Below are 72,089 nucleotides of genomic sequence, written 5' to 3' on the forward strand. Positions count from 1 at the left end.
CGGGAATGGTAAATGTATTCTCCTCCCCGAACCGCCCCATTGCCATCCTTAATTATGCCATTTGTGTAAACGATTACACACTTAAACAAAGAAATTTTCCTGATAAATGTCAAACTCTCATGATTGTGTCCATTTTGACCATATAACACACGTCTTATTTTGTAAGAGGGTCTAGATTTGAGCCATGCAATTCCTTTGAAACACCCCCTTCTCTCTCACATATTTGATCTCTTTGCACACAAAGAATCATTAAAAGCGATATACTTATCATTGTCAAAATGTATATTGTTTCGTTATAGGATTAATCGTCAATAATAATTTTCCAAGTCAGTACAATTATGTTGTTCCTTTTTGTCATTCTACTGTTGTTTACGACCTTCTATCTTTTTTTCGGAGAAACTTATTCTTCTCTTTCTTTATCGTAACTCTATGAATAAAAATGATAATTTAGTATCACAATCAAAAGATAAATATACGAGACAATCTATATATACATATACAAATAGACTATTCTTAGTTAGCATATTCTTATTAATTATCACGTTTAATTAATTTAAGAATGTATATATATTTATAATTAATTATTTTACAACTGAAACCATACGTCTTAATTATAAATAATTTTATTAACTAAAATTATTATTTTTTTCCATTTTCTTTTCCAAAATATATAATATTATCTTAGAATTATATATATAAAATAAAAGAGTCGATACTGCCCTTTTTAAGTTTAGCGTTATTCAACAAAATCATTGACAACTTTTTTTAAAGGATTTAGAACCGACTTTATCCTTCAAGAAACATTCATCATATCTTTTGTAACATCATAACTCGTATTCTTGAAATATCAAATACATCAAATTTCGATAAAGCAAGCTACTAAATAATTTAGCACAATTGGGCTGTTTTAAGATTGTTAGATATTTTGTCTTGAAATATTTACAAAAAAAAAATATATAATAGAACGATGTTACAAAGAAATTAAATAAAATACAATATAAATATATATAAAGAACAAAATCATCTAATTTGATGATTGATTCGAGGCATGTGTTAAACACATTTCCCTTAAAATAGTTCCATCATCTTCTTTTGTGCTGGAGTTTATCGCAGATAGCTGTCTCCCATGGTACAATGAATCTAGTAGTGATTCAGCACTATAATCACTACACAACAAACTTGAAAAGTATCTAAATACTTATCACCGAGTTCAAAAGAGAAATGTAGAGAGAATTATCTCTTAAAATTATAGAGAGAAAGAGAGTGAGATATATGATGTAAGATTATGTGTATTATATTAGAGAGTAGGGATATATGTTGTTGAAAAGATAAACTATAATAAAAAAAAAATCATCCATTAATTATTGATCCAACGGGTGGTGTTAATAGCCTAAAAGACACGTTGCATAATAAACTGATATCAATCAATTCATTAAGGTTACAATGACAATTAATAACATTAATTTCATTAAATTTGTTAATTAGTCTTCAAACCATTAACTTTTAATTAAACAAATTAACATTTACATTTGAATCAAATTTCACTCAATAATTCATGTTTCAATTTTGTGTATTTCATTTTATTACTCGTATTATAATTTCTATTCATTAGTAGAACTTATATAAAATTCCAACAAGTACCTAGGGAAGTGTTGCACCATCGTGGCATCTCCGAACAGGTAGGGAAAGATGTTCGGGATGTAATCATTCATGAAGGCTAAGGTGTCCTTCTTTCTACATTACTTAGGAATATTGGATCATTTTATTCCATGTGGTATAATGACTTTATTGGTCGCTTCTAGCATATATCTCCACATCTTAGTGGCTCAGGAGGTGCCCCTAGTCGTGGGATCATTCAATCTTGTTGGGATTTGAGTTTGTATTTCCTTTATTTGAGCCATCTTCTTGAAGGATCGTAGATGTGCCATACCAACTTGGGAATAGTTGGCCTCAAACTTGCATTTCCGTTAGTAGACCCAAAGACTTTAACTTTTGAATTCTCCCTTCTTCTCTTACTAGTTTTCTTTGCTGCTACTTTCACATTCACTTCTTTAAACTTGACGTCATGTTCGCCATCGTCTGATTCATTTTCTTATATTATTGATCTAGACTAGTTGCTTGTCTATCTCAGCTTGGACTTCCTTATCGGAATCGTACCAATCTTTTACTCTAACTTCCTCAACATTATTAATAGTCTTCTTGTGTAGGAATAAATGATTGGTGTAGGAAGTACCGAAGGTGTGTGTTTAGAAATGTGGTTAAAAAGATGATAACGGTGATGGTTGAGAACCTTAAGGGGGTCTCATAGATACAAACTTCTCAATAAAGTTAGTCAGCTTATTGTCGATGGCCTTTAATTAGATCATCCTTAGTAGCCATGAGCTTAACATTGTTAGTCGACAACTTTGTAATCTTTCTACTTGATTGTGGATTGTAAGTTTCCTCGCTAGACATGCTCTTAGTCAAACAAACAATGATGGGATTGTGTAGAGTGCTCGTGATGACGGTTAGTTCTACAACCAAAAGAAAAGTTAGTCAAGGCATAACTCATAAGCATGTATGAATAAATGTTAGTCTAAGGAAGGGTTTAACATTCCCAAAAGATCTTTTATGAAGTTCTGGTTGGGACTATAATAAATTTTTTCATTCGATAGAGTGCATCACCTTTTAGTTTTATCTCGAGTTAGCATTTTCTGCATGTTTGTATATTGACAATTTTGTGCTCTATCATTGTATGGTTGACTTTTCTAGTCGTCCCTCTCGTTCAATCGAATTTCAATATTCTCTATGAAGAGAGTGACAAGAAAACTTCAAATTCTAAGTGTAATGTGTCATGGATATGGGCATATGGTGACTTGCCATTGTATTCTTTTGATAAACAATAAAGGGAAGGAAAGGTGTTTGCAAATCGATGTATGTGCGTATGTCAACAAAGAATAGAAAAATGTCATGAAGAGTTGTGAATTATAAGTTAGGTGAGACTTATTCATTTGTCGAGAAAAGATAAGAAGAAAGAATCAAGAACTATGATTTTGAACAACTATTGTTCGATTGTCGACGAATGTTATGAGGAATTCTACGAAGACTCATGAATTATGAGTCGAGTTTTGCTAATGTGTTCATCAACGGAGGGCTATGAGAAATTCCACAAAGAGTCATGAATTATGAGTTAAGTGACACCCGTACGTCCTTCAACAAAAGATAGAAAGAATTCCACGAAGAATTGTTGATTCAGATCTGAATGACGTTTTTTTTTTATTAGAACGCTGGGTTCCGCTGCTCCTTTGGAGTGCGACTAATCCCCGCGGGTTAAGTACATAGCCCGCAAACATACTTAACCAATTAACCAGGCGCAGAACTTGCCGCCTGACGGGCTCGAACCCAGGACCTCATGGAGGCCTGGGGGATATGTTAGTAGAATGAAACCCATTTGCTCGTCAATAAAAATAATTTCACCAAGAGTCGTGAATTCTGGGAAAAGCGAAGCTCGTTTTCTAGTTGAAGAAGAATAACAAGAATGTCACGAAAAGTCGTGGATTCTAGGTTGCACGATGTTCATTGGATACCTCCTCAATTCTTCTGTACGCTTCTGTGGTGAATGGCTCCGCCGAGAGAGTGCGAGATGGTTCACAAAGTAAACTAAAAGGGTAATACATGTTACCCATATGCAACAGGTGAGACTCCTTATTCGTTGGTCTATGGTATGAAGCTCGTTCAACCGATTGAGATTGAACTTCATTCCTTAAGGGTACACTTGGAGAGCCTAGTCATCGAGTAAGACTAGGTAAAATCGATATATGGACAGCTAGCCCTCATGGTGGATAAGAACCTCAATGCTCTTTATAAGACTCATACTTATGAGAAAATAATGTTGAACGCCTTCAACATAATTTCAAACCGAGGAACCTATGAGAAGGGGACTTACTACTTATGATGACCCGAGAGCTAAGTGATCTAAGAGGAAATTTACGCCCACAATGGGAAGGCCCTATGTCATCTAGATGATCCTATTAAGCGGTGCAATATGGCTGACCACATTGGTCGGGGATGAGTTCTCTACTCCCTCCAATCTAATGCACCAAAGAGTATTTTATTTAAGGGATATGAACATAATGAATCTCAGAATCGGTGAACGGCGTATTAAGAAACGCTTATACAAAATTTGGGTATCATTCTAAAAATGTTTAAAATCTTTTAAAAATAAAAAAAAGAAACGTTTCACCAAAAAACAGAAAAAACTCATATGTCAATACTATGGATACTTTTATTAACATAATAATGGAATAAACTAATATGTTTCACCAAAAACCAACAAAACTCTCATGTCAATAATAGGAACATTTTTATTAATCTAAAAATGGAATAAAAAAATGTATTTCACCAAAAACCGACAAAACCCCTATGTCGATACTATGAGAATTTTTATAGACATAAAAATGGAATAAACATAAATGTTTCACTAAAAACGACAATACCCGTACGTTAATATTAAGGACACCTTTACAAATTGGTTGTCATGTCCGAACTGACATATGACCTAATTCTCTAAAAGTGGATATGTAGAAAGCTTAGTCCTTAGACTCGATCAAAATCATTATGTTTTCGTTTTAACAATGAGAAAATGACAACGATGCCTCGTTCTACAAAAAAAAAACGAAATGAAAATAATGATACATGAAGTGAGTAGGCATTAGGACAATATTGTTCGAATTAATGATCGTTTCAAAAGGAACTCGATAATTTCCCGAAACTCGATAAAAAGTGTCATCCGATTGTATACCTTGTCATATCTTAAAACCGATTGAAGCACATGGACTAGGAAAAGTATTTTGCTTAAAAAAATGACAAAAAGATAAGAATAAAATAAATAGGCAAAATGAATGTCATATTTATTATAAATATTTTGTAGGTTAAAAATGGAGCCAAAAGAGATTGAAAAAAATCAATTTCAAACAAGGGCCTGAATTTGGTTTAGAAAAAATTGGGAGAATTCAATACAGAGGACTCTATAGTCATCGGATGAGCATTCATGCTTCATTCAATGAACAACAAAAGACCGCGTAGCCCGCTGCAACGGAAGAGGGCACTTCCGCACAATAGTAAATCAACAAACGCGCGCCTCAACGTCATTGGCCCAAATGAGAACTGAATGCCCAAGCATCCGTGCTTTGGCAAGAAATGATGCCATTTAGGATTCCCTCAACGCTCAAACACGAAAGAAGCAAACGACGTCGTTTTCCCTCTAGTTTGTCTTCTTCCTCGTGACGAACAACCATCATCATCGGCCAGAACTTTTAAGTTTTCAAAAGTGGTAATTGACCGATACTCAATAAAAATGGCTAATTCAAAAGGTGAAATGATCACCCGAAACATGGTAATTATTTCACCTACGAGCATATGATTCATCATCGCCTCCATCAATCAACTAGATTAAGAACAGACAAAAGCCATTAATGTCGTTTTGTTTTACATTCGATTCACTTGGTCAATCAACTAACCTTGTGAGACTATAAATAGCCTCCTATATGAAAACCGAAGGTAATGATCACAATCCTAAGCCCTCAATCAAACAGGTACAAAATTCGCCAGTAAATTTTCAAGCTTTTCTTGAAAATTTTGAAAGTTTGTATAAGGTTGTAAAGCTCAGATCTAGGCATTCACAAAACTGCTAAAAGAGTTCAGGAGTATTCTCCAACTCATAGTAAACTTCCAATCATGTTGTAATTCAATTTATGAATTCAAATTGAAATTTTTACATTTTAGTTCGACCAATTTCATATATTGCTTCATTGTTCAATTTCTTGACTGAAAAATGATCCTAAGATCATTTATAAGATTTCTATCAAAACAAATCTGAATCAATCGATTTAAATTAAAAATACTGAAATTTGATTTTGAAAATTTTCAAAATAAGGTTTCTGTTGTTCATAGTTATAACTAAAGAACAGCAACCCAAAAACATTTTCAACATGTTCCCAAGGATGTTAAGAGTATATCGAGACCAATTCCAAGTAATTCCAATCATGTTTGATCAAAAACTAAAATTTCATAAAAAATGATTTTTTTTTGTTCTTGAATTGGTTAAAATAAACAGTGATTGTTCATGTTTTGGTTTCATTCAACCATATGAAGTATAAGGATGTTATTTCAAGCTCCTTACAATTCATTAACCCTTAAAAATAAAAACCACGTTTTTCCTTCAAAACTATTTGATTTGAATGGAACATCATTCCTATCATTCCTATCGAATGATATATATGGATGATGTTATAAATGATCCTTGGGACTAGATGAAACTCCCCATGTCTTTGGATTAGAGGATTATGTCCCTAGTCAAAATCATCAAACATGAAGTTTGATGTTCTTGACGACCGACCGAGGGTTCAACTTGGGTTCAATTTCCGAACGAGAAAATTGAACATTTCTCTACACCCGACCTAGAAATTCCTAGCCTAGGACCGAGAGCTCCCCACATTCGACCGTGAATTCTTAGTCTAGGACCGAGAGCTTCCTACACCTCGACCAAGAGTTCCCCATCCTACCTAGGATTCCTAGCCCAGATCCGAGAGCTTCCCGCACCTCGATTGAGAGATCTCCGCACCTGACCGATGGATCTTAACCTAGGACCGAGAGCTTCCCGCACCTCGACCGAGAGCTCTTTGCACTCGACCGATGAATCTTAGCCTAGGACCGAGCTCCCCACACCTCAACCGAGAGCTCTTCGCACCCAACTGAGGGATCTTAGCTGAAGACTAAGAGCATCCCACACCTTAATCGAGAGTTTTTTGCACCCGACCGAGGGATCTTAGCCCAAAACCGAGATCTCCTCACACCCGACCGAGGGATCTTCGCCTATGAACGAGGGGTTTCAGCTTGAGATCAAGGAATCGGTGCCCTCGACCGAGAGGACCGGTCCTAGGGTCCGTTTGTTTTGGATTTTTAATTTCAAATTTTATTTTATAAAATTTAAAGCCCCAAATCATTTTCTAAAAATATGCAAAAATAGAAAAAAAAACTCCAAAATATTGTTGTGAATATTTTCACAAAACATATTTTGATAAGGTCTGTTTGGGATTTATTTTAAATTCTAATGCCCAAAACTGATATTTATCAAGTACATTCCTCATTGACCATCAACATCAATCGCATGTACCATCGTTTAAATATTATTCTACAATTTTAAATGCAAGAAAAACTTGTGCATGTTTAGGACCTAAAGAATAATTGGTTAAATAAAATGTAATAAAATCAATTTTTCAAAAGCCAAGATTTTTTAAAGAATAGACCGTTTTTTAACGGTTACGGAGTATATAGTGTGAATACCTTTTTCGAGTATCACCATACACCGAACTCAAAAAAATCTCTGGTCAAATATACGTATACAATTTTTTTTATTAATTTTAGAAATATAAATTATTTGGCGACTCTTTTATCAAATAAATAATCTTTCAAATTAATTATTTTTAATTCATTTAGAACTTAAGATTTCTTTTAATGAAATTGTAATTTGATTATTTTAAATTCAAAAGATTATTTACGATTGATCTTACAAATTAATTATTATTATAACTAATTTAAAAGAATGTCAAAATACATTTTTGTAGAAATCTCTTAAATAATATTTTATTAAAAGATTTTGACATACAAACCGAAGTTGAAATTTCTTAAACCTCGAGCTTTTCCAGAAAAGAGATTTTCGGGGGTCACAACTTTCTAGAGACTCTTTGAGGGATTAAATTGTTTAACTCAAAAGCATAAAACTTGGCTATTGGAAAATGTTTTTTTACGTTTTCAAATTAATAGACACATTTAAGGGTCTATCACCTGGAAGATGCATATGTTTTTATCCTAATAATTGTTTGGACCTATAAAAGATATACAACCCTAACTACTTTGAGAATTACACAATAGGACTTGAGACATCTACAATTTTTTGTGCAAAGATTGTCGATGAGGAGCGATAACTTGTTACAAACTAAGTGATGTTGTGAGAGTTTAACCTATAATGCCTAGGATCGACCATTCTCTTTGACAATGAGTCGTCCAATAGGACGTAGGCATTGTGGAGATGAGGAAAAATTACCGATTGAGTTGATACTCCCCAGTTTATGGCGATGTTAACCCCCCTCTACTATCGGTGAGTGATACTCTAATCCAAGCGAGTTATTTGACGTACCCAAACAACTAAACCTCATCGTTAAACCATTACGTGACCATTATATATGTATTATGTGTATGCATCTATAGACATGTGGACATATATGAGTATGACTTCTTTTACAAAAATATTTGTGTATATTGTTTTATACGTCCAATCGCTGGTAATGTCTACGCTAAGTGATACCGCTTTAATCCCTTGGATCGACAACTTTCATGAAAATGGATGGAAACATAGGATTTATGGACTAACCCTATCATGAGGTTCATCAATTTCAAAATAAATAAGAAATTCATGATGCAAATACAAAGGAGATGGAGCCCTACCTTTAGAACCTTCTTCATGGGATAAATGCAGATGTTCCTTACCATATAAGAATTCAAGACTATCTTAATGGTCAACAAAAAATATATGCTACATCTCAAACCCTTCGTAAAATCGATGTCATTAAGAAAATTGCTGCAACAAGAGTACAAATATACTAAAATAACGTCCGAATGTATCTTGAGGAAGGCTACCATTGACTTTCAAAAATAGACCAAAATAGAGGTGAGAATGGAGAAATTCCTCTAACCTTGGACTCATCAATGATGACAGTAACTATACTATTGGCTCATTTCTTTCTGGCCTCGGCAGATAACAAATCATCCTTTAAAATCTTGGAGGTAGCCTACCGTCTACGTAGAGGAAACAAAGACCCCTCATGTCTCATCCTAGCAGAAACACTAAAGGGATTAAATGAATTATTTATATCCCCACCATGAACAAAAGTGGCTCACCTCTAATACTGTATATATGGCTTCTCGATAAACTCGAACGCTTCCCACTAACGGTCCTTGGTGACTCCATGAGTCCTACTATCCAATATCGAAGGATGAGAAAAGCCATACATGAGTCTCTCATACAAATGATGATTCTGTTAGAGAATTGCTCACATGGTACCCTATCAAGAAAATAGCCTAAATGATGGACGACGAACCAATGATTTCACTCATGTGTTTGGAATGGGTCACTTCTTATTACACTCACAATCTCTTCAAACAGTTTAGTCGTGATGTTATGCCCCCTTATACGGGAAATGCTATTTCCATTGATAGGCCAATAAACTACAAGTCTTACATTGGCTATCTCGAAAAATGGAACAATGCCTCAAAAATGGGAATCTCAAAAGAGTGATGAAATTACCTAATGGATATCATCGATGAATAAAAGCGAATCAAGAAGAATGAAGAAGATGAAAACTCAAGCGTAGGAACAGGCTATAGTAGGACCTAAAACCTACAGCCTTCGTTGTTGTTTTTCCTTTATAGATCTCTATGTAATATAACTAAGAGAGATGCGTGTATATAACAAACTATCGACTATTTTGTAAAATCGTGTATATTCTACAAGATGATCGGAAAAGATATATCTATTCTCTAGGATTCATTTACATGCATATGCATTGTATTATACTTACAATAAACATGCAAACCTTCATTTTTTCTTCAATCGCAGTCAACGACTATGAACGGTCATTATGGCCTTAAGAAATATAGATTCAGAAATTAGACGCTTTATACACCGTGAAATGGCTGAAGAAACTCAGATGCCTGAAATAGTCTCCACGACTGAATTTAAGGAAATGAAGGAAACTCTCTAGTATATGATGGAACAATTCACGTTGATCATTAGTTCTAACATGCCTTCTTTTCCCCTTATTAACCCCAATCCTACTAGTCATCGAACTCAAGAATAAGTTTCATATTAAGAAGAATATATATATATATATATATATATAATATATAAACGATTTCCTTATGAGCTACTCGAACAACAAATATAAAGCTCGAGTTCGATTTTATAACCGAACTAAAGCTCGAGTTCAATTATAAATACTCACAAATAGTCTAGCAGTAAAGAATTCCCAATACATCTTTAACCAAAATTCTCATATATTTTCAACTTTCAGTTCTAATGACATAGTTATCTTTCTGAATACCTAATCAAAGCTTCTCTTCAGAGTAGCTAAAATCAAATTATTTAAATTACTCCATTAAATCTCTAAAAATATATAAAGTTCTTAATTTAAATATAACCAAAATTCTCAACACTGATTTGAACATATGTTCCTTGTCTCCTCATCGTCAAACTATGTCTAGTTGAAAATTACACCACTTTAACTATAAATGTACATTAATTTTTACTATTATAATTTTCAAAAAAGATTTATCACAAATAAAGATATAATATCTTATAACGTTTTATCATACATCATTATTTTCACAGTTTCAACAAGATAATGGAAACAAAAGACATAAGTACATGATCATGGGCCAGAAACATAGCACTCTTGAGGAAGACCTTGGGGGAATCGTTGATAATCTGTGCAATAGTTATAGATCATGAAGTTGTTTTGTACCGATTCCATCTTTTCTCTACTCTGAATGTCCAATACTTCAGAGAACCAGTTCTTTGTAGCCATCCATGATCCACATGAGTTATAACCCCCAGACAAAACACATGCATCAGAGCTGAAATTCCTGTAGCTAGTGATGAATGGAGCTTTACTCCAGTCTGTCTTCACCTGACCCCCTCTTGTAGCCCAATCATCAGCATTCCAAATGCTCGAGTATAATCTCATTGGTTGACTCTTAGGAAATGGTATCCCTTTGAACTCCATGTTTTTGAATTCCCTCACAGCAATATCGTCCACAGAGAAACTGAAATAAAATACAAAAAGAGTATAGTACTTGTGGGTGTTCTATTCCTTGTGGGATAAATATGGATTTTATACTTTTATCACTTACATAATGGTCTTGGGATTCCAAAGGATTGAATATTTATGGAAATCAGTAGTGGGATCAAACCACAAGTGAAATTGTTGCTCTCTATCACCTTTTCCTTGACAGTATACATTTGTGTGCATAGTGTAAGGATCACCACTTACATTACCCAAGAACTCAAAATCCACCTCGTCCCATGAGGTACCTTCTGACTTCAACTAAACAAAATAAAGGAACAAGTTTATAATTTATTTATGAGAAACATAATTTATAATAGAAGAACTCACGTAGTAGGCTGTAACAGTTCCTGCAGAATCTCCAGGAACAAGTTTAATCTGCATATCGATTTTCCCATAAAGGAATTCTGACTTGGATTGGAATCCTGAACCTGTGACACTGTCAAGTGTGAGAGTCACTGTCTCACCATTATCAAGATATTTGGCGTGATCGTTTCCCCATATTATGTCAAATTCGTCATTGAATTTATTAGCAAAGGAAACAGCTGTGGTCATGAGAAAGCATAGAGCAAGAGTAGTGAAAGTTGATGGAGATGCCATTTGGAGATGTGAATATGGAATTGGAAACTGATAGATATATGTATATGTATATATACTAGGGAAAGATGTATTAGAGGATATGTGTTGAAGGGTTGGTGTGGCAAGTGGCTTTGAAATGGGTTGACAGGTATGGTGTTGAGCATTGGGTTAGAGAGGATTAATACTAGGGAATTTGGATGTTTGTCTTATTTTGCCGACTCGACTTGATTGATTAACAGTCATAAGTTTAGAAAGACACTTGGCTCATGAGCTTTTTGGCATATGTATGTAATGTAAGAGAGAACTGAAACCGACCAGGAGCTCTTTGCATGAAAAAAAGGAAAAATAAATTGGAAGAGATCGATAACTTAAAAGAGATAAGGAGATAGACACAAACTTGTCGGTTCTTGGAATATTTTTGAAGTCATTTATCATCATCTCACCGAATGAAGGAAAAAGGAGGGTGGTCCCATTTTTTTGTTTGTGACTATTTGTTTTTTTAATGAACACCCATATCATATTTATCTACTACTTTAGTTTACTACTTTAGTTGTTAAATTAACTCATGTACTAAAATAGGTCATAGTAGAATGCCATCTCTAATATAGGTGTGTTGTAATACATGAACTACATTCATATAAAACAAAATTAGAAGAAAAATATATATATTTCACCACTACTTCCCCTTTCTATCTCATTTCCTTTCATCAATTCAACTTCTGCTTCTAAGAGAAGAAACAAATCTTGGTTTTAACTTTTCCTTTAATTCTATTTGTGTCTACACCAGTTAACTTAAGACATTAGACTTTATATAAAACCAATGCATATTGTCTGTTAGTAAGCTACTGAAATGACAAATGTGAAAAATAACAAATTAAGTTATGTAGAGTGTAGACCCCCCAAGATGTTGATATCCCAGCTCTGAAGTCTTGGGTTCAAGCACGTCAGGTAGCAAGTTCTACTCGCCTGGTTAATGGGTTAAGTATGTTTACGCTACGTGTTCTTAATACACATAGATTAGTCGCACTCCAAAGGATAAACAGAACACAACGTTCTTATAAAAAACATCAGACCTCTCAAACCAACCCTCTTTTTCACACCCACCTCGTCCCAGGATGCTATCTCAGAGCGAAGATTTGGGCATTTTCAGATAAGACTATTTCTTTTTGACGATTATGATTGTTCATATTCATTTATCTACAAATTCAATTCAGACTAGATTAGGCATATTGGTCAATTCAATGATAGATCGGGGTACCCTTACAACTTTCTTGACGACTCTGCTGGGGTTAAACTTGTTATTTTAAAATGAATGAAATAAACAAAACTCTAGCTGTTTATAATTGTTATTTATAACATTCCACTCTCACAATATAAAGAAGCATCAAGGACATATGGTGGTGGTGTTTTTATATGTGGATGACATAATCTTGACGGGCAATAACTATGATGGGTTGTTCGGCTATAAGATGAGCTCTTACTTCGTTTTGAGATGAAGAAGCTTGGTGAACTTGGAACTTTCTTGGTCTACAAATTGAAAATTTCGATAAAGGTTTGTTTGTATCGCAGATCAACTATGCAAAGAAGTTGGTAGATAAATTTGGTATGACAGATGGAAAAATAGTTATACTCCTCTCGACGTAAATCACAGACTGAGTCGAGATGAAGGAACATGTCTACCAAATCTTTGTATGTATCATGATCTCGTGGGAGTCTGATTTATCTTACTATAATAAGGTCTAACATTGTTTATGCAGTTGAAGTGGTGAGTCGATACATGCATGGGCCAAGAAACCACACCTCGAGGAAGCGAAGAAAATTTTAAAGTATATTAACACCACACTAGATATAGATATACTCTATGAGAAAGATTCAAAATTTATCTTCAAGGATTTGCGGATGCTGACTTTACTAGAGATCGAGACAATCGAAGGTCCACGTGTGGGTTTTTTTCTTTGTGAAAATACTAGCATATCTTGGAGTAGTGGGAAACAAGGATCGGTATCCTTGTCTACGACAAAAGCGAAATACAAAGCATCAGCTCACGCATGACGCAACACAGGAGTGCATATGACTTCGTAGACTCTTGGAGGATCTTCATGTCAAGTTTGATCAATCAGTTCCTATCAATGAAGATAATTTGAGTGCTATTAAATTGACTTCAAATCTTGTGTTTCATGCGAGAACAAAACATATTGAGTTGGAGCATCACTTTATTCGTGAAAAAGTACTAGAAGGAATCATTGAGATGGTTGCATTAAGGAGTGAAAACAATTTTACTGATATCTTCACAAAAGCACTTCTTAAATATCCTTTCAAAAATCTACAATATAAGTTGGGACTAGTTCATCGGACATCACCACTTCAAAGGGGGTGTTAGAAATTAAAGTAATAATAATAATAAATGTGTATTTTTGTTATTCAAGATACTCTTGGATTATCCAAACATCTTGGAATTATCTCTAGTTAACAAAACTTTTCAAGTCTTTTATTTATTATCTAAGTTTTTTGTTACTTTATATAAGTTATAATCTTGTTCTTATTTCAAGTTCAATAGAAAAAAAAATTCAAGAAATTTATTACATTAATAAGTTTTTTCATGATTAGTCTTGACAGTGACTTCGTTATAATCAGTTTGTTTACATATTTTTTATTATTCTTTATATTCAACCAATCATTTACCCTCTATTTACTAAATATAAGTATATTAGTTTCATCTAATTTTACCACATTGAATATCTACTTAAAAACAACCTTTTATCCATACTCAAAATTATATTTTGTATGTCAGACCATACATGCCTTAATTTCTTCAAACCAAGCAGCCCTAGTTAGCTTACTTCAAACAAAACAACCCTTATAAAATAATTAAGTTGTTCCTTGCACTAAAACAATAAATAATCTCTGAAACTACTAAAACCAAAAAAAATCAAAACCCAATAGAATCCAAACTCTTACTATTTTTCAGCCTTATCCAGTTGATAGGTAACGACAAAAAGATTTGAGTCGGTTTTTGGTAGAGAATTGTAAACTTGCCACTTTTTAAATGTATTTTATTCACTTTCTATAATTAGTTTATGTGAAGTAGTCTTATGGGTATCAGATAAGCTAATCAATATTATGAAGTCATAAAACTTCAGTAAATTTTCCTTACTTTATTATCTAACTTTGTATATAAGTATAATTTATTTGTTTGCTTAATTTGATAGTTGAAAAGTTATTTATTTTGTAAGAAAATATGTTTATGACATACATTGAGATTCTTCTCAATTCTTTAATGTCTTTCTTCTTTAAGTAATTTTGTTAGAAATTTTATTATTTATTAAATTTATATTTGGTCAAACTGGGAAAGTATTATTATGTACCTAGACATCAAAATATATATATATATATATATATATTAGCAAATATTGATTATCATTAAATAAATGAAATTTATGAATAAACTTAAATCACGATATAATTCTACTACACAAAAATATAATTTATTATAATATAATTGTTATTGTTATCAAAAACAAATATAAATATTGTTTATCATTATTTGGTGGATCCAATTTATGTCATTATTTTTTATTGAATATTTCAGTCATTACATGAAATATAGTATTTTCGATGTATCTTTGTATCATCGGAGAGTTAAGTAAGGATAACCGTATATTGATGCTCGCACGAATTTATACACTGATGTTGATGTGACATCACATCGCAATGTGCTTTGTGGTTTATAAAATTCTTATTTATGTTTATTTATATCTAACTTTAATACACATTCAACCAATTATTTATTTATTTGATGTTGAATTTTTATTAATGAATACTTAATTATTGACTCTTTAGAACACTTATAATGAATAATATAATATTTTTTTGATTATTGAATTTGATTAGTCTCTATAAACAATGTTTTAGAAAAAATAAATTATGAAACCTCTATTATTACTGGCTCATATTTATCCCATGTCAGCGCATATTTATATAACAGAAAAGTTCTTTATCGATGCATATTATTTCATACTAGATCATATTTATTTATTATTGGCGTAAATATATGCGTTGACCTAGAATTTTGTCGACTTCACTTTTACTTACACTAATTGATTCACAGATAAACTTTTTAGTTGCACTTATATGTCGAAAAACTCTGTTTTATGTGTTGGTAAAAAACAATTATATTGTAGTGTGGCTGTAAATATTCTAAAACATCCATGGTTGAGTTATCAAATTGCCTGAAGAATTGAAATTTTTCATCCCAAAACCTAGTAAGTTCAATAGACAAATTGACAAATTGTTATATCTAAGCTACATTAGACCTCATATTACATATGTTGTTGTGCAACAAATTTCTCAATTCACGAATACACCTACTTTGTGCCATTGAGAAGTTGCGCCTCTCATTGTAAAGTATCTGAAAAGTATCGTTTCTACTAGTATTTTTTATCTATTTGATAATGAGATCATGTTCAGATTGGCAATCTTGTTCAATTATTAGAAAATCACTTCCATGCTATTGCATTAATCTTGGTAACTCCACTCTCTATTGGAAAACTAAGGAACATTGTGTCGACAAAGGCCGAATATAGAAGCTCAACTAACATAGTTTGTCATATGACTCATATTCTATGGATCTCATATTTGTTCAAGTATTTCAACATTGCCTTGCATGTTCTAATTACATTAAATTGTGACAATCAAGATGCCTTTCACATTTTAAAAAAAATGCAGTAAACAAAGTACATTGATATTGATTGTCATGTTAAAAATTTATGCTTAACTGGTTTCATTAAACTAACTTATGTTAGTATCAAAAATCAAATTGCAGATATTTTCTCTATAAAACACTTGATTATCCAATCTTTGAGCATCTCATCTCAAAATTATTTATCCCATATGTCCATCTTGAAGGGGATATTGAAATAAGTTTTTGTCATACTTTCCTATTTCAAATTATACTAATAATCTGTTTTATTTTATACATTTCCAAAAGTTTAGTTATATTTGGATAGATGTATATATAGAATATAAGAACTGAATTGTATCAGCAATATTTTAGTTTGCATTGTCATATGTAAACACATTAATCGGGTAGTTAAACCCTAATCATATGAGATATAAAGAAATAGATTTTCTGTTCAATTGATCAAGTAGTACTTTTCTAGGAAATTAGTCATCTAGATAATGTAGTCTAAACCAAAGGAGGGCATATCAAGGACTCTTGAAAAGCCTCAGGTGACTAAAAAAAACTAAAATTACATAAGAATCTTTAACAAATCAAATAATTGACACACAAACTATTACCCTTTTAATGTGTAAACGCTAACAACTTCAGCCGACCATAACTAACTCCAACTTAGTAAATGGTAACAACTTTCTTTACGGATCCCACATTAGATAAACGTTTAATATTTGTGCAGCATTCATCGACCAATAGCCTAGAGAAGCTCCACCGGCAATTGTCCTTGGAAACAAATTATAATCATTGTCTCGAGATTTTGTTGAACGTTAGAGCCATCCACCAATGGTTAATCCAGCTATGAAGCTCAATGTGCTCACAAACACGCTTATCATTCATACCATGTCGGAATATATATAAAATGTGGAAAAACACACTATGTCCAATATTTCAATCCTAATGTATTGGGTATTACATTCAACAAGGAAGTGAATTTATACAATAAGAAAGAAAAACAATGAAATGAATCTAACTAATAAAACTGACAGTAACTAACTCCGACTAATAAGTAACCGCTAACGACACTAAGAGGGCTGTTTGAATCTTAATTTATCTAAAACAAGAGGCTTTGAACCCGACAAAATAAGCATTAATCAGGAAGGAGTTGATGGATCATTTGTATTCTCGGATAAAGAAGACGATGACTGTCTGAGTTCTCTTAGATGTTGAGCAACCTCCCTAAGAAGTTCTGTTCCTTCACCAGTACCTCTTTGAAGTGTCATTGTGGCATGCTTTATGAATCCACTTTCTGCCTCCATGGCTCTCAATCTCTCCCTTAGAAGGGATACCTCTCTTTTAAGGACCACTTTGTTCTCCACACCTAAATACCCACAATATAAACATTCAAAACAAAGAACCTAGCCACAAATTTTCTACTCATTCATCATAATCTCTTAGTATGAAATTAATACCTTTATTGAGGTCATCTGCATTTGTCTCTGTGTAAGAGATAGGCTGGGGAGAATTTGGTTCATCTTCTTCTTCAATGGAAGACAATTGCATGTTCTTTTCAAGAACTGTCAACATTCCCAGAAGTTGTGATCTTTCTTGTTCAAATTCCGTCAAAGATTCTTCAATTTTATCCTCTCCCCTTTCCTTTTCTTCCTGAAAACTAGAACCACTCTGTTCTTCAACATTATTCACCTGAAATCCTGTTACGGTGCTCTCACATTCAGACAATCTCTGACTCCCATTCGAAGAACGAGACCCAAACTCTTGATAATCGTCGTTAGCATCAACCTCACATTCATCGCTCCCAAGTTTTGGTATAATCCCATATCTCTCCCTATACGTGTCCACTTCCCCTTCCAAGATCTTAATTCTATCGTCTCTTTTCATCAACAAATCTTTCATAGTTTGAATTGCTTCTTGATCATACTCAGCCTGTTCTTCCATCATCCTCTGATACTGAAGGGCTTCCATCTGAACAGCAGCTTTCTCAGCTTGAAGCCTCGTGATCATTGCCATGGCATTGTTTGCAGCTACAGCAGAGGCACTTCTTTCTTCCTCTAATTCCGTGCAACAATCCACATATAACTTGCGGTCAATTAAGACTTGTTTCCTCAGCCGGCTTAACATTGAATCTCCTCCGTCGACTGCTTCCATGTTCTTAGGATTAAGGTCGTTTGATTCTAGGACGGATTCTGATTTTTCAAGTGGGGATTTCTTCATTGATCTGTTGGCAAACCTTGGACTTACTGATGTTGAATCTGTTAATGGGATCCCGAAGAACTTGTTTCCTTTTGAGTAAGTCGGTGTCTTGATGTCTTCGAACATGTCAACTGTTTTTTTGGAATTCATCCAACATGTGGGTACATATGTATATGTTAGTAATTTTATACATTGTTATCATAATAAATAAAGATTAAGCTGTTATTTAGTGAACTATAAAGTGTAGGACTTAGTTATGATAAATACCATCTGGTTTTCATTTCTTTGTAGTGCTATTTACAATTCTACTCTTTTCTTGCAGCCTTACAGGTTCTCTTTATGAATAGAAAGTTTGTATTGTCAGCTTATAAAATGTGTATCTAGGCTTCACACGATAGGATTCCAATGATATTTATGTAACCATTTCATCTTATATTATGCACAAGTTAGCAAAAAAACATGGTTATACGCAGCTTGAAAGACCTAAAGATCGTAGATCATCATAGAAATGGTGCCTCTGAGGCTCTAATTATAGATTAAGGAAATGTTTCAGCAAATTTGGTATTACTTCAAGGTTCTAACATGATTGTTATGTTTAGTAAATTTTTCACCTATACAATTATAAAAAGTCAAACATTTGTATAGATAGCAAGTTATCTTAGTTGTTAATTAGAAAGATTGTAAATTTGTTACTTACATGGTTTATCCATACTTAAGCTGCCATAAGCATCCTGATAAGTAAGTTCAGTATCATTTTCAGGTGTCAACTTGACCTCATTCCTGAATGCAAGCATATGAGATCTTGGAGATGAAGGCACTTGATAGAAACTTCCATTGCTAGAAAAATTCCGATTCATTGTTTTCGAAGCAGTCCTTACTTTCCTGGGCTCCCCACAACAAGAACATCTCTGAACATCGGAATGAGTGGTGTCATCTTTCACATTCTTGACACTGAACCTGCTGTAATCGTTTTCCATGAAGGTATCAATGTCTTTATGAAGCGTTCCTGCAAGGGATCTGTAGGTGTCGGTGTCGGATTCTCTTTCCGACGAGAATGATAGTAGACAGGCTTCGCACATTGTTCGAATATCGGAGAGTTTTGTATGTAGGTGGCAATAGGCAAGAGAGGAGACCTTCTTTTTGTGGGATTCACAAATTGCATTGTTGTAGTAGGTATTGGAGTTTTTGTGGAAAATAACATGATCAATTCTGGTGCAAAGTAAACAAGGGAGTTGTAATTCGAAGAATTTGGCGAATTCATTGCAGAAAAAGGAGATGAATCCGTCGAGGAATAAGAGGATTATGAGGGTTAATTCAAGGGTTCCATAGATGACAAAATTTGGGAAGCTACCCAACTCATTTTCAATGAAATTTCTAAGGGAATGAACCGCCATCTTTCACAAAAGAGAGAAGAAGATTAGGATGAAGATGTGGAGGACAGATCATGACCATGGTAGTCCCTGATCATGACCTCTCTCTCTCTTTCTCTCTGCTCTGAGTTAAGTTTTATCTTTTTCTCGTAAATCAGGAGAGGAGGAAGAGAGAGAAATCGTAAGGGAAATTCTCAGACAGGGCAAGGGAAAGAGAAAATGTTCTCACTTTTTGTTTCGTCTAATAATAGAGAAGAGTCATGACTTATAGATATGTGTACCTGAATTAACGGTCAGTCGTGAGACTCCAACAAACAAACAAAGTTTTAAGATTTAACAAGCTTTTTACAAGTTCTGAAATTATATTTTAAGGTAAGAAATCCTATGTTTTGCCCTCAATCATCAAATAAGCCCTTTAGTTCATGGATTGCTTAAATTTTGCTCTAACCATCAAATAAGCTGGCCCTTAATTTCAAGGATCTAAGTTTTGCTCCAATCGTCAAGTAAGCCCTAAGGTCCCTAGTACCTCATTGATTTAGTTCGGTTAGATTATTTGTCTACATATATGTTTCATTGTAATATATGTTGATTTATATTCAATCAATATTTTATATTCAGTTTTATATCTCACAAACCAGCTTAGAGTTCAAGTATTGGATTACCAATTTTAAATAAAAATTCAAACAAGGGATTCCAACTAAAAGAATAGAATCCATTGTTTTATTTATTCTAAAATGTAAATTATATATACAAGATTATATTATTGAGATTCACTAGTTACTAATCTAGAAATCTCCAATATAATAATTAGGCCAACTATATATAAAAAAATTAAAGATAACTATTAATTGATTACATTTATTACACCCCGCAATCGAAACATGTGGGCGATGTGTGCAGAGATTGGATTAAAAAATTTCAAAAAAATTCTCGGAAGCCCCTTCGTGAAGATATTCGCAAGTTGAAATCGAGATGGACATGAAGAACTCAAACTTGACCGCATGGACCTTCTTACGAACAAAGTGAATGTCCATCTTAATGTGCTTGGTCCGTTGTGCTAAACGAGATTACTAGAGAGGTAAATCGTACTCATATTATCATAGTAAACAAGAGTAGCGGTGAGAACTGGGCAATGAAATTCTAGGAGTAAATTACGTAGCCAACAAATTTCCGAAACCACATTCGCAAATGCCCGGTACTCAGCCCCAACACTAGAACGGAACAAAGTGGTTTGACGCTTAGCCGACCAAGAGATTAGATTATCTTCCAAGAAGACACATTAGCCAAACGTCTAATGATGTGTGTCCGGGCACCCACCCTAGTCAAGATCAGTGTAAGCCAAGAGGGATTTAACAGATGATGGAGACAAATGAAGGTCAAAATCAAGATTCTGAATATACCAGATAATTCTCTTTAGATTTGCCATGTATACCTCTCAGGGATCATGCATGAAGAGACAAATCTACTGAATTGTATACGTGATATCAGGACGAGAAAACATCAGATATTGCAGAGCACCAGCCTAGCTACGGTACGAGAAGAATCTGACACAAGAGAAGAGACTGAAGGCCCAAGTTTCGGTGTGGTATCAACTAGCGTAGTCGACAACTTACAAGATGACATACCCGCACAGTTTAGAATCACAGACGCATACTTTCGTTGAGAAAGGAACATACCATTTGCATGAGACCTTACCAAAATGACCAAAAAATAATGCAATGGACCCAAATCCTTCATAGAAAATTTTGTACTCAAGCTATAGATGAAGAATCTACGGAATGAGTGATCTGAAAGAGTCTGGAAAAATCAGGTGTAGACACAAAATCCTTAAAACGTTTGTTCCAAACTCGAGGAGGCTGCTTCAAACCATATAATGATTTCTTAAAACGGAAGACATAATGAGGAAATGAAAAATCTATGAACCTAAGAGGTTGATGCATGTATACATCATCATCAAGAGTGTCATGGAGAAAAACATTTTTTACATCAAGTTGGTGAATTGACCATTTCTTCGATAGGGCAAGACTGAGGACCAATCAAATAGTGGCTGGTTTGACAACATTACTGAAAGTCTCCCCACAATTAACGCTAACCTATTGAGTTTTTCTATCACCTATATGATAGGCTTTATGCCTCTCAAAAGAACCATTAGCACGGTCTTTATGAGTAAAGACTCATAAATAACGAATAATATTAACATCATTTGGATGGAGAACCAACTCCCACGTCTTATTAGCAATTAAAGCATTAAACTCTTCATGTATAACTAACTTCCAATTTGGATCTTGTAGCGCAACAACAAGGTTACGAGGTAAATGAGATTTAGACCCAGCAGAAAGAAGGTTAAAAATACATTAGGGCCGAAACACCCCCCACTGACTTTTAGTGACCGGTCGAAGAAAAAAGGGTGATGGACAGGAGGTGGAGATAAAAGTGTAGACTGATGATGAATCACAAGTGATGGAGGATCATCGAGAAAATCATACGAGAGTGGAGGAGACTAAATTTCAACAAAAGGAAAACGAAACTCATCAAAGATGATGTGGCGACAAATAATGATATGTCGAAACACTTATAAAGGAATACAATTTATTTTCTATTATTCCAAAATGTAACTAGTTATATACAAAATTATATCATTGAAATTTATTAATCTAACCAGTAATTTAGATTAATTACATTTCTTATCAACTATTTTAGTTGTTAAAGAAAATTAACTTAATAAAAATAAATAATTAATGTTACTTATTTTGTAATACTTATGATCTTAAATGTCAATATAAAAAAATAAATTAATATTGTTGAAACTAATTCCAACATTTAAATTTTGATATAATTTAATAATTATCTATCAATTTTTATTGTAATAAAAATTAAACTCATCTAAATCAATCTACTAAAATATAAAGTTTATGATATATATATACATTTTATAATAAATATATAATATTTGTGTAAAAATATATAACATTGTTGGATGGACCAAATAGTAATATATATATTTCTGAAGTTCTCTAACCATATACACATAGATAGTCACCTTATTATGGATATTCTAAAATTATATATATTTATAACTCATACTTCGTGATTTAATAGAGAGTAGGGTAGTGTTTGGGTAATAATTTTGGGAGCTTCTTCATTTATTTTTTTTATCTTGTTTTATCGGCACAAATTATGAGTTGACATTTATGTGTCGGCATAGATAACTTTTGCTATAATGTTATAATCGCTCCATATTTTGAGGGCGCATGAACCCGCAAATCAACATAAACAAATTAGCTATTTTACCCTAACAAAACGGGTTATGTGTTGTAGTGCGAGAACCTAGTAACTAAGAATGTCAATTATAATCTACCCCGCGGTTTTCAATCTAAATTGTCCTATTAAGGACAATTTTTTTCCGACTTGATCAATAGTCCCTCACCCCGACTCTTCCCAATGTACTCCAAACACAACAAAAATATATAACATCGCTAATATATTTATATATAAAATATGATCTAACGGTGTCTATAAGCGAATTTCCCGATCGTAAAACAATTTCCGAAAAAGAATCAATCAATGATGGTAAACGCATCCTCCGCTAATTAGTATTACTCCATATAACCTAAGATTAAGCATTATAATTATTATATATATAATATTATTAAATTAAAAAGAGAAAGTATATTTCATTTTTTATAAACTCCACAACACACCAGTCCACTAAAATGAATGGTGTGAAAACATCTTGTTTATGTAGGTGTGCATAACTAGAAAATAATCATCATAAGATGTCTTCAAGACTGATACTTGTGGGAAGATCATAGCCAAACACCATTGAATAGTCATCCATCTCCCCATCACTAAACTTTGGCATCCTCCAACTCCTTTCTACATCACACCCTTCCTCATTTCTTAAAAATTCCTGCACCTGCATTTCAAACAAATATTTTTCAAAAAAACTATCCTAATCATCTTACATTTACAGCCACATAATATTGCTGAACTGACCTCACTCATAGATGGACGCCAAATTGAAGATTGTCTAATACAATAAGAGGAAGTAAGAATCACTCTTTGAACTTCAACAGCATCATATCTCCCTTCCAAACACGGATCAACTAATTCATCAATCTTCCCAGATTCAATAAGTGGCTTTGCCTAAACATTATTTCCCAAAAATAAATAATAATAAAAAATCCCATGTTTTACATTTATCAAATAGTTAACCCACCCATAAGAGAAGGCTCTGTTTGGAAGAGTCGACTGGTCTCCTACCAGTAACAATCTCTAATAGTAAGACTCCAAAGGCAAAAATATCAGTCTTTTCATCTACAATACCGTGCATGAAATACTCAGGTGCCAAGTAACCAAATGTGCCTTCTATTGGAATCACTGCATGATGAGTCCATTTGTTTGGTAGCCATTTTGCTAGTCCAAAGTCAGAAATCTGCAAAACATTTCGATGTGACTAACAGATGCTGCAAGCCAAATGTCCGAAATTGAAACCAGAGTTTTTGTTTTCTCACCTGAGGTTCGTAATCTGGACCTAGAAGAACATTGGAGGCTTTGATATCTCGATGAATAATCCTGTGTTTACAGGATTTGTGAAGGTAATGAAGACCTTTGGCTATACCCAGTATTATTTTGTATCTCATGGGCCATTCCAACGAATTCTCCTTCTTTCCTATGATAACAGAAAAAGTTCACATTTTACCCTCTAAAATGTAAGAAATAATTGATGCAGCATTCTATACTATATATTGTAGTGATTATTTTATGAATAACGACATGGGAGCGACAATGGGGCATCGACTCGACTCCCCCAACTGACAGTCACGTGAAAAAAATAAAAAGGGTTATAGAGATAAAGTTATAAAGAAACATGACCATGTTCGAAAGCATTCTGTCCCGAACATGAACATCATCAAAACCATTATGTCCCGAACATTGCCATATTCAGGAGTATTTTATCCCGAAAATGGTCATGTTCAAGAGCATTCTGTCACAAACATTGTCCATTGCCATGTTCTGGACAAAATGCTCCAAACTATGATTTGATCAGAACTGAAAAGAGTGCGCTGACATTCTTTTTATTATTTTAGATTTTTTTTATGCTAAGACTTATTTTATTACCATGCAAAGCAGAAGACAGAGTTCCGTTGGGGGAGAAATTGAAGATTAGATGAAGCCCATTTTCGATGCAGCAGCCTATTAGTATTGCTGTGTTGGGATGATTTACATGACCTAAAATCCCCAATTCTGTAAGGAATTCTTTCTCCTTGTTTTGATCTTTAACATTTCTTTCTGATAACTTCTTCACGGCTATTGTTCTTCCATCTTCAAGATCTCCTCTGTAAACCTCTGCATACCCTCCTTTACCCACCAAATTATCTGCCATTCATTCATCATTTAATATTATTTGAAAACAAATATGACTAATTGTCTATTGAAAAAAAAAAAAATTGTAGGTGACAGTGTCCCTTGGAATTAAGTTAATTTAAAGAATTTTCATTTTAATTGAAGAAAATTATAAAGTAAAAGTATAATAATAAATGTGTCAAAAAGAATATTTAGTAATTAAACCAATCAAATGAATGCATTAATGGTAAGATACTATTGAATTGATAAATTATAAATAAATAAAAATAACATTTTAAATGGAGAACATATGATTTAATTAATTAATATAATTTTTCAATATAAAAAGATATTCAATTCAAATGAATAATAGTGGATATTTTGCATTGAATTCAAAATGACTCAAACAAAAAATTGCACTAAATATTTAGCATTAATTATTTAATGTAAAAAAGGTGTTCATTGAAATTTATTTATGAGCATCAATTAAATGTTAATGATTTTTATTCTTAATCATAATAAATACTAGTTTACTATCAATTTGGTGGTTTTATTCAATTTTGATGGTTTTATTATATATTAATTATGAAGAGTGCAATTCTAATAATAATTCATTCATATAATCATAATTCATATATCTTTCTAAAATTCAAAAAAAAAATAATTTGTTTTCAAAGATTTTCATTTCAATATTTTTTTTAAGTTTTTCCTTCCATAATCTTTTTTTAAACTCAATAATATAAATTCAATGTTTCAAATTAATATTTTTTTAGTGAATTTATATCTAAATAGGGGTTATAATGGACTTAATTTTTAAATATGTCTAGACATACACGTTTTAGACATAATATTATTAGACTATAATTTTGAATCGAGTTATCACGTTTCACTAACATTATAGATGTTCTAACCAAACTATTAAATAAAAAGTTGGTTACCTAATTAGTTAGTAGGAAGAAAAATTAACATGCAAATACTAGAAATTTCAAAAACTTGTTACAATGAATAACTGAACACCTACCTATCAACTAAGTTAATCTTTCAAATTTCATTAATGGGTGGATCATTGAAATTAAGCCATTATAGGACTTTCATTAAAATAAATTTTTATCAAGAATTGAAATAAGATTGTAAGAAATAACCTTGTATTTTTTAAAATTTTGTTATTTCAAATTGTGATTTATTTGATTTATGTTTTAATGTGTATCCATATAAATATTTTGTATTTTCAAAGAAAACACTCCTAAAATTTGTATGTTTATCTTCTTTGTTTTTTTTCAGTATTTTTTTTAAAAAAGAATACTTGACCTTTATATAGAATAATAAAAAAATGTAGAAGATGTAAAGGTTACTTAATACCTAGGTGGAAAGGAATACTTGACTTGAATTTGTATTCTTATCTTCTATCTTTTTTTTCAGTAATTATTTATTTAAAAGAATACTTGACCTTTAAAAAGAATAATAATAAAAAGTATGTAAAGGTTACTTAATACCTGGGTGGAAATGATTAGTGGCAAATGCAATATCTTGATAGGTAAAGCATCTAAGTGAAGAAGAAGAAGGCTGGTTTAGTTCTTCTCTTTTTACAGAAGAAAATGACTGATTTCTTCTCCTCCTACTCCAACTAACATCAAATGGTGACCTTAAAATTGAGAAAAGAAACTTTAAAGGAGTTTCCCTTGAATTGTTTGAATACTTGCAAACAGGATGATCAACTGCTGGAGAAACTGTTGTTGATTCCCCTGAAACAGAACTGTTTGATTGAGATTCTTCTTCAAACACATTCAACACTGTTCTTGGTGAAACCACATTTCTCTTAATATTCATTGAATTGCACTCTTTTCCAATATTATATCTTCTGCTTAGGGAGATAACAGAGCATCCTTCTGGGGAATGATCGAAGCAATTCCTAGTGATTTCGTGATGTAAACTATATACCAAATTAACCAACAACTAGTCAATAGACTCAATATCATTTGAAAATGAAATGTATCAAAATAGAAATAGTCTCAACCTGTTTGTTCTGTTCTTTCTTTTGTTCCTACCAATGAGGAGGAAATCTGCCTTCATGTGTTTAGCTTCCTCAATCAGTCCCACATCTATGCTTGAGCTCAACCCGACTCTGGCCTCGAGAAATATCTGTCAATTGAATTGTTTTCATCTTTTATTACAAAGAGATGCGATAATTATAAGCCAATATATAAAAAATAGTTATGTTTACATGTTTTGGTTGGCAGGTTTGAGCGAATTCACCCATAACAGAAATGACAGAAGCTTTTGCTTTTCGGTATTGAGTTTGATATTTAGAATTCGGAATATGGCGCCCTTTCCTTTGCTCAACTGCTCATAATTCACCAAACATTTAGTTAAGATTTTCAGTTGCTTTCACAAATTTAGATGAAAGGGACTACTACCACCCCATGTGCAAACACTAACTAAGTTTGCCTAACAAATCAAAAGGACAATAAGAAAGAAGAAACAAGAGTTTTTTTTACCAACCAAGAACATGAAGGGCAACAATGGTATCGTGTGGATTGGCCAAGACTTCGATTGCCCATGATAAAAGCTCGAGGCTTTCACTCGGATTCAATGAGATGCCTACTAGTATCTTAGTGGGAACCAATGGAGACATTTTGAAAATTTGAATGTCTGGATGGTTTGAAAACATAGACTTATAATGAGTCTGAAGAATGATATGTCAATGGAGGAGTTGTTCACAAACCAATTAGGTGGCATGAAAATATTATTCTTGATTGAGAAGCATCAATATATAATATTAATTAATGATGGATTTTACATTTTGAGCTCAAGAAGTGTTTACAATTGCAACTTTGTCTCTGTTTTGGTTGTTAATTACAACTAACTAATCCATGAATAATGTGTTTAAGTTTGTGGGGGTTGGTAGGTTGTTTTGGGTGTAAGCAAAGGTGCATGGTAATTACTGCCTGGGAGTTGATTTGTCTTCATGGATAAGCCAAAGGAAGAGCCTACTTTCAGTTTTTATTTTGTTATTCCTAGCTTCGGTTGGTGAACAGGCTATAATGCCTTATCTCTAAGGATTAAGAAAAAGACTATAATTGTGTATATTGCTGCAGGAATAAGAACAAAACCTTACTAATCGGAACAATCCAAACTAGAGAGTAAAATAAACTTGTACGTGATTAAAACATATGCCACTAAAAAATTTGGTTTTCAAATTTTAGAAATAAATAAAAATATAAAAATATTTTTTTTACTATTTTACAATAAATTAAACTAAATCAAATCGAGAAATTAGTTAAAATTAGTAATTGACTTAAGAGTCTGACACATCATTTTTCTACAAAATAAAAAAATAAAATAAAATATTTTGGCGTATAAAACAATAACGCCATTGTAAAAAGATTACTTAGAGTTTCGATACTAGGTTACACGTGAGAAAGAATCTCGATGCTATGTCTATATTTTTAATATTTTGGTCATTTTCTAGAAATATTTTACAATTATTTTGTAGAATCCTAAAATAATCTAAGACCGTCTCCAATCTAATGGCATTACAGACGAATAATGAGTTTTTGATCAATTTATCTTTCAAGAAAACGCATATATTGTTCATCCACCAAAAGACTATTTTATATATATTTCAGTCATCGATATATTTTAATATTTATATATTGAATTTAAATTTATAAGTTTAATTTTATTTTTTTATATAATTTTTTTATATATTAATTTTGTTTATATAATTTATTTTATTTTTTATATAATTTTTTAATATTTTAATTTTTTTATATATTTATATAATTTATTTATATATTAATTTTAATTATTTATATATATTTATTATATTTTTCTTATATGATTTTTTATGTATTCTAAATTTATAATAATTAATAAAATTTATCAAAAAAAACAAGTTAAAAATATATTAAAATAAAATATAAAGTAGGAAAATAACATTACAAACTACAAATTAAAAATAAAATACATTTTATACTACATTAATTGACAAAAATTTTAAGATGAAAATAATCGATTTCAAAATTTTTAAATAAAATAAAAAAATATTTGTGTTTAATTTGTAAAATTTATAAACATGTAGATAATATTGAAAATGTTAAAAAGTTGGTATATTCTGAGAATATTCTTTTGAGTTTGAAAATAAGTTTTTAGATTAGAGATGAATTACTGTTTGATATGACATTTATTGCATTTTGGGTGTGAGAATGTGATTAAGAGTTGGAGATGGCCTAAGTGTGTAACATAGACCCTAAAACCATCTCCTCTTCTAGACTAGCGACAATAAAAGGTGGATCATGCGGCAAATTCTGCGACTGGTTAAATGGTTAATTGTGTTTGCGGGCTACATACTTAATCGGTTATCACATTTTTAAATTCCTCAAAAAAACCCCTAGAACCTAAAATCTAAGAATAATAATTATTATTTATTAAAATAATACATTAATAATTATTATTATTATTTTAATTATGTAAAATTAATGCATTAAATAGGAGAAAATGAAAAAATATTCTAATTAAAAATTAAAAATATTATATTAATTTTATAACTATAATAAATTAACCCACAAATTTTTAGAAATTTTAAAATTCATTTATTGAAATAAATAAATAAATAAAATGTTTAAAGTTAGCAAAATAGGCTTTTAAAGAAAATCAAAAAATGTATATTTATAAAAAATAATATTTTAAATGATTTTCAATTTTTTTAAGATTTATTCAATGAATTAAATATAAAGTAAATTAAATTAAATTAAATTAGACTTAATGGCCATTGGGACAGTTCATGGGTTTTGGGCCTGGCTAGATGTGAGCTTAGATCTGGCATGGGTCGGAAACAAATTAGGTTTGGGATGAATCATGAATACAATAGCAAAATTGGACCGGACATAAGTCTCAATTCTGACAGGTCCGGACCTGCTGTGTAATAAGTGTGGCAATTGCCTCAAACTCAAATATTTTTTTGACACAAAAATCTTCATAAATAAATAAATTATAATGATATGTTCATGGGTTTTTTTTTAAAAAGCTCATAAATAATAATTGATAACGTATCAATGATAAGCCCTAACTTAATTTGTATTCCAAAAAAATAAAAATAAAAAATACTATCTTACTTGGAGAAAAGAATTGCACAATTCCCATTTATCAACAAAATCAAGGAAAAAAAATAAAATAAGAACAAGCATTCTGGAAAAAGAAAAAGAAACACTTCCCCCAAACCCCAAGCCCGTCGTCGATCCTCCAGCTTGCCGGAATCGGAGCAGAAAATTCGGTCGTCTCCTTTCCCGAGCTCTTGGGCCTTTTTCGCTCGTTCCAGCCTTGTTTTTCGGCACTGCGCCACTGCCCACTAGAGTTCTTTCTCCGATTTCGGTGAGATTTTGGTGAGATTTACTTAATTATTTTTGGTTGTTGAGGACTTTTGGACTTGTCTGGTGGAATGGTGGATTCACAATCTGTATTTTGCATTATTGCATAGTGGAAGTGCGACATTGTGGTTAATCATAGATTCATAGAATGCTAACAGCTGGTTAATCTATAATTTTTTAATGTAGATTAGTATTTAGAGTTTTATCAAGCATGCCTCCTATAAGAAAACAATTGTCTTGGGAAGAAAAAAGAAAGAAAAAATAAAAGGAATATGCTTTAATTCAAAGCCAAGTAGGAAGCCTTAATAAGTATTTCACAAGCGATCAAATAGTAGATCAAGTGAACCAGAATGACATCGATGATAAGTTGAATGATCGGGAACATGGTGAATTGAATGAACTTCGCAATGAAGACTCAAAACAGTCTGAAAATGAGAACGATGTAAGTATGCCTAAAAGTGACACTGATGGAGATATAAATCAAAATATTTTGTTTCCTTTAAAGGTTGATAATCCAGGAAATTAGGACAAAATACAAAATATTAGGGACTTTTTGGTTGAAAGGGGTCTTAAAAGATATGATGATATTTTGTTTCTTCTTGATAACACTGGAAGACATTTCAATCCATCACATTATAAGAGACAATTGACAAATGGTGAGAAAAGTGACCGAAGATGGTTAGTGTACTCTATTTCTATGGACAAGATCTTCTGTTTTTGTTGCAAGTTATTCAAAACTCAGAGAACCATGGCGAAACTTGGTTATCTGGCTGACGAAGGATACAAAGATTGGAAGAATATCAGTCGATGCCTCAATCTTCATGAAACTAGTAAATATCATATTGATTGTATGACTAGTTGGATTGAATTAGAAAGAAGACTTCAAAAGAAAAAGACAATTGATGAAAGTGTGCAAGTAGCAATTAACAAAGAGAGAACATTGGAAACAAGTATTGAAGAGAATAATTAAAGTTGTGCAAAGAATTGCGAAAAATAACTTGGCACTTCGAGGAGATTGTGAAAAGCTTTATGTTGAGAATAATGGAATCTTTTTGCAGTTAATTGAAATGATTGCCGAATTTGATCCAATAATGGAGGAACATCTTCGGCGTGTTCAAGAACGACAGATTCATTACACTTATCTTGGGCCCAAAATCCAAAATGAATTGATACAGATGTTGGCAACTGAAGTAAGAAGTTTAATTGTTGCAAAAATTAAGCATGCAAAGTATTTCACTTTGATACTTGATTGCACTCCAGATGCAAATCACGAGGAACAGATGTTCCTTGTAATTAGATGTGTGGATGATTCAGAAAATGCAATAGTGGTTGAAGAATTTTGGATTTGATTTTTAAAAGTTAATGAAACTTCTGGGCTTGGGCTTTTTATAGAGCTTGAAAATATTTTGAGCAATCTCGAACTTACAATTGACGATATAAAAGGTCAATGATATGACAATGGATCTAATACGAAAGGCAAGCACAAGGGTGTACAAAATAGATTACTTGAAATTAATCCCAGAGCTTTTTACACTCCATGTGGATGCCACAGTCTTAATCTCACACTATGTGATATGGTAAATTGTTGTCCTAAAGCGATGTCATTTATTGGTGTTATACAACGCATATATTCATTATTCTCTTCTTCTACCAAGCGGTGAAAAATCTTCAAAGATCATGTACAAGGTCTTACGGTCAAGCCATTATCACAAACACGATGGGAAAACCATGTTGAAAGTGTGAAGCCCATAAAAGACCAAACTTCAAAAATACAAGATGCTTTAATTGATTTGGCAAACACTTCTTATGACTCAAAAATAAAGAGTGAAGCTGAGGGCTTGGCATCATTTGAACTTGAGAATTTTGAATTCCTAACCGGAATGATAATTTGGTACAAGTTATTATATGAGATTAACATTGTCAGTAACTTTCTCCAATCAGAAAAAATGGATATTGATGTTACTATCGGACAGTTAAAGGGGCTTATTTCTTTTCTCCAAGAGTTTAGAGAATTTGGATTTGATCAAGCCTTGGTTGAAGCCGAACATATTGCAAATGAAATAGGAATTGAACCTATTTTCCGAAAAAAACGCATCATTCGGAAAAAGAGACAATTTGATGATATCAACAGTGAAGAGGTAACTGAATCTCCTAAAAAAAATAAAATAAAATATTTTGGCGTATAAAACAATAACGCCAAGGTAAAAGAGATTACTTAGGTTTCGATACTAGGTTACAAGTGAGAAAGGATCTCGACGCTATGTCTTATGTGCCATTTAGAAATGGTCTATACTTTTAATATTTTGATCATTTTCTAGAAATATTTTACAATTATTCTTTTCCATTTATTTTGTGGAATCCTAAAATGATCTAAGACCATCTCCAATCTAATGGCATTACCCAAACCCATTTTGGGTTTGAAACCTCCAACCCATCATTCTAACTCATACCAATAATGAGTTTTTTATCAATAAAACACATATATTGTTCATCCACCAAAAGACCATTTTATATATATTTCAGTCATTGATATATTTTAATATTTATATATTGAATTTAAATTTAAAAGTTTAATTTTATTTTTTTTATATAATTTATTTATATATTAATTTTGTTTATATAATTTATTTTATTTTTTATATAATTTTTTAATATTTTAATTTTTTTATATATTTATATAATTTTTTTATATATTAATTTTAATTATTTATATATATTTATTATATTTTTCTTATATGATTTTTTTTATGTATTCTAAATTTATAATAATTAATAAAATTTATCAAAAAATAAGTTAAAAATATATTAAAATAAAATACAAAGTAGGAAAATAAAATACAAACTACAAATTAAAAATAAAAGACATTTTAGACTACATTAATTGATAAAGATTTTAAGATGAAAATAATCGATTTCAAGATTTTAAATAAATAAAAAAATATTTGTGTTTAACTTGAAAATTTATAAATATGTAGATAATATTGAAAATGTTAAAAAGTTGGTAAAAAAAATATTATAAGAATATTCTTTTGAGTTTGAAAATAAGTTTTTGGATTAGAGATGAATTACTGTTTGATATGACATTTATTTCATTTTGGGTGTGAGAATGTGATTAAGAGTTGGAGATGGCCTAAGTGTGTAACATAAACCCTAAAACCATCTCCTTTTCCAGCCTAACGACAATAAGAGGTGGATCAGCGGCAAGTTTTGCGCCTGGTTAAATGGTTAGGTGTGTTTACGGGTTACATACTTAATCGGTTATCCAATTTTTAAATTTTTCTCAAAAAATTCTAAAACCTAAAATCTAAGAAGAATACATTAATAATAATAATTATTATTTATATTATTTAAAACTAATGCATTAAATAGGAGAAAATGAGAAAATATTCTAAATAAAAATTAAAAATGTATTATATTAACTTTATAAACACAAATGTTTAGAAATTTTAAAATCCATTTATTGAAATAAATAAATAAATAAAATGTTTAAAGTTAGCAAAATATATAGGCCTGTAAAGAAAATCAAAATATGTATATTTATAAAAAAAAATAATATTTTTAAATGATTTTCATTTTTTTTAAAATTTATTCAATGAAATAAATATAAAGTAAATTAAAAAATTAAATAAAATTAAATTAGACTTAATGGCCATTGGGTCAGTTCATGGGTTTTGGGCCTGGCTAGATGTGAGCTTGGATCTAGGCATGGGTCGGAAACAAATTGGGTTTGGGATGAATCATGAATACAATAGCAAGATTGGACCGGACATAGGTCTCAATTCTGACATGGGATATTCGGATAAGATTCATATTCTTGGGCTCACAGGCGAGCCGCCGAGCAAGCATGGCGCGAATCAACTTAAGTACATGTTAACTCGACGATCACTTCATCTTCTTCCTTCGGATGTTAGTAGAGGAAAGGTGAGCGAGAAATTTCGGGTAATTTGGCACCCGACATCCGCCTTCGTCTCTAAGCAAGTAATTTGGGACTCGGTCAGATGCTCGGTTGGCCCTTTTGTCGTCCTTGGTCGGACCTTAAATCGGTCCTCTGGTCGGATCCTTAGTTGGATACTTTATGAACCCTTCACCTTTCAGTTTTCAAAGAGCCCTACAAGAATGAAAAATTATTAATTGATAAATTAATTATTAAATTAATCTTAACTAACAAACTAATTAATATAATTTATTAATTTGCAAAACTAATTAATTAATCTAATTCATAAAAAATTAAGAATTCGGGAGACCTGATACGTTTAGATTCATCAGTTCAATAGTAAAAAAAGAGTATCAGTAAGGGCGAAAATGTTACTGAAAGCCTCAAAGTCATTACTCATAACATTCTGTAACGACAAATAAAACCGTTACTATTCGTGACAGAAACGAGCGTTAACGACTTTCGAAAACCGTTACTAATACTCTTCTAACAAGAGTAACGGTTTTAATCAAGGTTAAACCGTTACAGATAAAGCATTAGTAACGGTTTTAGTAAAAGTTAAACCGTTACAAATATATTACTAGTAACAATTTTCTTATTTATAAACCGTTACTGATATATTACTAGTAACAATTTTCTTATTTATAAAATCGTTATTGATATATTACTAGTAACGGTTTTCTTATGTTTAATACCGTTACTAAAAAATATAAGCGTTTTTTTTTAATATTTCATAATTGTACCTATATAAACAATAATAATTATCCATTTTGCAAAATCATTAATATATTCCAAAACCACAATCATCCACAAACCACAATCATAAATACACAATTCATCAATCCACATAAACCATAAATCACGCTCTTGTATTGATTGTTATCCCTTTGAGAACTCTGTTGACGAGCACTCCGTCTAACACCAACACGTAATTCACTATTTTCTGCCATGAAGTAGGGAATTAACCATTTTATAATAAGACAGATTTGAATATAGTCAAGAAGAAAGGCAATTCCAATATAGAGAAATACCTCAGGAAAACAAAAGTATCTCCAGCAACTAATCTCTTGGAGGTGACAAAGGTACTCCATCCTATTGTCAGTAAGTGCCTCCTAGGTTGACTTGCAGATTATTAATTAAGCAAAAACACACAATTTCAATATCAAAAGAAATAACAAGCAAATGATCCCTTGAAGGCTTTAAACAATACAAGATGAACATGAGAATAACAAGTGAAAATGATAACCTCGATAGATATGTTTAAATCGCCATTTCATGCCATGAAGGTCTTTGGCTACCAGTTCCTGTGTTGGTGTTTGTTGGGTCATGTCCTAAATGAATCTGGTCAATCAGTAAAGAATCCAAAAAACATGAATTGCATAAAATGAGAGATGAAAGGAAGTTACTAATCAAAGGATGAAGTCTTGCTCGGCCTACACATCAAATAAAGAAGGATAAAAGAATCATTCACCAATGATCGCTAAAAAGTATCTAACAATGGCAAAAATTACAAATTCCCTAAAATTTGAACAAAAGTAGAATATAAAAAAGCTTACAAGTAGGCTGAAGATACCAAATTTCAACAGAAGCCAGGTTAAAGTGGAAACCAATCACATAGCAAATACTATGTAACTTCAACAAAGTCTTTCAAAAATGGAAATCAGCAAGTATAAGACATCTTTAGACTAAGTATAAGACATCTTTAGACTAAGCATAAGACATCTTGTTAAATAGATTTAAGACACGATAAACGGAAACCAATAGAATTCTAAATGGCTTGTTGTCGAACTTTAACGAAATCTAATTAGAGCTAAGATTACTCCTTATGGATTAGATACAAGGTTAGGATATACACAAACAAAAGAATTTTGAACTCATAATGCAAATGTGTAACGCACCTTCACAAACAAATGACCAACTACATTAGAGTAGAGACTATCCCACGAGATAGGCGCATAAGACATAGCTTTTACGACCCTTTCCTCATGTGTAACCAAGCACCGAACTATTCTCGCATTGAAATAAAGTTCTATAACTGGATCGCAGACATAAACACTGGAAATCGATGAAACTAAACTAGCTTGGGCTCTTTCCCTTACGACAGGCTCGAGAGACCTCTTCATAAGTTCTTTTTTTAAGTAAAAAGACGGATAAGATCACTCTACTCTATAGAGAGGGAGAGGCAACCATGGAATAATCCAAAGTTAATCGCAAAACAATCCGTGAATACTCTGTTTACTTTTCTTTGTTTATTTATGAAGTAAACTAAAGTGGCGACTATTAAAGTCAACCGGATTACTACGTTTTGTACAAGTACTAAGCTGGAACCTGTACGGATCAATCAAGAAAGGTCTATGATATATAACTCTGTTTTAGTTCCTCATCTCAAATAGATAAGACAACATCATATATGAATAGTCTTTTTTTTAATCTATTTTTGTGAGATTCGAGAGGAAGACAACATCAAAGAAAAAAAATATTTTTCTAAAAGTTCACAGGCCGTGTTTACCATTCAAGTCCTTCGTTGCGTCCCTTTCATGGGCGGAGCACTCGAAAGGACGAGTAAGGCATGAGACCGACCAATTTCGGATATCACAAATTGCTTTTAAAAATATTTTGAAAGGATTTTTTAATTTTTCGAGATTTTTAAAAATTGGTTTGAGGTTCCAAAATTACAAAAATAATTTTATAATTTTGAAAAGGGAACCAAACAAGCATTAGGATCGGTGTCCTAGGACTTGGGTTTGTTTTCATCGGTTCGAGTCCGGGACCCTTGGTCGGACCCATCAGTCCAGGCTAAAAAGCCTTGGTCGATGTGCTAAGGACTCTCGGTCATTGACCGAGATTCTCGATCAGGGTGTAAAAAGCACCGGTCCTAGGTTAGCCTTGGGCTAAGTTAATCGGTCCTAGGTTTGGGAATTCTCGGTTGGGATCGAGATTCCTTGGTCCTAGGTTGGACCTCTCGGTCTTATGTGGAGGCCATTGATCCTAGGTTCGGGAGTTCTCAGTCCTAGGTCTGATGTCTCGGTCAGTGTAAAAAATCTCGGTTAGATCATTCAGTCTTAACTGAAGAATATCGGTCGGATTTCTCGGTCCTAGCTAACAAGCCTATGTCGGACCTGTCGGTCCCAAGTTAGGTTTCTTGATCGGACCTCTCGGTCCTCAAGAATATCAAGGGTTTGGGTAACTTCACAAAGCTCCCAAGAACATTTAGAACATCACCCCAATGTATCAATCGACTTGGGTGATGATTAATTTGTTCAAAACAGTTTGTAGCAAAAAATCAGGTTGTTGGTTTTAAAGTTGTTTTGAAGTGTAAGGAGATAACCAATAGCTTCTTTATACCCCATATAATTGATTGGTACCAATACAAGAACACTAGTTGTTCATTTGGACCAATTCAAGAATTTAATTTTTTTGATTTTAATCAAACATGATTGGGATGTATAAAAAAATGTTCCAAACAGTTGCACAACATCATTACAATCATGTTGGGAAGCTTTTTGGGATGTGAACTTCAAAGATTAGCAAATCCATTTTTTTTTAAATTAAAAATTAAGTTTTTCTTTTTAAGACCGATTGATCGGTTCTAGCTTTCACAGAAATCTAATAAATGATCATAAGATCGATTTACAATCATCAAATTCAAGAGTTAGACAAAATTAAGCTTATGAAAACTGAAATATAAAATTTCAATTTCAAACTGAAAGTATGAATTAAATGATGATTGAAAAATCACTAATGATTGGAGAACACTCCTTAGACCTTAGGGAATGTTTTTGGATGCTTAGTTAGATCCAAGCTTTAGAGCTTTATACATAATTTTTGGAAAATTAGAAGTTTTGAGTTTTAATGGCGGATTTTCGAAATTCTTTGATTCAGGGCTTGATATGTTATCTCTTGCCTTTAGAAGTATTGAGGGAGATTATTTATAAATAATTTTTTTATTAAATCCTTAAGAGTTTGTTTGAAATTAATTTTTTCCCATCTTTTTTGTTTTAGTATTGATCTTTTTAAGTACATAAAATATTAAAATAAATATGACAATTTTTTTTCCAAATATTTTTTAGGGTTTGTGTTAACTCATTTCATCCTAAATAATTTATTTTAATCTCTTGATTTTTTCTTAAAATTATTTTAAAATAAAATGAGTACAACATTTATCCCAAATAATTTTTTTAGCCATTTTCTTTAATTAGTTAGTTTTTGTTTATCATAATAATTAATATAATTAATTGTTTAATTGAACTTTTGGGAATGAGGTTAATTATTTTAATTTTATTTATTCAAAAATAAATTTAAATAATTATTTTAATTTTATAAACTGCATAAATAGATTTTTAGTACTCACATGTATTATACAATTTTTTAAAGTTGCATTTTCAACCTAGGGTTTTATGGAAGAAATTATTTTTTACCAAAGTATAATATCATCAACACTTATCCTTAAAGAAAATATTCTCTAAAACAAAAGTATGTAAGAGCTGAATTTTATTTTGCTAAGAATGTAAGAGTTAGTTTTGTTTGCTTCTTAGTTGAGTTTTCAGAAAAAAAGGGGGAAAATAATTATTTATCAAAGTATCCCAAACATTATTAACACTTTTTCTTAAACAAAATATTCTCAATATAATGTAAAAGGAGCTAAGTTATTTTTCTCAATTATTTCTTCACCCATAAAAAAAAAAGGACAAAATGATTATTTTCTGAACAGCGAATTATAATTGGTCTGTGAGAATGTAGTATTTGGTATGATGTGAATTTAGCACGAGTTATCTTACAAACGGCTGGCATTTAAGCTTTTCTTTTCCTTTCTTCATTAATTTGATTCTCTCTCTCTCTCTCTCGTCGCCGTAATCGCTGTTCCCTCAAGACTGCGTCCTCTCAAACGATAGCCCGCGGCTTACCCACCTCCGCCGGCTATCGTGGACTTCACTTATCACTGTCTCATCGCCTTTCGTAAGAGATCTTCCTCTAATTAGCTTTGAGTTCTGTTTTCAAGTTTCAATCTTATTCAATTTGTACTAGAAATTACTTATTGACTGATTGATTCGAGTTTAGATGGGTTCCCTTTTCTTGGGTGTTATTGTTTACGTTTTAATAGTTGAAATATATGTATGTATACGTAATCTCAGAGATTGGTCTTCTGGCAGGTTGAGATTGTTCTATATGTTGTCATTACAGTAAAGACTCGCGCTTTAAAGGAGATATTTTGTTTTTCTGTCATGGGTTTTCAAGTCTTTATACAACCCTTGTTGTAAGAATGAAGTTACTAGAACTCAGGACAAGAAACAAAAGAGAAAAATTTGAACTTGCTTACTTGTGTTGTCGGATTGTTGACAAATCATTTGAATGGCATATAACTTGTGACTTTTCATAGAAAAATCATTTGTCTGGCTGTGATGTTTTTCTCATTTTCTTCATAGGTTGTCAGACACCGTTGCGTTGCGTTGATTAAATATGGGTTGCGGGCCGGCACCTTTCTCAGAGATTGGAAAACAAACAAAAGGTGCTTGTCTTTAGAATTCATTTTTATTTTTGTGAAGTAAATTGTATACTTATTGAGATAAAGTAATGCATAGAAAAACTGTTTTTGATATGTTTCTTTGGTTGACTACGCTTACAAATTATGTAGGAATTTGGTTAAGAACAAAATAATCCCAGTTAGATTCATATGCATTCTTATTGTGGAGCTTGTGAGGTCTCACATTGGAAAACTGTGAAGGAGATGTTTGTTTCTTATAAGTATGAGGTTATGGGTTATTTCCAAAATTATAAATATGGCTTGTAGTGTGGTGACCTAGTTGTTATAACTTATACTTTCACATGCTTGAGGCTTTACACTGGATATTGGAGTGTCAGTGAATGAATTATAGATATTTATTCTAGGTTCCTCCTTGTAATGACAACATCATTTTTGTTGTAGTGCATTGAAAAGCAAGGAGCTACTTGTGTTGAAATGGAGGCATTAAAAGTTGTTTAACAGTAGTAATGTAATACCAATTAAACTACCTCCAATAACTACATAGTTTGGCACCCTATACATGAAAGATGAGATTCAAGATTTTCTTGGATACATTAATAGTGACTATGAAAGAGACCCTGTAGACAAGAAGAGAACATCAGTGTATGTATTCTTTAATTAGAGATTGAGGTGATTTGGTCCTTAAAGAAATAGGCCATAATTACAAAAGCTGTGTTTGTAGCAGCAACAATGTGCATTTGTCAAGCAATGTGGATGAGAAGGGTATTGGAAGCTCTCAACTATTCATTAAAGGAATGCTTTACTCTCTCTCCTACTGTAACAATGCATCAACTATATAATTGTTAGAAAGAAAAAATGCAATTTTACATTGGAGGAGCACGCACATTAATGTAAATGGGAATGCTCGTTGTAGCTGAAATAAACAAACTCTAGAAGCACTTAGTTTAAGGGAGGAAATGTTTGTAGAAGTCAAAGCGGAGACTAAGTTTTTTAGCTCATTTGACATGTTTTCAAGTTTTAGTTAGTGTGTTAGTTAGTGAGTTATTTATATTTCCTAGCGGGTCCTCAATTATAGGAGGTAGTTTAATTTTGTCCTTGTTTGTTTTCCCTTTGAAAGTCCTGTAAAGGCTATTTAGAAGCCAGAAATTTGCAAATGGTTAGTTTAATTGTCAATTTTTTCTTGGAGTCCTATGTGTTAAATTTATTATTAGAACCTAAGAAAATTAACAAAATACGAATGTGAGTGAAATGAATGTGAGTGAAATGACGCAAGCTGTGAGCTGGACCTTGAACAATAGGAGATGAAAGGAGTGACAATCGTCTTCTTGAATTTCGAATTATTAAGGTCAACACTATGACCATTAGAGTGAGCTGAAGAATAACTTGTTGCGAACAGTGCACGAGAAGACGCAAAAAACTATGGTGGACGAGTTGCGAATGAAGGTTTACAAGGTAAAGCATTACCCATTCCATGCCATTGACATAGAGAATTTCAAACAAATCTTAGAAAGTTGAGCCTTCAAAATTGTTTGGGAATCATTGAAAAACATGTTTGGATAGGTCATAACATGCATTCATCATTGTACTACTTCAGATCAGAATTCTTAGGATTTTTTTTATTTGACCACATGATTCGAATTGCATTATTCATATAGTTCTATTTCTTCTCTCAGCTACTCCATTTTATTGGGTATGTGGTGTTGTCCCTTTATCCCATTCTATTCACCTAAAATTTTGAAATATATGAAGTCAACGCCTCTATTAGGATGCAGACAAGCCACAAGCTCTCCACGTTCCTTCTCAACTCACAAACATTTCATCCACCCGAGTTTGTTGCATTTTGTCAAACATTGTTGAAGTGAATGATTCTTCCATGTTGTTATGTGATCAATTAGGAGCATATATGCTATTGTAGCTCTATCAACAAATATTGTTTCGTAGACTTTGTGCTCGGTTGGCAATTAAAATAATTGCTGATGATGTTTATCATGCATCTTGATTCAATATTCAATTTGGCTGATACCATTCAACCAAAAATTCCATTTTTTACTTATTCAATAAGTGAATTTAGAAGTCCAATAGATCTAGTGGCCCAATATTAAGCATGGGACTTCAGCCTAGTTGGTGATTTTGATACTGACACATCTATTAAGCTAGATATTTGGTGGTGGATTTGTCAATGGAAGTCATGGCATGTGCCCACATGATTTTTTAATCATTCCTTGATCGACATATTGTTGGCATATATCCATTCTTGGCATCTAAAGGGTTTCCTGTTTTCCCTAAACAACTACATGCATGATCCTTCTATTAGATGCACATGTGACCTCTCCTCTTCTGCAACAATTATAACAACTACAACTGGGTGAAGTCTTTCGTTTTGTATATAATCGAGGGAGATTGAAAGATAGTGCAATTGTGTAACGCCGTTCAATCGTTTAGATCAATAATTTCTCAAGGGGAAGTGATGTAATGGTAATAGTAGGTATTTCGTAATGGTATAAAGATAGTATGGTAGTTATTATAGTAAGTTAGTGTGTTAATTAGTTAGTTGCTTATAAGAGTGGATTATATAATATTTGAAGTAATGAATGAATAAAATAGTATTTAATCTGGATTACTTTTAAGTCTTAGGCCATTCTTAGTCTCATCTACAATTCTTCTACAACCTAGATCACTAGGCTGGTACGAAACAATGGTGGTTAAGTTTGCATCCATTGAGTAGATGTTTTCCTTAATCAGGGTCATTGCTTAGAGATAATTCACATAAACATTTGTTTGTACTGAGTTGAGTTGACATGACTTAAATGAGTATTGTAGAGACCTCAGAATTGGGCAATTTAGGCAATGCATGTATCGTTAGAATGTTATTGTTGGAAATGATTATTCATTCCTCTCCATACAAGATGTTTTATGTCTATGCATGTCTCTCGAGTTCTATTATTTTGTGTTGTCTGGCGGCAAGAGTTATTAAATCTTCCATTTCATTTTATCTTCTTGTATTTTCATGTAAATGCTTCAATTTGGTATTTATTCTATTAACATATAATTCAATGATGGTTCACTGCAGATCTTTTGACCAAAGATTATAATTTTGATCAGAAATTCATCTTTTCAGTTCCAAGCTCTTCAGTGATGGTATAATCTGATTCCACTTCATTTGACATGTTATGAATTAGGATTTGATTCATAGTGACTAGATTCCAATTATAAACTACAAAATATAGTCTGAATTTCAGGTTTGCAACTTTTATATGTCAGGGACTTACAGCAACTGGGGTGAAGAGAGATCATTTATTTGTTGGTGACCTAAATGCACAGTACAAGAGTGGAAACACCATCGTGGATTTGAAATTTGATACATTTTCTAAAGTAAGAAATAAATTTTATAATCTTTTCTATCTCATCCCACAACTTGGTGATATTGATTATGACTTCCATAGCAAACTGACTGAATATAGTAATTAATACACAGATATCTACCAAGGTGACTGTGGATGGTATATTTCCCACTACTAAGGCAGCATTAAGCTTTAGTATTCCTGATCACAAGTCTGGCAAGGTCAGTTATAAATCTCAATTATTCTTGTATCAGCTTTGTGTCCAAAAATCATTATTTTGAAAACATTTACTTATTTTCTGATATCACTTCTCTTTCTAGAAGCTTATGACTAAATTTCTAGTGATATTCATTTGCTCTTATTGTTATCTTATTATTTTAATCATGCACTGTTAACTGAGTTGGATTTTGCTCCCTATAGTAAACTCGGTATGATATCTCTCTTCAAACTTAAAAAGAATACGATTTAGTTACCTATGCCATGAGAGAACATAATTCCGTCAAGTCAGAGTATTCTCGCTTCTGACATGGACTGGAGACTTTTTTTTTTTTAATTTCCATCTTGGTTCAAAATAATCCATTGAAAAACTTTTTTTTGTGTGTGTGCTGATTTAGCAATCTATCATGATTTGTGTTCTGCATTTGAAGTTGGTTTACTGATAAATGATTGTTCTATCTGTTACGCATCAGCTTGATGTTCAGTATAGCCACAACCACGCAACAATAAATTCCAGTATCGGCCTGAACCCCAACCCACGTTTGGAATTATCCACTGCTTTAGGTAACAAGGACATTGTTCTCGGAGGAGAAATTGGTTTTGAAACCCATTCTGCTTCTTTCACAAAGTGCAATGCCGGGATTGGAATTAAGAGAACTGATTTCATCGTGTCTATTCTATTGTATGTACTACTACTACTGTGTATTTTTCTTTTCAACTAGATTTCTAAAGACATATCTTTGGACATCTTAAAGAAATCTTGTTAATGGTTTTCCAGGGAGGATAAAGGACAGACAGTGAGGGCATCTTATATTCACCATGTGAATCAATCAAGTGGAACCCAGGTTGCTGCAGAAATGATCCACAGATTTTCTTCAGGATTGGAGAACAGTTTTGCAATTGGAAGCTCCCATGCTTATGATCCCTACACCACAATTAAAACTAGGTTTGTCAATGATGGAAAGGTCGCAATGTTGTGCCAGAAGGAATGGAGAGCGAGGTCACTGGTCACTGTTTCAGCAGAATATGATCCCAAGGCCAAAGTCGCCCCTAGACTCGGTCTAGCCCTTGCTATCAAGCCATGAAGCAGGCAACAATATTTATTTTTTGTGATATTGTTTTAACCCGAAGTCCGGTTCTTCACATCTTAATCCTTCTCGAGGTATGGTTGGGAAAACGAACCCAGTTTGAAGATATTGGTATTACAGTTTAGATTACAATACTTACATTGAATTTTAGGGATAAGAAATCTCCATCCCTGCAAATTTGCTTACAGATATTTGTTTTCATTTCCCTGACACTTGTTAGAATTGAATTTGAAACATGGACATAAGATAGTTCCATTTGCTGATGCCATTGATTTTATTTTATTGTCTTCTGCAAAAACAAACAAGTTTGCAACTTGTTGATAATTAAACTCTGAATTCTGTGAATCATTTATTGGCAAAACACTATAGCGTGATGGAATATAATTGGTTAGGTAGAACTGGGGTCCAATTCCAATTTAATTTTAGATTTGCACATTTAAAATAAAAATTTAAATTATAACGTGATACAGTATAATTGGTTAGGGTAGAATTGGGTCAAATTCCAATTTAATTGTGGATTAGAACATTTTAAATGAATATTAAATTGGAATTATAATTTCGATTGAATTATTGTTTATTTTACACCCTGCGAAATATGCTGAAATAGTTTAACAAAAGATAAAAGAAACAAGAAAGATTCAAACCTCAAACTTAATAATGTTACAACAAATATTAATATTTTTGATTTTTTTTTGTTGTAATTAAGTTTTGTTTAGTTTCAAGAATTTACTTAAAAATCTGTGTATTTATCTAGGGACATATTCAAAAATTTAAATTCGATCTTTAAGATTTGAAAGAATAAAATTCATCATTGCTCTGAAAATTGTTTCGGTCATCAACCCGATTTTTTTGGCGTACTTCGGTCCACCCGGTCCAACCACTAGTTGGACCGAATTTCAATTTTAATTTTATTTTAAATAAATTTAAATATATTAGTATACAAATTATATATATATATATATTCATTAGGCATTATGAAAAATAAATAAATAAATACTAATTAACCTAATGTGTCATATTCATAATTTGATATAATTCATATTCAACAAATATGAAGTAGGAAGCAATAGAAATTTATAGAAACATCTAGTTTTAAGTTTGACTTTAATAGTATATAATAAAGTGACACATGTAACAATATTATAGGCTGATAGTGAAAAGCTACAGAACTATCTACTGTTTTTTATTATCTCTCTAATGGGTTTCTTAAGCATTTCTTACTTGCAATCATCAAACGAATCCAATACATTAATTAAAAGCTAATTCCAAGCATTTTCAACGACCAAAGAAGCAACATCTTCCACCCCTTTTTCACTCTCTGACATCTTCGAGGGTTTCCATTTCTCCCGTTCACAAATCGATAATGTTGCATTTTCCGTCCGCAAGATCTCTGCTCATTCGCCAATGCAAGGATCGACTGAAAGGAGACACCGAAGGCGCACATATTCAAGGCCGCCTGAGAAGATTCCACATCCTTAACATGTAGCGTAGAGCCCTGTCTAAAGGAAAATTAAAACCTTTCAAACCGGAAATATTCAGTTTGATTTTCCGGTTGAACCGTCCGGTCGAACCGGATTTTGACCGGTTCGAAAGGTAACCATATTAAAGTTAAAATCCGGACCGACCAATCAATCGTTTCGCGGTCGGACTGGTTGGACCGCAGTCGGATCACGTATTTTAAAACTATGAAATTCATATAATATATATAATAATATAAATTTTATTTATATTTTTAGCTAAATTTGTTCACGGCGTTAAACCATCGCTAAGAAAATTAACGTTCATTAAAGATTAAATTAAAAACACGTAATGTCAAAACAAGATAATTCCAACCCAAATAAAATTTAAAATAAGATAAACCCAAATAAAATTTAAAATAACATAAATCAATTTAATCTACACGAAAGAAAATGAATGATAGTCACTTAGGGAAAAGAAATTTAGTCAACACATGTAGAAAATGAATGATGGTCACATTTGGATTTGGACAATTGAGAATTTGAAAGTTTTCACTAGATCGATATTCAATTGCAGTGCATGTAAATAAAGAAATATTTTTTTTAGCATAGCAACAACAAGATGTGAATACGCCAACCACTTTGAGATCTTGAGTTCGAGCCCGTCTGAGTATGTTTGTAGGCTATGTGCTTAATCCTTGAGGATTAATCGTACTGTATCTAACGTTCAAAAAAAATAAAAAAAAATAAAGAATTTTATTTAGTTTCACAATTTATCTTCTTAAAAAATATCAATGTTTTTATTGATGTTTTATATTTTTAGATATTTATACACCATTTTTTTAGATATTAATATTTGTAATCATTTTAAAATTTAACGCGTTGATCTCGTCTTTAAGGACGGTTCGTACCTCGCAATTGGTCTGAGCCACAAATGCCCTACATTTCGCTTGAATGCTTCTACAGTAGGAGACAAGGAATTTTAATGGTAATCTAAGCCTGAGTACATTTTGAAAAATGTTTTGTTGATTAGGCTTTCCTAATTCTATTAGCTTACATTCTTTTTGAATCTCGTAAAACGAAGTGATACAAAAATTCACTCAGGAGTCATCTTACAAAAATTGAGACGAGTAATCGAAATATAACTTGGAAAATTTGGTGTACGTTTGACACTATTTTAAGAGTCGCCACTTAGTTTCCTTCTTGAGAAACTAAAAAAGAAAAATTTAAAGAAATTCTTTTGGGCTCGGTACTTAGTTACGCGTAGGAAAAGGCCTTGGCGTTCGGGTCCACACGCCCGTCCAAAAGGACGGTTTCTACTCTGAAACAAATTTGGCATTTCAGGATTTATCTTGACATATTGCATAATAATTTTTATAAATTTAAAGTCCAAACCTAACACCATACCTTACTCAGTAATATACTTATTCCCTAGTCCATGATCTACAGAAAACATGCCATTTCCATTCTTAAAGGTCGTAGCACTATGTCCTATGCGCCTATCCGGAAAAATAGTCTCTACTCGAATATAACTTGCCAGTTATTTGTGAAGGTATGTTATACGTTGCATTCTGAGTTCATAATTCTTTTTCTTGTGTATATCCTAACCTTGTGTCTAATTTATAGAATAACCATATTCCTTTCTTAAATACGACTATAAGCTTCAATTAGGTTTAGATAAATGTTGATATTAAGCCATATAAAATCCTATAAGTTCTCATTATCATGTTTATAAATCTTTAAATTCTTTAGATCTCACTTAAGAATTAAGTTTCTTATAACTATATTAAATTATGACTTTATTAATTAGTATTTTTTTTTACTTCATTTAAGAATATATCTAGTTGTTAAAAAAAATGATTGACAATCACATAATTAATAAGGTTGTCACAATATATTAATTTTCTTGATAACATAATTATATAAATTTAGCAAAGTATAATTAATGGAAAAAAGTGTAATTATGATAACATGTTAAATAGGACTTTTAAAGAAAAAATATAATCAAAATATAAGAATAAATTTGAAAATAGGGCTTTCAAGAAAAAAAAAACATAATCAAAATAATGGTATATGTAAAAATAAGAAAAAATATAATCAAAATATAAGGATAAATATCAAAAAAAAAAAAAAAAATTATACATGTTTGTAACTGATTCTCCTAAGTACAAACTTGTACCAGTTTAAAGGATAAATTATATAAGTTGTAAATACTATTTATATAAAATAATTAACCAAACATTAAACCAAATTTATTGGTAATATAATTATTTTATACCTACAGTTTAATCCTATATAACAAACATAACCTTAATTTTATATTGAAAATATTCAACTTTAAATTTTGTAATTGTAAAAATGGGTTTGTCGCTCTTGAGCTCGACCCAAAAGATGATATCAAAGGAAATTGTAATTTTTTTTTTTCTGTTTTACTTTATTTTTCTTATTTGTTTCATTTAAATGACTTTGGACCATTTTATAAAAATAAAAAAATAAACACACTATTTTTAACAAAATAAATATTGGATTTATTTTTTAAAATATTTAATTTAATTTTTGTGTCTCCAATATAAAACTCAAAAAATCCAAAATGTTGGATTGATTTATTTATAATCATAAAATTAATTTATAAATATAATAAATTTTAATTTTCTTTATTTTCTCATGTTTATTTATTTGTAAATAATTCCTTTAGATTTAGTATTAATGTATATACTAGATATTTTAAATGGAATAGGAATGGACAAATAAACCCCAAAGTCCTTTTTCATGTTTAACCAAGCATCGAACTCTAAAGATTCACTTTCCAAAAGCGTTATTATTTTACATGCCAAACAATTATTTATTTTTCCTATTTTTTTAAGAAAATTTAGGCGGCGACTCTTTAGTCACAAACTGATTTAATTTAATTTCAAAAAAAATTTAAATAGATATTTATATTTTATATTTATTTCTTAAAAATCAAAAAACAATTTTTGCGGGGCGAACATTTTTTAAACGCGTACAGTTAGGGTTTAAAAGTAAATCCTCAAACAAGTCCTTATTAAAATATTTTTTATAAAAATATTATAAAAAATAATTTGAAACCATTTTTTTTATTTTTTTGGATTTTTAGAAAATGGTTTAAGATCCTAAAATTACAAAAAATAAAATATTAAAAATGAAACCAAATAGACCCTGGGACCGAAGCCCTCGGTCTTGGTCGGAAGCCCTTCGATCGGGGTTAGGGGATTCTCGATCGGGGTGTTAGAGCCACTTGGTCGAGGTGCTAAAATCCTCGGTCGGGTACCGATGTCTCTTGGTGTGGGGCTAAAATCCTCGGCCGAGTGCAAAAGTTCTCGATCGAAGTTTTGGAATTCTTGGTCGAGTGCAAGAAATCTCGAACCTAGGTTAGTTTCAAGCTTATTTTGTCGGTCCTAAGTGCGAAGAACACTTTGTCCTAGGTTAGCCTTGGGCTAATTTTCTTGGGTTAGTCTTAGGCTAATTTTTGTCGGTCCTGGCTAAACTAAGGCTATGTTCCTCGGTCCTTAAGAACATCAAAATTACAGGTTTTGATGTTTTTGTTTAGGCCTAAATCCTTGTATTCAAAGACATGGTAATCTTCTAATCGTTCCCAAGATCATTTTGAACATCATCTTGATGTATCATTCGATCGGGAAGGGCTTCCATTCAAACAAAACAATTTTGGTATAAAAAAATGGGTTTCTGGTTTTTGGGCTTTAAAGAAGAGTAATGAATTTGTCGATAACTTCATTATGCTTCATATGGTTGAATAGAACCAAAACATGAAGATGATGGTAACCCTGAAGCATTAAGTCACTTTGCGAGCCTATTAGGGAGTCCACTCTACATGAAGATGATGGTTCCAATTGCGCAACATCCCTCCCACATGTATAACCCTGAAGCATTAAGTCACTTTGCGAGCCTATTAGGGAGTCCACTCTACATGGACCCAACTACAGAAAAAGGTGAGCATATGACTTATGCTAGGATGTGCATTGAGATACACCCGAGATCAAATCTTCCATACCAGATGACGGTAACGGACAGAAAAGGTGAACCCACAATTATGAGAATCTCATATGAGTGGAGGCCGAATAGATACTTTGACTGTAATACATTCGAACATGTCTGTTACAAGTGCCCGAAAATAATTGAAGAAGAAAGGAAGAAGAAGATAGAGAAAGAGACAAAGACAGAGACAGAAAAGAAATAGAAAGAAGAACAAGAAATGTTGGAAAAGGAAAAGGTTGAGAATGAAAGACAGAAAATGGTTACTAAAGAATCAGTATTGAGTAAACAGAAGGATCAAGATAAGGAAGGAAATTCAGAACATAGTTTTGAAGAACAGGGGAAGGAAGATAGAGTGGTAAGAGATTTAGAATCAAAGGCTGATAATGAAGAGGTAACAAAGAAACTTGAATTGGAAGCAAGAATCAATACCGAAGAGGTTGTGGAAAGGGAAAGTGTAGGAGAAAGCAAGAAATGGGAAGTGGGTGAAGGAAATGGGAAAGATAAAGAAGAGGCAACTGAATCGATTGAAACTGTACAATCTCCAATTCAAAAAAAAGTTGACCAGAAAAACACAAAAATCTCAAAACAAGAAGGTAGGAAAATTAAGGAAAATACAATTCCTTATAGCCCTACTATATGGGAAAAACAGACAGGAAGAAAAAGTAAAGGAAGGGGAAGTAAAGCTGGAACATCTTCTTTTCATTAATGAACTTAATGACATGGAATATTAGAGGGTTAAATGACCCTATAAAAAGAAGAGAAGTTAGAAGAATAGCAAAAAAGAATGAAATCACAGTATTTGGAATTATTGAAACAAAAGTCAGACAAAGTCAAATAGAGAATGTTGCCCAAGGTTGCTTCAAAGAAGAATGAAAATTTATTCATAACTCTGATGGGATTAAAAGTAGAATCTGGGTAGGATGGGATAAAAGAAGGGTTGAAATCAAGAAATTTTTTGAAAGCAAGCAAGTTATTTTGACAGAGGTTATCAATATAGTGACAAGGGTAAAAATATTCTTTGCGGTAGTCTATGCAAGCAACTCTGGGACAGAGAGGAAGACACTTTGAAATGATTTAAGAAGAAACATTATGGACGACGAACCGTGGGTTATTATGGGAGATTTTAACGTTACAAGATTCAGAAATGAAAGAGAGCCTGAGACAGACATAACACAAGACATGCAGGATTTCAATGAATGCATTCGAGACATAAACTGCATTGAACCGTCTTTCTCAGGTAATCTATTTTCATGGTCAACTACAAGAGGAGAGGACAACATGAGAAAGAGTAGAATTGATAGAGGCCTAGTGAATGAAAAATGGGTGGAATTTTACCCAAGAAGCCAAATCCAGGTTTTGCAACCAGGTATCTCTGATCACTGCCCTTTGAAATTCTTTTGGGAAAAGGAGAAAAAATAGAAAAGACCCTTTAAGTTCTTCAACTTCTGGATGAAAGATGAAGAATTTAATAAAATCCTTAATGAAACTTGGAACATCAGAATTAATGGAACAAAGATGTTTAGAGTTTGTGAGAAACTAAGATTACTGAAAGGGAAGCTGAATAAACTAGACCGGAAAAAATATAGTGGGATTTCTAAAAGAGTAGAGAAAGCCAGAACGAAACTGGAGGAAATACAAAGTAAGGCACCAAGAGCCTCAAATCTACCTTATAACAGGGAAGAGGAAAAAGAGTCTCTTACGCGATTCAGAGACCTCTGTTCTAAAGAGGAAAGTTTTGCTAAACAAAAATCTAGAGAAAATTGGCTTTCATTAGGAGACAAGAATACTTCTTTCTTCTATAAAAAATGTTCATGAAGGAATTTCAGAAATCAGGTCCTAAGGCTCACAAACTCAAATGGAGATGTTTTACAAGGACAAAAGGCAGTTCATGAGGAAGCAATAAGTTTCTATAAAGAGATGATTGGAACAGAAACTAGCACAATAATAGAGGATAGCCGAAGATTGCTTCAACAGATTGTGCAAAGGAAAATCAGTGAAGAAAGTGGTAACAAATTGATTACAAGAGTCAGTATGGAAGAAGTTAGAAAAGCTGTGTTTTCGATGAATGGGGATAAAATCCCAGGGCCAGATGGTTTCAACGCGAACTTCTTCAAAGAAAACTGGGAAATAGTGGGTAAAGATGTAAGCGAAGGGGTTTTGGAATTCTTCCAAAACAGGAAAATGTTGAAGCAATGGAACGTCACAGTGTTGAATTTGATTCCTAAGAATTCAATTCCGGAAAAAATTCAGGACTTTCGTCCTATTTCATGCTGCAATGTTATTTACAAAATTATTTCAAAAATTATTTTGCAACGTTTGAAAACAGTTATTGATAAATTTGTAGGATTAGGGCAATCAGCATTTATTCCCAAACGTTCTATTTCCCATAACATCCTACTCATGCAAAGCTTATTGAATGGATATGGCAAGAAAAACATATCGCCGCGTGTGGCTTTCAAAATTGACATTAAAAAAACTTTTGACTCGATCAGATGGGGATCAATCCACGAATTCCTCCTTGCTGCAGGTTTTCCAATTATTTTCATTGATTGGATTATGCAATGTGTTTCCACTCCTCACTTTGTTGTGAGCGTGAATGGTATTCATGGAGGCTTTTTCAAGGGTGAAAGGGGAGTAAGGCAAGGAGACCCTATATCTCCTTACCTATTCGTCTTAATAATGGAAATTCTTGACTGCATTTTAAAAATGTTTCTGAGAAGTCATCATTTCAAATCTCACCCGTACTGCAAAGAAGAAGCAATAACCCATATATGTTTTGCAGATGATCTATTTTTTGTGCCTTATGCGTATGTTGAATCTGTTAGTATAATCAAAGAAGCTCTAACAATCTTTTCGAGTATTACAAGTCTATACATCAATGAGGACAAAAGTCAGGCTTTCTATGGAGGGGTTAATGAAGAAAGGAAAGAAAACATTTTCAATATTATGGGAATCAATTAAGGTGAACTACTAGTGAAATACATTGGAGTACCCTTATCATCAAAACAACTCCGATACAATCACTTTAGACAACTGGTAGAAAAGGTTAGAAATTCTATCTTGGGTTGGGCTACGAAAAAACTGTCTTATGCAGGTAGAATCGAGCTCGTTAAAAGAGTCATTTTTGGAATTATTGGCTACTGGGCACAGCAGATAGTCATCCCAAAGAAAGTAATGGATGAACTCGATAGAATCATGAGAGACTACATATGGGGAACACAAGGCAGAGGAAGAAAAAAAGTCAAATGGGAAGATGTTTATACTCCCATAGAAGAAGGAGGACTAGGAATAAAAAGTTGTGTTGAATGGAACAAAGCCCTCACCATCAAGAGCTTATAGGAGTTAGAGCAAAAAGCGGACTCCCTATGGGTCAAATGGGTGCATACAAGATTTATGAAAGAATAACAGAGTATCTGGACACTAAGCATCAACGAAAGAATGGCATGGTCATTGAAAAAAATCTTAAAAACAAGAAAAGATGTATTTCAAATGGTGAAAACCACAATTAGAAATGGAAGAGGGGTACTATTCTGGCATGATCCTTGGCTGGATAATATTCCCATTATATTCAAAGAAAAAATGCAAGGAAACAGAGTTAGAAGAGAATACATCAAGTACTCATTTAGAGACGTATATGAAGGTAGATGTGATTCACTTTTGAGGCGTATTCCAGAAGGTGATAGAATCTTAAACCTAATGAGGCAGAAACAACTCAATAAAAATAATGATGAAATAAGCTGGAAACAGAAAACAATGAGAAGTTTATTACAGGAAAGACATGGGCAATGGTTAGAACAAGAGGACAGGAGGTAGATTGGCAAAATGTGGTATGGTCTCCAAAGATTATTCCTCGTCACCAATTTATTCTCTGGAAGGTATACAGGAAAATGTTGACAATAAAAGACAGAATTCGAAAATATATAAATATTCCTGATATCAACTGTGTCCTATGTTCGGGAGTTGAGGAAAGCATAAACCATTTATTTGGGGAATGCTCTTTTGTAATACAAATCTGGAGGATGTATGCTGCAAACATGAACATCATCAACTTTCCAAGAATATGGGAAGAAATCAAAGAGTGGATGAAGAATAAAGCAAAAGGAAGATCCTTCTATGTAAGTATGTTGAAATGCTATTTTGGAGCAGTAATCTACAATATCTGGAAAGAAAGAAATTCAAGAACTCACAGTGGAAGAAGTAGAACCGCTGAAGATATTTAGAGAGATATAACTTCAGATGGAAATGCACTCATTCAATCTTGGAGAGGAATCGAAATGAATGGAGAGAATAGAAAGCTCTGCCATATATGGGATATTTCGTTTGAGAATGTCACAAGTAGAATAAAAGTAAAAACGCTGTAGGCGCTAATTGATTATTGGTATTGTCTGTAATTCAATTATTGTTTCATTGTCAAATCTAAAAATTGTCTAGATCTGATCTTAAACTTTTGTATTTTTTCCCTCGAAATGGCACTAAGCTGTTTTCCCAAAAAAAAAGAACCAAAACATGAAATTGGTTGTTCGTTTTGACTAATTCAAGAACTTAAATTTGTTTCTTATACAAAATTTAGTTTTTGATCAAACATGACTATGATGGATTTAAATTGGTCAAAATAGGTTCTCAGCATCATTATAAACATGTTAGGAAGCTTTCTGAGTTGTTACTCAGAAAAACTTATTTTGAAATTTTCCAAATTCAAATTCGGATTTATTGATTGTGTTTTGCTTCAATAGAAGGCTTGTAAATAATCTTAGAATCGTTTTCCAATCAAGGAATCCAACAACTAGGCAGTATATGAAACTATGCAAAGTTAAATATAAAAATTTCAACTTTAAATTGGAAGATTGAATAAGAGGGAGATTGGAAGCTTTCTAAGAGTTGAAGAACACTCCTTAGCTCTTAGGGAAGTTTTGTGAACCCTAGAACGGAGCCTTAAGGCTTTACACTAAAATTTTCAAAATCTAGAAAGCTTAAAGCTTTATTGGCAGATTTTTGAAAAAGTTTGATTGAGGGCCTTAGAGTGAATCTCTTACCTTCGGTTTGCTCAAGGGATGTTAATTATAGCCTCCTAATGTTAGTTCATTAATCAAGTGGGCTGAACTAAGTCAAGTATTCATTGATGGCGTTTTGTCTGTTCTCCGGATAGTTGCCGATATAGGATGTGATGATGATCCTAGGCGTATGGGAAATGATCGTTGGAGTAGGGTGATCATTTCACCTTTTGAGCGAAGTCAAAAGGTGGAGAAACGACAAAGTTCTATCTTTGAAAAATCAAATATGGTCGTCATTCTTATCTGTTCATCGTCGCGAGGAAGACAATGATACAGGGTGAAACAACGTCGTTTTGGGCGAGGAATCGAACACGGGACGCTCCGTTCTGTTCAATCCACATTTCGTCCGCGATCGGGCGTTCCATCATGTTTCGACTAACGGCGCTGAGACGTGCAATAATTGATCCCATGCTTTGCGCGCACACACCTCCTTCATTGCAACGGGCGACAAAGATGGTTGTTGGGCATTTGATGAAAATACAACACTCATCTGATGGTTGTGATTCTTGCTGCAATGGTTCTTTCATATTTCAACCACTAAGGATCAAGCTCCATTTTTAATTTAAAGGTTTGTTTTAAATTGATTTTTTTTTACCTTTTGGGTTTGATTTTAATCTTAAAAATATACGAAATATTTTTAATAAATATGACATATATTTTGCCAATTTGTTTTATTTTATTTAATTTTTTTATATTTTTGAGTTTAATAAATACATTATTTGGGATAAAATGGTTAAAACATTTATCCTAAATTATTTATTTTAATTTCCTTTATTTTTTCTAAAATTAATTTGAGATAAAATGAGTATAATATTTATCTCAAATTATTTTATTTATTTATTTTGACCGTTATCCTTAATTAATTAGGATTTAATTATCACAATAATTAATCCAATTAATTATTTAATCATGTTTTGACCTTTGTTTTAATTATTTTTTTATTTTTGATTTAGAAATAATCAAAATTATTATTATTAAATTTATAAATTGGGTATTTAAAATTTAATGTTTATAATCTTATTTAATCATAACCTAAATGAATCAAAACTGATTAACATTAAAAAAACAAAAAATTTAATGGGAAAAGACTAAGTTAAAAAAAGATAAACTTATTCTTATAGTCCCAAAAGATAATATTTAATGTTAAACCAATTAAACAAAATTTAACAATTTTTTTTTAAAAAACTCATTAATGTTATTATAAAACTTTTTTTTTTTGTAAAAACTTTATTATTTTGTTTTATAATATGTCTAAGGCGAAAACTCTTTTACATCATAACTTATCTAATAAATTATTAAAACAAAAATCTTGTTTATATATATATATATAGAATGTTTTCTTTTAAAAAAAATATATTTTATTATTTAAGGTGATATTAAATGATAAAAACACCTTAAATATATTAAGTAAGATAAAACTCTTGTGTTTCTATACCATAAGTTAATTATCACCTTAACTTTATTGAAATCCGAAATTAACTATTCTTGAAAATATAATTATTTAAAAAATAATTATTTATAAACTATAAAATTTGAGGTGTGAAAAATGAGTGTCTACAAGGAGATTGTTGAGCCTTGTGTGGATCCAGCCCAATTATGTCACTTAATAAAATAATAAAACCCCAAAAATGTGATTATAACTATCCGTCTATCACTACTAAAAAAAGAGCATTCCTCTAAGAGACCAGAAATAGAGAAGAAAAAATAGAAGAAGAGAAGGAGAAAAAACAATCTCTTTACTTTTATCACCTTTAAGTTTTAATTTCTTGTTATCTTATATCTAAACTTGCTTGAGTTTGAATGAAATTAATTTCTCTGTATGTATACCTCAAATTTAGGTTTAAAGTTGAAAATAACATTTGTATTCATTTCATGTTGATATAGTGACTTCGTGGTTTTGATCCTCCAAGTTGAGAGAATTTTTTACGTAAATTTGTTTTGTTTATTATTGTGATTAATCTCCTATTTTAGATTTGACTGAGTTGTGCATTTACCCATATTCTTATCTTTATTAATTACAATAAAAAAATATTATTAGTTTCAAAATTCCCATCAAAGTTTAGGAAGGAAGAATAGATTGGAATATATCATGAGTTTATTTTTTTTTTGTTTTTTTTTAACTTATGATTAGGTTTTAGTAATTAAAAATGGGTCCTTCAAAAATTAAAATATATAAATCAACATTGGTTTATCCGTGTAAATGTTTCTGTGATTTTTTTATAACCTAACCTCTAGATGAGTTAATTTTGAAAATACATACATTAAACAAGGTTTCTTTTAGTCAGGAAAATATATTTTCTATCAAAAATTAAATAAAATTTTGTGAAAGAATAAATATGTTACAATAAAGAAAGATTGTATGAGAAGGGTATATAAGTTATGTTTATTATAAAAACATTACATTGAGCTTATAAGGAAATTAATAATATAATATAATATTGATATAATATAATATATTAATGATATTATCACAATTTATAATATTGTGATAATATCTTACATATATATTATCTTATATTCTAACATCCCTCCTCAAACTCAAGATGGAAAACGCTTGATCAACTTGAGGTTGAAGACGAGATGATGAAATGTTGATGTTGTATTCTTCAAGCTTCAAAATTCCGTGAGCTCCATCCAGTTAAAGGATGACAGTGTGTTGACGGATAAACCAACGAAGAGGTAGAATCCCATGGAAATAGAATGCTAGGGTGAAACAACAACCGAATGAACTCCGAAGTTATTCGCAAATCTCAAAATCCATCCAACGACGGGATGACAGTGTGTTGCATTAAAGAAACCAGCGAAGAAGGTACGTAGAATCCCATGAGAATTGAATGTTGGGGTTAAACAACACCTGTAAAACTCATTCTAACGAGAGAATGACAGTGTGTTGACTAAATAACCAGTAAAAAATGAACATTAATACTAGGATAAAGCAACAACTGAAAGCAAAACCCAGAAAATATGATTCCAAAGATAATAAGAACATCAAGAAAATTATTTGAAAGACAAAATATAAATTATTAAAAAATATAATAATAATAATAATAATGATTAAAGCCCTCCATCAATGGCTAAGGTAACCATTGATGGATGCAGCGGAAGACTAAATTTATTCTCAAGGACAAAATGTTGGCTCTGATACCATATTACAATAAAGAAATATTGTATTAGAATGATATATATTGAATTATATAAGTTATGTTTATTATATAAACATTACATTGAGCTTATAAAGAAATTAATAATATAATATAATATTGATATAATATTGTGATAATATCTTACATATATATTATCTTATATTTTAAGAAAATACATTAATTACAAATATTTTTATTCATAAACATTATCTCAATTTTCTTAAAAAGATAGAATTATTAATTCATTTATGTCTATAAAATAACAAATTTAGAATGTCCCTTCTATTACAAATTACAACATTGGAATATACTCGTAAACAACAAAGCCAAAACAAGTAATGTGTTAATAGTGGCCCAAAAGATCACCTCAAAAACTTAAGTAGCTGAAAATCAAACCTAATTTTTTCAGTAATTCTTCCGCATGCAGTAGCACTAGTCTAACTCTTTCATTCACTTGAATGCTCGTTTTAGTTTTTTCTCAATGTTCTAAAAAATAATTTATTTTCGCTTCTTCATCTAAACGAATAAGATAAACAATTAAGATGTGAACTTATTATGATCGATCACGTGGAGATTCGGCATTCCATGTGCATGCCGATAACCCACTCATTTTGGTTCTTACCAATGTAAGAAGCTGGTGTAGTGAGTCTATTATCTTTCACCATAGTTATAGAAAGGATATAGATCGACTAGATTCCTTTACACATAGAGGGGTCAAATATGAAATGGTGTCACAACAATCCACACGACAGGATCTAGTGGGCATCATCAGATATAAAGGGGACATAGTGTGTTATGCAATATTTACTCAATTATTTAAGGCTCCTAATTCTTTTCATAACTTTTTAATTAACTTCAGTTTATTTTATATTAATAAAAAAAAACTAAAACCAACTCATTTAAATCAATTTTTTTTTTAATGAAGATCGAACTTACAATATTTTATGTTACACAACAATAAACCGACAAACAAAGTTAAGCCAATCAAAGTTAAGTATATATTAAGAAAGATGAATGATAAACTCAATCAAAAATTCATCGAAAGCAAGTCCACGAATCCGACATGGCCTGCCACATTGTCCCACGTCCCGAAACGCACATTTCGGGATATTTTTAATTTTTTATCTCCTATCCACGTGCGTTTTGGGATCCAAAATAAGCGTTTTGGGATATTTTTAATTTCCTCTCTTCTATTCACGTGCATCTCAGGACATTTTTAAAATTTTTTCTCTCCTACCCACATGTCATGTCACGTCGATTCGTGGACTTGCTTTATCTTAAATTTTGGTTGAGTTTATCATTTTTCATTAAGTAACGAGATATTGTCATAATTAAGTTAAATAATTACCAAATGTTATGTTTGTTTGCAAATGCATTATCATCAACGCAAAAAGAACATGCTAGCTAGTAGCTACGTCGACTCCTCTCATTCCAGTCTCCTTGGAATTCATTCTTTTAACTTGAAACCCTTCCGTACGGCCACCCATCATCAAATTTAATACCCTAGACAGCAAGAGAAAGACGGCATAGGATTGAGTGGCTAATTAACAATACCTGATGAAGAGGAAACCCGATGATTGTGGACCATTCAAACTGTTTCCTGCTTGCACAGCTTCTTGATTTTGATTTGTATTGTTTAATTACAATGGATTCCAGGCCCCACTCTCATGAAGAATGCTACGTAGCCCTTAATATTAGCCTTTACTCTCCATTCACCATTAATGATCATGACTCATCACCATCCAATCATCATCTAAGGCTAACCATATTGTTCCCCTTTACTATTCACTCAATGATTCATGGCATAACCAAAAAAATAATATAAATATACATATTTTTTTAATGTCATAAGCCACCATGCCGTCTCAACTAAACTTGGCGTTGTTATATATATATACAATCACATATTGACAAACCATATAACTTTCTATATATCTTTTTATAACCCCATACAAATTCCATAATTCCAATTCCATTTTCTCAGACATATACCATGGATGCAACTCCAACCACAAAATGGGCTCGGACTCAGTGGAGAATGCGACTGGGGTCTGCTTTGAGGACCTCAGCCGCATGCGCCGTGGTGGGTTGTGCCACTATGTATGGGCCTGAGCCAATCAGAGCACAACTAGCCTTTCCCGCATTCTCCTACTTGACAACTATATTGATTGTGTGTGATGCCACTTTAGGTGATGCTCTGAGGGGATGCTGGCATGTTATACTTGCTACTGTTTTTGTGATTCCGGCTTGTGTTTTAGGGTTGTGGGTACTTGGGAGGGGTTGGTGTTCTATTTGGCCGGTGGCGGCCTTGGTGGTGGCTGTGGGTGGTTTTCTTGTCGCTTTGTCGGGGAAGAATACATCTTTATTGGCTAAGAGGATTGGTTTTGGTCAAGTTGTGATTGTTGTAGTTGGGGCTGTTGTTCTTGGGGAGAAAGATGGGGTGCTGGAACATCCTTTTCATGTGGCGGCAAGCACTGCACTTGGGGGTTTGGCTTCTGTCTTGGCAATGCTTTTGCCATATCCTCGTTTAGCTTATTCCGAGGTAAAGTTTCTATTTGTGGAAAGTCGGTGTTAGTTAATTTTCTATACTTGGCGAGTATACATAATGATTATATAATTCATTTAGAGAAGAAGGAAAAAAAGATGAGGAAATAATTAAATCTATAGTAAAGACTACCATTAAGAAGAACACTATATTTGAGAGTATTTTGGTTTTCATCCTCTTATCAACAATCTATTAATCTTCTAACTCTTGAGTTACCTTTTACTTTGTATAAATTCATATTTTTGTAAATGAGAATAGTTTGCAGAAAATGTATGGTCAATACACTAAAAATTGTCTTATATATCTATCTAAATCATATTTTAATTCTATTTTAATTTTGATGATTAATATTACTTATGAACAAGATTTTCATAATTATAATTTATGTAAGGAAACTCTTTTCTTATTTTTACTTTAATTATGCCCTTTTGATTAGTTTTTGTTCATGATTTTCTAGAATATATGTTCATTTTAATTATGAAATTCTAGATCTTTTGTATTGAAAATTTATCAATCAATCAAATATTTAATAAAAAAACTTTCACCTTTTCAAAACTAAATTGCTCAATCTTGTAATATGAAACTATTTATTTTGTGGATATTAATCTATTATTCAACTTTTAACAAATGATATTTAATTTGGTTATCAAATTTTAATTTATATATATATATATACTTGTCTCTTATAGTCTATTATTCTACTATTGACACATTAAATATATTTTAAAAAGATAAATTATTTTCATTATTTTAATAGTTGTCACACTCATACCGACATTAAGATCACAACTAAAAATCTAAAATAAATAAATAAAAAATATTACCCAAAAGCTATCAAAAATTCACAAAATCTCAAACTTCAATAATTTTTGCCCTCTTTATTTCTCAGTTTATGTAAGCTCATATTTACTCTTAAAACATTAGATTATTTAAACTTTATAACTTGAATTAAAGAGACATATTAATGACGTTGGAATCTCTTTTTCTTTGTTAAAGAGAATGTGTACTATTTGAACTTTGATGCACTTTTCTTGTCTTTCTTTCTTTAGTGTTTGGAATCTTATGGTAATTATTGAATCTAAATCATTTTTCTATTCTTCAAAGAGGAATATTTGAATCTTCCAATGAGATTCTTTTTCCTCTTGATAGAGAGTGTTTTTATTTTCTTTCTTTTTGTCTTTTAAGATTTGGCATGTAGATAAATGCCAAGTATATTAACATTGGTTATAATTTGTTAAATATGACTGTCAATTTGTTTACATACTTTTAAAAGTTTAATATAGCTTGCTTAAAAACATCTCAATCAAATTATTTTCAATATTTTTTAAATAAACAAATTTAGTTAACTTATTTGAACTCGAAAATCACAACAAAATAGTCTAAGTTATTATATAATTTTCATAAATTATTTTAAAAAAAATTAAAAAGACAATATAAAAAGATAATATACAAGTGTGATTACCCTAAAAAAATATATATATAAAAACTCACATACAAGTTCATAAACTCATATTTTCACTTCACCAAAGTAGTCCAGTAAGAGTCGGCTTAAGAGACTAAAAGGTTACGGGTTCGTTCTATCTGGATTCACTTTTAATTTGGTTACGGGTTCCTTCTATCTGGATTCATTTTGAATTTAAGTGGGGAATCAGTCATGACTGTGATTGTGGAGTATCATGCTAGTTCTCTTTCAATTCCCAAACAAAAAAACCCTCATATTTTCAAATGTTCTCATCCATATTATGGTACCTTGTTTTGTTATCATGTTTGATTTGCAATAACATTATTTTCATTACAGGTTGGGAAACTATTGAGGCTTTATGGGGAGAACACAAAAGAGAGAACGGCCATCTTCTTGAAAGCCTTCTTGGCTCCAAATGCTACAACTGCAGCACAATACATTTCTCTATCTCCTCCTTTTGCTGAAACAGGGGCGAAGCTTCTTCACAACATCAAAAACTTGCAGGGAGGTCTGTTATGGGAGAAACCATGGATTAAAAAACACTCAAAATCATTAGAAGACAGATTACAAGACATTGAGCTTCCAATCAGAGGCTTAGAAATTGCTCTGTCTTCTGGTTTCTTCCCTCTTGATCATCAAGAACTTGCTGAATCTTTGCCAAGAATTGAAACCCAAATCAGTCTTAAGCTTGACCAAACTATATCATTTAATGCATCACCAACCACAACTGTCCCAGAATTACAAGAAGATTTCCTTAACAAGTCCCTCAACTGTCTTAAGCCTAATGATCTCACTCCTAAAAATTTACCTTCTTTATTCTTCCTGTTTTGCCTCACACTCCTAATCCAACCCTCAATTATCACCAGAAAACCCAAAACTCGAAAACCCGACAATTTTTGGCCATGTTTGTCTTGTCCGAGTAAAGAAACGTTGTTGTTTGCGGTCAAGTGTTCGATGTCATTGGGACTGGCGGTTCTGTTTGGATTGACGTTCGATAAGGAAAACGCGTTTTGGGCGGGTCTAACCATCGCGATTAGCTTTTCAAACGAAAGACAAGCCACTTTCACGGTTGCGAATGCCCGTGCACAAGGAACCGCTATGGGATCAGTTTACGGTGTACTAGGATGTTTCTTCTTTCGTAGATTTTCTCAAGTGAAGTTCTTGGCTCTACTTCCATGGATTGTTTTCACATGTTTTCTCAGGTACAGCCGTATGTATGGTCAACCGGGAGCCATTTCATCAGTTATCGGAGCATTGTTAATCCTCGGGAGGAAGAATTATGGAAATCCTAAAGAATTCGCTATCGAAAGGTTAACAGAGGCTTTCATCGGTCTGTTTTGTCTGGTATTAGTTGAGAACTTATTGCAGCCGGCCAGAGCTATCAGTTTGGCCAAATTCGAACTTTCCAATAGCTTGAGAGCGCTAAATGAATGCATAGAAGAGATTGTAGATTCAAATTTGAGAGATAAAAAGCAAGAAATATTGAAAACCCATATCAAAAAGCTGGAGAAATTTTGTGGGGAAGCAGAGTTAGAACCTAATTTCTGGTTCTTCCCATTTAAAGGCAAATGCTTTTGGAAGCTTCACAAGTCTTTGTCAAAGATGTGTGATGTTTTGCACTTTATGGGTTTTGAATTGGAACTAGATGATGATCAGGAGGAGCTTGATCATCTCCAACAATATATGAAGATCGATTTAGAGCAGTTCAAGGACGACATAGCCATCTCGTTGAAACGACTGGAGAGCATCACATCGATTAAGTCCTCGGCAGTTCATGAAGAAGAGTCGAAACAGAAGGGAACTAATCATGATCTTGAAACGGGAAGATCAAAGAGTGGAAGCAATGGCCTTTTTCTGCAACAGATGAAAGAAGTGACGGATAAAATGCAAGATGGTCAGAAGAAAGGGATGATTCTCCGTTTGGGGGCTATGGGATTCTGTGTCAATCTTCTGATGAGAGAAATGGAAGAAATTGAGAGAGCGGTTTTAGAGCTTGTTCAATGGGAGAATCCTTCAGGCCTCCAAAACATTTTGTAGATCAACCCTCTACAAACAAACCACTTTTTAATACATGATGATGTTCATATTATTAGCAACCTCTTTTAAGTGGAGTATTAGGAAAAACATTAAAGAATGTAAATTTTATGTATAAAGTTAAATGAAGTTCTCAAATATATTATTTGAGTGGTAAGATTTTATTTATGGATACAAACTTAATAAAATATGTAAAATTTGTTAACTTAACATAAAAAAAAATTAACAAAGTTAATTTTGACATTTGTAAATTAACAAAAAAAAATTATAAGTTCATTTTTAAAATTAGTCTATTCTCTTTTAAAATTCAAAACCCTAACTCGATCTGATTACATCGACATCTCTTATCTCCAGTAAATAGATGGTCCGTAAATCTCTACAGTCAAGAAACAACAAGCTTAAACCAGTATTGAACGAGTTCATCTCCTTCCTTGATTCGAACAAGGAGAATCATTGTCGGCCAACCATCTATAGCAACAAGTCATTCGTCATCGTCGAATATAGATACGTCACAAATTTGCGGACTTCATTTCGCGTCCGCGCACCATCTATTTGAGATCATCTCCAACCCATAAACCTATTTTTAAACTTAAAATCCAATAAATGTCACATGAAATAGTAATTCATCTCCAACTCAAAAACTCATTCTTAAACTCAAAAAAATATTCTCATAATATTCATTTTTACACCAACTTTTTAACTTTTTCAATAATACATATATATTTATCTAACCTTACAAATTAAACCCAAACTTTACAATAACTTAATTATTAAATTTTCAATTCTCGATCAATTATAAAAATTTTTGATAAAATTAATTATAAATTAATAATTTATACACATATAAAAAAACAAATTAAACAATATTAAATAAACACAAATTATTCTACAAAAAAAAATTGTTTTTTAAATTTCTTAGTTTGTAATGAAATTTTTTATTTATTTATGTATTTAATTTTTTTTAAATTGTTTTTATTATTTTTTATTTTTTTATTGATGTTATTTATTATTATAAATTTATGATAAGTAAAAAATACTAATATAGAATAAAAAGAAAAAATTAAAATAAAAAAAAATAAAATATAAAAAAATTATATAAATAATTTAAAATAATAAATTATATAAATAAATTTAATATATAAAATCTACCAAACTTAAATATAAGTACTCATTTACATAATTAATTTTTTTTTTGAGTATGATAAATAGTATAAACATAAATTTGAGTTTTGAAGAAAATAAAATTGATAGAATACTCAAAATGGGTTTAAGTTTGCATTTGGGTTGGAAGAGAAAATGTGATTTGAGTTTACATTTGGTATTGTTAGTTGGAGAAGGCCTGACAGGATTTTAATTGGGTAATTTTATCCTATCAAGAAGAGAGGACACAGTTTCAATAATTTCTTTCTTTAGAGATAAATTTTTTTCGTTTTTGTAAGTTAACTTCAACTATAATTTCTTCATAGTGAGTTGATACATCTCCATCACGTTTTTCTGCTTTTGAATCTCTGCCAACAAAATAATAATTTGAGGTGGGGTAGAATTAAGATTAGGATGTTCATTGAGATAACTCTATTTAAATTGAGAAATTTGATTGTGTTGTTTTACTAAAACTTCATAGGCAGGCTGAATCACCTCGGAGTTGTAAGGAAACTTAGCCACCTGATGTTCAGCAGATTTTACCGACGAAATGTTAGCCAGAAGTTTCGCTGCAAAAGCTTCCATGAAAACCCTTTTGTGGCCTTGGATCCATAGAAATCGTAAGAATTACCGGGTTTAGGATTTTGTTTGATCTTGCTGGCGGTTTTGAAATTGAAAAGTCTTATTTTTGAATGGATGAACTGGTTTGATTAGAATTCATAGATGAAAGCATGAATATCTTAATTGATTGGGTCATGAAAGCATAGTTTTTTTTTTTTTCTGTGTGAAATGAGAAAGAAATGGGCTCTCATGAGATAGAAGACAGACATCATAACTTTTATTTTAATTTATATAAAAAAATAATTATATAAAATCTTAATCATCAATTTCACATTGTTAAAATAAATTTTACACATTTTTCAAATTTATATATATAAATAAAATTTTACAACTTAAATAACAAATTTAACCCTCTTTAACTTTCTAAATAAAATTAACATTTTCCCAAATAATATAAGAATTGTCCTCAATGTCAAGAGTTAAATAATTTATTTTATTTTTAAAAAGATTTTATAAAATAATTAGAAAAATTCTCGTACGTTACACACAAATACAAATATAAACAAAATAAATTTAATAAAAAAAATAATAATATATTCAATGTTAAATTTTTTAATAAATCACGAATAATATATTAAAATAAAAATAAAACACTCTCATTTTATATTTTATTTATTTCGGTAAAACAACCCATTTCCCACATATCTTATCACATATTTTTTTTTCTCAAACCTCTCATCTCGTGACCTTACACTTTCAATGTGGTCTATTTAATATTTGGTTCATATTTTTTAATATTTAGCATCGTGACCTCACATTTTAGTTAATCAAATATTTGATTTATATTTTTTAACCAATATCAATTGTTACCGGCCTATTATTCCTCGGCAAACCACATCTAAATCACAATTAGTTAAAAGGTTGTACTTATTTTATTATGTTGCAAGTTCGAAACATACATAACCATTTTAAGTTTATGGGTGGGTCAACCCACAATCCGACTCAAGTATCTATTTAATCTCACATATATATATATATCCAAAATAACCATAACTCTCGACCCGGCAATCCGGACACTTTGAAAATTAAACATTCATTATATATATAGATTAGTTAGTTAAAAAGTTGAACTTATTTTGTTAAGAATGTCCCGCGTTTATCAAATTTGGTGTTGAATTTAAAATATAAAATCTTATTAACTTAGTTGGTTAAAGAATTGTACTTGTTTTGTTATACTGCAAGTTCGAAACATTATAATATTTTAAATTTTATTTTTAACCGTTTTAAATTTATGGGCGAGTTAGCCTACAATCCGACCCAATTATCCATTTACTCTCATATATTTATTTAAATTAATCATACCTCTCGAATTGACAATTCGAACATTTTAAAAATTAAAATTAAGCATCATTATATATATATATATATATATATATATATATATATATATATATATATATATATATATATATATATATATATATATATATATATATATATATATATATATAAAAGTTAGATAAAAGAGACAGATAAACACACATTTTTTAAATAAAAATAAAAATAAAACACATATATTCAAGAAAAGAAAAGAAAATGAAGTAGAATCTAGTTCTTCTAATTCATAGTCTTGTAACAAGTTTAAAAAAAAAAATAAGAGAGAGAAAATGATTAATGATAGATGATAATTTTGAGGAGGTAATGATTTTTTTTAATAAAAAGACTTAAAGTGTATTAATATATATAAATAAAATAAATAATAATAATTTAAAATAAATGATATTTTAGTATTTTGATTAATGAATTAAGTGATGTGATTGATGAGAGTGAATAAAATAATGTTTGATTTGTATGAGGATCCATACCCAATAAGGCCTAACAAAGTGTTAATTTTTTATCTTTAACTAACTCTAATATATTGTGACACCAATTTTCAATCAAAATCATTATAAATAACCAAAATTTTTTTTGATGAAATATCTTACACACTTAAGTTTGGACAAATATATTAAACAAAATAAAATATACGATAAACAATTAATTAAAAATTACACAGTTTTATAAAATAAAAATTCTAAACTAATATAAACTCAAATTAAATAATTGTCACCATATATATATATATATATATATATATATATATATATATATATATATATATATATATATATATATATATATATATAATTTTCTTTTATTCACAAATTCATCTCACTTAAAAAGACAATTATCATTATCATTTTAATAGACAAATATCTTGATACATGTGAACAAAATATTGTTTATAAAAAAAATTAAAAAATAGTTAAATTTAAATTAAGATGAAATGGTTAATTATACAAATAGTTGAAATATAATTTCTCATATCTAACATATTTTTTCATAATAAAAAATATTCAAATGTAATCTCTGTATAAATTATTATCATTCCCCCACAAAACAATCAAATACCCAAAATTATGAAATGACTACAGGATAATCGGTCTACTCTACTTCAATTCACCATTTCGAACTATTATTTATTTATATTAATTCTTTTTTATAACTATTTTATTTTACAATAGACGTAAAACTTAATAAAATAGAAATTTTAAAAAAATTTAAAAAAAATTAAAATCAACCAATCAAACCAAATATCACACCATTGCTATCTAGGTGATTTATAGCACAAAATATGGATTGATACAACTAATGTTTCCATTTTAGAGTAAGAACAACTCAATCTTAAATAACTCATTTTCAATTTCTAAACAATCAAATTTATTTCTCTTTGATTTTTCTAATATTAGTAATCCTTATACATTATGATATAGGGCTACATATTTTGAAAGATGAAAATTATACCACATTTATTTGCTATATTAATTATAAAACTGATCTTTTAAGATGCGACATCCCTACTTCGGAGTGTTAGAATTAAACAATGTAAATGATATTTAAGCTAATGAAATTCACACCAAATTCAAATGTGAATTAAGCGTGAAATTAATCCAAATGAAATTCACATGAAAATCATATGTGAATTAAAGTGAAATTAATCCAAATGAAATTCACATGAAATTCAAATGTGAATTAAAATGAAATTCACATGAAATTCACATCAAATTCATTGTGAGTTAAATTTGTTAATTGTTACAATTAACATAAATGTCTCGAATGAGGCAATTAACAAATGGTGTTAATTTCTATTGTAACTACAAAATATTTATTGTAGTATGTAATTTGCAAAGATGATGAAAAGTCAAGCAACGATAACCGTTGAATGAATGGATGATGGATTAGTGACCGTTGGATTAAAGAATTGATTATGAGTTTAATTTTCAACTATAAATATCCCTTCACATTGTATTCCTCTCCACACATGATCTTATCACTTCTCACTCTAGAATTCTAAAAGTCCTTGTGAGTATTTTTTGTGAGTGTTCTTGTGATTGTTCTTCGAGTTTCTTGACACGACCATTTCTGTGCGACACCCGGTGATTGTGATTCAGGTACTTTTGTCTAGTTCGTTATTGTAGTGGTTTTTTTGTGCTAAATCATTGCAGGTTCCGTTGTACCCTGGGAAGTAGCCACTGACGAAACTCTCCAGCACAAACGGGAGACGGTGAAACTATTTTAAGGGAATTGTGATTTCACAGGCCTCGGAGCAAACGAGAAGACATTTCTTCATCTCATTACATAATCTATTGTATCAGTTCTATTATCATTTTATTGTATTCATATATTATTTACGTGTAATTTTTACGAGATAAGATTACCAACAATCTTAAAACAGTCTCAATTATTACTTATCTCAGATTCTTAAACGTTTCTGGTTTTGTTTCAGAAATGACTACCGAAACACATACTTCCAACATGAGGATACCGTTTCCCGCTAACCATCTGGATAAACCAGAAAAATTTGATGGCTCAAACTTTAAGAGATGGCAGCAGAAGATGTTCTTCTACCTCACGACCTTGAGTTTGGCGCGATTCCTCACGGAGGATCCTCCCACTCCTAAAATCGATGAGCCAAACGTGGCTTCATCGTCGGATGCAAACGTGCATCCGAAAGTTGATGTGCAAGCGGCTTCGGCCATTGATGCTTGGCACCATTCAGATTTCTTATATAGAAATTACGTGTTGAATGGTTTGTCAGATTCATTGTATAATGTGTATAGTGAAAAGAATACGGCCAAAGAACTATGGAAATCTCTTGAACGTAAGTACAAAACAGAAGATGCGGGTGCAAAAAAGTTTATGGTCGGTCGATTTTTGGACTACAAAATGGTAGATTCAAGACCGGTCATTAAACAAGTTCAAGAGATCCAAGTTATTTTGCACGAAATTCATGCCGAGAGCATGAATTTGGGAGAAACTTTCCAAGTGGCGGCTATTATTGAGAAGTTGCCACCGTCTTGAACGATTTCAAGAACTACCTTAAGCACAAGCGAAAGGAGATAAACATAGAAGAATTGGTGATTCGTCTGCGCATTGAAGAGGAAAATAAAAGCGCCTCAAAGAAATACTTTAGTCAACATGTGGATAAAGCAAATGTGGTTGAGCCTGGTAAAGACAAAAAGAAACAAATTTTTTGTCAAGAACCGAAACCTTAATCCTAAAGGAGGAATTTCTAAGAAGTTCACGGGCAAGTGTTTTAATTGCAATGGTATGGGACATAGATCTTCCGATTGCAAGAAGCCGAGAAGAGTTCGAGAGGCTAACTTGACTCAAGGATTATCGGGCATGGATATATGTGCAATGATATCTGAGGTTAACTTGGTGGGGTCTAATCCACGAGAATGGTGGGTTGACACAGGAGCTACAAGGCATGTTTGCTCCAACAAAGAAGTATTTTCAAGCCTCGAAGAAGTATAGAATGGTGAAAAACTGTTCATGGGGAATTCTGTCACTTCTAACGTACAAGGTGAAGAAAATGTGGTGTTAAGGCTGTCTTCAGGGAAAGATTTAACTTTAACTAATGTGTTGTATGTTTCAGAGATTCGGAAAAAATTGATATCCGGATCTCTTCTAAGTAAGCATGGTTTTAGAATTGTGATTGAATTAGATAAAATTATTTTATCCAAATATGGAATGTTTTTAGGTAGAGGTTATGCTACTAATGTGCTTTTTAAACTCAATGTAATAGCAGTTAAGCCAAGTATGAATCAAAAGAATAACTCTTATATTTATCTGTTGGAGTATTCCATTTTATGGCATGGTAGACTAGGTCATACTAATTATGATTTGATGCATCGATTAATAAAATTGAAGAGTATACCTACATTCGAAATAAATAAGAAACACAAGTGTGAAATTTGTGTTGAAGCGAAATTGACGAAATCATCCTTTCGAAACGTTGAAAGAAGTAATAGACCATTTGATTTAATTCATACAAATGTTTGTGATTTAAAAGGAACACCAACACGTGATGGAGGAAAATACTTCATTACTTTTATTGATGATAACACAAAATATTGGTATGGTTATATTCTTAAAAGTAAAGATGAAGCCATAGAGAAATTCACTCTCTATAAAAATGAGGTTGAAAACCAACTTGGTAAAAAGATCAAGGTGTTAAGAAGTGATAGAGGAGGTGAATATGAATCACATTTTGCCGAGCTATGTGCTCAACATGGTATAATCCATGAGACGACAACACCTTATTCTCCTCAGCAAAACGGTACAGCTGAGAGGAAAAATAGAACATTAAAAGAAATGATGAATTCACTTCTATTAAGTTCTGGTCTACCACAGAACATGTGGGGAGAAGCTATTTTGACGGCTAATTACTTTTTAAATAAGATTCCACGAAAGAAGCTAGATAATAGTCCATATGGCATTAAAGAAAACCATCATATGAATACTTACGAATGTGAGAGTGTCTAGCTAAGGTAGCCATACCATTACCTAAAAAGGTAAAAGTTGGACCAAAAACCGTTGATTGTATATTTATTGGATATGCACATAACAATAGTGCTTATCATTTTCTTATGTTTAAATCGGACATTCTAGATATTCATAATAATACGATAATGGAATCGAGAAATGCATCGTTCTTTGAACATATACTTCCATATAAGTCAATGAAGAACAACATTCTCCAAAAAGATTTCTTGAACTAGATGAACAAGAAAAGGAGAATGAAGTTGAGGTTGAAGTTAGACGAAGTAAACGAGCTAGAACTGAAAAATCATTTGGTCCAGATTTTATTACTT

At 31.6% G+C, this 72,089-nt stretch overlaps 5 protein-coding genes across 5 annotated transcripts; 2 read left to right on the top strand and 3 right to left on the bottom strand.

The window, feature by feature from the left end:
* Nucleotides 1-10,463: 10,463 nt before the first annotated feature.
* Nucleotides 10,464-11,480, bottom strand: LOC124909732 (probable xyloglucan endotransglucosylase/hydrolase protein 25). The gene is made up of 3 exons (XM_047450381.1): nucleotides 11,211-11,480; nucleotides 10,948-11,141; nucleotides 10,464-10,860 (listed from the first exon to the last, which is right to left on the bottom strand). The coding sequence occupies exons 1-3, from the start codon at nucleotides 11,478-11,480 to the stop codon at nucleotides 10,467-10,469; spliced, it is 858 nt and encodes a 285-aa protein (XP_047306337.1). The 3' UTR covers nucleotides 10,464-10,466.
* Nucleotides 11,481-17,285: 5,805 nt separating this feature from the next.
* Nucleotides 17,286-19,736, bottom strand: LOC124909733 (probable myosin-binding protein 5). The gene is made up of 3 exons (XM_047450382.1): nucleotides 19,040-19,736; nucleotides 17,604-18,473; nucleotides 17,286-17,512 (listed from the first exon to the last, which is right to left on the bottom strand). Exons 1-3 carry the CDS (start codon nucleotides 19,734-19,736, stop codon nucleotides 17,286-17,288), a joined length of 1,794 nt encoding a protein of 597 aa, XP_047306338.1.
* Nucleotides 19,737-23,408: 3,672 nt separating this feature from the next.
* LOC124909734 (probable receptor-like serine/threonine-protein kinase At5g57670) lies at nucleotides 23,409-27,690 on the bottom strand. Its single transcript, XM_047450383.1, is given in 9 exon segments — nucleotides 23,409-23,628; nucleotides 23,709-23,858; nucleotides 23,932-24,147; nucleotides 24,227-24,384; nucleotides 24,834-25,091; nucleotides 26,552-26,988; nucleotides 27,073-27,197; nucleotides 27,280-27,401; nucleotides 27,489-27,690. Coding segments are annotated over 9 exon segments (1,815 nt in total). The 3' UTR covers nucleotides 23,409-23,481.
* Nucleotides 27,691-39,157: 11,467 nt separating this feature from the next.
* Nucleotides 39,158-44,830, top strand: LOC124910287 (mitochondrial outer membrane protein porin 4). Its single transcript, XM_047450914.1, has 7 exons — nucleotides 39,158-39,314; nucleotides 39,782-39,864; nucleotides 42,911-42,978; nucleotides 43,102-43,212; nucleotides 43,316-43,402; nucleotides 43,871-44,079; nucleotides 44,176-44,830. The coding sequence occupies exons 2-7, from the start codon at nucleotides 39,816-39,818 to the stop codon at nucleotides 44,480-44,482; spliced, it is 831 nt and encodes a 276-aa protein (XP_047306870.1). The 5' UTR covers nucleotides 39,158-39,314; nucleotides 39,782-39,815; the 3' UTR covers nucleotides 44,483-44,830.
* A 15,256-nt stretch (nucleotides 44,831-60,086) lies between these two features.
* On the top strand, nucleotides 60,087-64,264 carry LOC124945314. The gene is made up of 2 exons (XM_047485724.1): nucleotides 60,087-60,692; nucleotides 62,494-64,264. The coding sequence occupies exons 1-2, from the start codon at nucleotides 60,144-60,146 to the stop codon at nucleotides 64,192-64,194; spliced, it is 2,250 nt and encodes a 749-aa protein (XP_047341680.1). The 5' UTR covers nucleotides 60,087-60,143; the 3' UTR covers nucleotides 64,195-64,264.
* The last annotated feature ends 7,825 nt before the right edge of the window (nucleotides 64,265-72,089 follow it).

Source organism: Impatiens glandulifera, chromosome 7 (genome assembly GCF_907164915.1).
Source record: "Impatiens glandulifera chromosome 7, dImpGla2.1, whole genome shotgun sequence".
In the NCBI taxonomy this organism is placed as follows: domain Eukaryota; kingdom Viridiplantae; phylum Streptophyta; class Magnoliopsida; order Ericales; family Balsaminaceae; genus Impatiens; species Impatiens glandulifera.

Excerpts from the sequence above, each read along its gene's own strand:
- LOC124909732 (XM_047450381.1), bottom strand. The coding sequence starts at position 11,480 with ATGGCATCTCCATCAACTTTCACTACTCTTGCTCTATGCTTTCTCATG. Across the intron at positions 11,142-11,210 it reads GAACTGTTACAGCCTACTAC|TTGAAGTCAGAAGGTACCTC; the intron begins GTGAGTTCTTCT and ends TATTTTGTTTAG. Across the intron at positions 10,861-10,947 it reads TGGAATCCCAAGACCATTAT|TTTCTCTGTGGACGATATTG; the intron begins GTAAGTGATAAA and ends ATTTTATTTCAG.
- LOC124909733 (XM_047450382.1), bottom strand. The coding sequence starts at position 19,736 with ATGGCGGTTCATTCCCTTAGAAATTTCATTGAAAATGAGTTGGGTAGC. Across the intron at positions 18,474-19,039 it reads CTTAAGTATGGATAAACCAT|TTGACATGTTCGAAGACATC; the intron begins GTAAGTAACAAA and ends CCAAAAAAACAG. Across the intron at positions 17,513-17,603 it reads TGCAGATGACCTCAATAAAG|GTGTGGAGAACAAAGTGGTC; the intron begins GTATTAATTTCA and ends GTGGGTATTTAG.
- LOC124910287 (XM_047450914.1), top strand. The coding sequence starts at position 39,816 with ATGGGTTGCGGGCCGGCACCTTTCTCAGAGATTGGAAAACAAACAAAA. Across the intron at positions 39,865-42,910 it reads GATTGGAAAACAAACAAAAG|ATCTTTTGACCAAAGATTAT; the intron begins GTGCTTGTCTTT and ends GGTTCACTGCAG. Across the intron at positions 43,213-43,315 it reads AATTTGATACATTTTCTAAA|ATATCTACCAAGGTGACTGT; the intron begins GTAAGAAATAAA and ends ATTAATACACAG.
- LOC124945314 (XM_047485724.1), top strand. The coding sequence starts at position 60,144 with ATGGATGCAACTCCAACCACAAAATGGGCTCGGACTCAGTGGAGAATG. Across the intron at positions 60,693-62,493 it reads CTCGTTTAGCTTATTCCGAG|GTTGGGAAACTATTGAGGCT; the intron begins GTAAAGTTTCTA and ends TTTTCATTACAG.